The sequence below is a fragment of the Rhinolophus sinicus genome, chromosome 15, assembly GCF_057876585.1.
Source record: "Rhinolophus sinicus isolate RSI-liver-muscle chromosome 15, RSI-T2T, whole genome shotgun sequence".
Lineage (NCBI taxonomy): Eukaryota > Metazoa > Chordata > Mammalia > Chiroptera > Rhinolophidae > Rhinolophus > Rhinolophus sinicus.
The window spans coordinates 15,863,153-15,935,241 of NC_142515.1; the positions used below are offsets into that span (position 1 = coordinate 15,863,153).

A 72,089-nucleotide genomic window follows, 5' to 3' on the forward strand; every position below is an offset into this window, starting at 1 on the left:
TTAAACACATTTCTTTTATAGTCTATCATGTCTCAAATCTCATTTCCTTAAAAAAAATAACAGGTGGAAGAGGGGCTGGGTCCAGGCTTCTCTCTGAGAGATGGAGCAGAAGCAGGGCACATAAATGTGTGCGTGGCTTGATTTACAGTCTGTGTGTGTGCACATCTTTTGTCATTTTACCAATTTCCTGTGAGTCTGCTTATTCCCTTTTATTCTGAACGGTTAGGTGGTTTATTTGAGAAGAGGTGAGGAGGGGATCTACACATGCTATCTGTTGAGCTGTATGCCATCTTAGATCAGCATAATTCCATGGTCTAGTGCAAGACAGCTAAACAGAGAAAAGTCCATTCAGAGAGAAGGTGGTAATTTTCATGAAGTGCCTCTCTCCCTATCTGATTCAAAGAGGTACATTATGCAGAAACCTGCAATAGCAAGCCTTTGTGCTGGAAACATCCATCTAGCTGCTTTCCATAATGTTTCCTGCCAAGTCACCAGGTCCTTACATTCCCAAGCTCCTGCTTATTTGAAATTGAAATCATTCCCTTTGCAGAAACAACCCATCCTTCTCTGTGAGGTTCCGTCCAGTTGGTCAGAACTCCTTTCCGGGAGTTTATTTGATGATAAATTATATCAAGAAATTAAACAGAAACCCCATTAGTAATGTTGACAATATTCCCCACACACATGAAATATTTAATGAAAATCAGGAGCGAGGGAGTTGAATTTGGACAAAAACAACCTGTGTAAGATGGATGTTCTCTGAATGCAAATGCAGGTTGTTTTTTTCTAAAGAATAGAAATATCTTCCCTTGCAAATACCCAAGAGCTGTCTCTTGTTTTGCTTTTGGTGACAGGGAAATATCGATTTAGTAATTTCCTGCCTTAGTTGATCCCTCCTAGAATGGGATATCCAGAGGTCTTCTAGAAGTTAGAGGACTTTCTGAATATGGACACAGAAGGGTGGAGCCAGCCCAAATGATTGGTTCCATCTACAAAAGAGCTGGAAGTGTGAATGGCCCAAAGAACCCTTACTCTTCGATGGATGAGTGGACTCCATCAAATTTAAAAGAAAATGGTATCTGCTAAACTTGAGTATAGGCAGCTGAAGGAATTGCTTAAAATGGGGACAGGTCAAAGTCCTACTTTGAGTACATCTCACCCACTATCTTTTAAGTCTGTTGGACCATTCCATAGAGAGAAATAAGAATACTCTAGTATAGTGGTCCTCTACCCTGACTGTACATGAAAGTCACCTGTAGACTTTTGAAAGGCTTTGTGTCTAATCACAATAGACCAATTAAACCAACATTAGCAGAAACAACCAAAATATCCTTTTTCAATAGATGAATGGATAAAGAAGTTGTGGTATATATACACAATGGAATACTATTCGGCGGTAAGAAAAGATGAAATAGGAGCATTTGTGACAACGTGGATGGATCTTGAGATTATAATGCTAAGCGAAATAAGTCAGACAGAAAAAGCAGAGAACCATATGATTTCACTGATATGTGGTATATAAACCAAAAACAACAAAAGAACAAGACAAACAAATGAGAAACAAAAACTCATAGACACAGACAATAGTTTAGTGGTTACCAGAGGGTAATGGGGGAGGTGGGTGGTAGATGAGGGTAAAAGGGATCAAATATATGGTGATGGAAGGGGAACTGACTCTGGGTGGTGAACACACAATGGGATTTATAGATGATGTATTACAGAATTGTACACCTGAAATCTATGTAACTTTACTAACAATTGTCACCCCAATAAAATTTAATTAAAAACAACAACAACAACAACAACAAAAAACAACAACATTAGCTTGTGGGACAATCCAGATGTCTGCATATTTTTTTATATACCTTCACACAGGGTCCTGTCAGGTTGCAGAAAACAGAAACGAAGAACTTAATTAAAATAATTTTTAACAAGTTAACCAGTTACTGAGGAAAGCAGGAAGCAGCTACTACCTCTAAGTGTGGGGAAAACAAAGGAATGAAATCAGGGCTATTAAAATTTAGAGCACAGAGAAGGGGCCCTGCAGAGCTGAGACCCTGACCTCTGAGGGGTGTGCTACCAAACGTTGCCGGTACCTGACCTCAGAGGAAGGAACTGGATGAGACCCAGACTTCAGAGGAACTGGCTTGCCAAAGCTTGTATCTCAGATATAAACGGTTCTAGGATTGTGGAAAAACTGGAAACTAAAACCAGCTGTTCCTACTGGAACCAACTGCTCTGGCCAGGATGACACTGATAGGAACAGAAAGCAAACAGGGTGGAGGACAAGCCCTTCTCCAAATTCCATCCTTTCAGTTTCCTCTAGTGCCCCCTGTTGGCAGAGCTGGTAAAGGGGAAATGCTGTTGGCAGAATCCCAATGGTAGCATTTCAAAACAGTACATAGGAGGGTAGGTGTAAAGTAAGAAACAAGAATTGGGGTGGCCGGTTAGTTCAGTTCGTTAGAGCCCGGTGCTCTTAACAACAAGGTTGCTGGTTTGATCCCCGCATGGGCCACTGTGAGCTGTGCCCTTCACAACTAGATTGAAATAGATACTTGACTTGGAGCTGATGGGTCCTGGAAAAATGCATTAAAAAAAAAAAAAAAAAAGAATTAATAGCCAGCACCGTTCCTCCAAGTGGTTCTGTTGGGCAGGCAGGCATGAAATATTAAAAGCTATGACTTAAGACTCCCCTCGAGCATTCCTGGTTTGTTTTTGTTTTCTCCCCAGTCCCCAGTGAGTTCAACCTGCCCATGGTCATCAGCCTGCCCCTTTAGTCTCCATGTTTGCCTTTGAACTCTTGACCTTTGGGTTCCCCCAGTTATGGCTTAGATTTGGTCCATGGATTCTCTCAGCTTTGAAGAACTATGGCCCTCATTGGCCCTACAAGGACCCAACGCTAGGCAATTAAAAGCAAGGGACTGAACTACAATGTCCATGGAGTTTGTTTTGGCTCATATTTTCAGGGACCATATTTTCCTGGAAGCAGCCAGCTCTGGTCGTCCATCACCACTTTGTGTTGATGGCCATTTCCAACAGTGGTCTGCTGCCATTGGCTTTGGTGAGAACCTAAATAGAAAAAAATCTGTTATCCTATGAGTTGTGGTTGAACAAAAATATTACCTCTCAAGTTATGCTTTTGTTCTCTGGAAACAATGATTGGGTTCTTTCTATTAGTTGTGGGGTTCCTCACTTACCAAACTCCCAACCAGTTAAGTCAGAAGAGCAATAAAGCTAGTCCTTCCCATCATGAGGACCTCCCACATACATGACAACACTATAAATCCCCATTCGAATCATTAGAATGAGTGTCAGCAGGCTTGAATCATTTATTTAATAAATGTATACTCAGCACCTACTATAATCTAGGTAGTATTCTAGGGACTAGAGATACAGCAGTGAACAAAGCCAGTTACTGCCTTCATGGAGGTTGCTTGGGAAGAAAGATAGTAAGTAAATAAATATGTAAACGTATAATGTACCAGATTAGTTATGTGTTACTGTGTAACAAATTACCTCACATTTAGCACCTTAAAAAAACAAAGATGTATTATCTCACAGTTTTTGACAGTCAGAGCCCGGGAGCAGAGTTGTTGGGTGGTTCTGGCTCAGGGTCTTTCATGTGGTTGTAGTCCGGTTGTCATGAGGGTTGTGGTCTCATCTGAATATTTGTCTGGCTTTGGGGGATCTGCTTCCGAGTTCACTCATGTGACGTGATCATGAGGCTTTGCTCCTCACCATGTGGATCTCTCCAGAAAACTGCTCACAAGTTGGCAGCTGGCTTCTCCCAGAGTGAGTGATCTAAGAGAGAGAGAGAGAGTGATCAAGACGGAAGCCATGGTATCTTTTATTACCGAATCTAGGAATAGAATATTGCTTCAATATTCTATTGTTCCTAACCCTGATAAAATGTGGGAAGGGACTATAGGATGGCCTGAAAACCAAGAAGTAGGGATTCTCAGGACTGTCTGGGAGGCTGGCTACCATAAGTGGTAATAAGTTCTGTGGAGGAAACAAAGCAGAGGAATATTATACGGAGGGCATGGGTCTGGGGTTACCATTACTCTTGGTACAGAGGAAATGAATAAATTTACTTTCTCTGCAGTTCTTTTTAGAAATTCAGCTTGAACTCCTCTTTAACATTACATTTTTTAAATTAAGCATCAATTATCTTTTGTCTAAAGCAAAAAATTGTTGGACATGGGTTCATATAGCTACTTGCAGCATATAAATATACCCCTCTGCTACTCTGTCAATTGTATTGCCTACAGACACTGTTAGTTTGTGAAGCACCATATGGAACAAAAATATGTGGCAACTTATTGAATGGGAACATTTTGTGAGAAAATATTTTTGTTCCCATGCAGCAATGTTGCTACTAAATAGCTTCTAAATTGGTAAAAAGAAAAAAAAGAAGAAAGGAAAAAACCTCAGAGTGGCAATAGAATACCCTAAGGAGACTAGAAAGCATGCAAAGCAGTTATATTATTTTATAATGAAAACCAGATATGAGTAATATTATTTCTTCATACCCTCCTTTCCTTTGGCAATCATTTCTTTCTAAATATATGTCCCTTGTCCGATAAATCACATGCTCTGATTCACCCATAGCCCAGGACCAGAGGCAGCCACTTACACAAAAGGACAGTTGGTCACTCACAGAAATATGTCTGTCTTGTGTTTGGGAACTGAACCATCATTCGAACATCAGTAATGTCTCCTCCTGTGACTCCAAAGGTCTTGTCTGGCATCTAGTTTAGGATTGCTCCCAAATTTCAGCCCTGAGAACTCAAAGTACCAAAGCCACAGAAAGTATCATGTTCATAGGAGTCATCTAAGCATCTTGATAAACACAGGTTCTGGTTCAGAAGGTCTGAGGTGGGGCCTGCTACTCAGCGTTTCTAATGGTCCTCAGGCCATACTTTGAAGATGCTAAATAATAAGGTACTAAAATAGGTTTGGAGAGTCCAAAGTTTACCTGTCTGCCTACTTCTGTAGATGGTTTGAGGTTTCCTTTTTCCTTTTCCTTTTTAAAAAATCATCCTAATGAGGGATCCCCTAATAATCAAGAAACAGTTTTATTAACTTGCAACATTGTTAAATCATTTATTCTCCACAAGATAATTTACATTTCAGGTCTCTGTTCTTTCTTTATTTCTCCCCACCCCTTTCTTCGGCCTCCCCCTGCACTCCGGTTCAAGCCATTGTTTCTCAGTCCAGTTGTGTGGGACCCAACTCGCTGGCCCATGTTGGTGTTATGAGCCTTGTGCTCCCCACCAGCTGAGGCAGTGGGTTGCCAGTCATGGGTTGGCAGCTTGCAGCAGCTCATGGCAGCTCTCGGGGGCTGCCGGCCACTCATGCTGGCCACCGGCCACTCATTGCAGCACACGGCAGCCCACGGCAGCACACAGCAGCCCATGCTGGCAGCCGGCCACTCACGCTGGCTGCCAGCCCCTCACGCTGGCCACAGGCCGCTCCTGGTAGCACATGCAGCACACGGACAGCCCCACAGCGGCACATGCCAACCTCCGGCTGCTCACGGCATCCCAGCTCCAGGGAGAGCCGTTGTTCACAATCTTAGCTGTAGAGGGCACAGCTCACTGGTCCATGTGGGAATCCAATCAGCTGCCTTACACGTTAGGAGCGCGGCACTCCAACCACCTGAGCCACTGGGCCCGACCCAGGTGTCTGTTCTTTCAAAAGCTTAGTTTGAAAAACATGTTCCACCATACATTGTTAAAAAATCTTTTTTCAGTTACAGTTGACATTCAATATTATTTTATGTTAGTTTCAGGTGTGCAGCATATGGTTAGACATTTATATACTTTATACAGTGATCCCCTTGTTCAGTGTAGTACCCACCTGGCATTATATACAGTTGTTGAAACATTATTGACTATATTCCCTATGCTGTACTTTACATCCCCATGACTGTTTTGTAACTACTACCAATTTGTATTTCTTAATCCCTTCACTTGTTTTATTTGAAAGAGCAATGCCAAGGAATGTATAATTTAGATTTCAACACAAACTAAATCCTTACTTCTACCTCCACATCAAATATTCTGTGTTTCAAGTATTTCCAAATTGGAAGTGAACAACAGCAAAAAAAAATGCAGTCATTAAAAATAAAATTTAAAACTTATATTGAGAATCCCATACAAAATTCCAGGTCAGCACCTCTCTCCTGTGTTCCAGCTACATGAGAAGAATGGGGGGATTTCACCGATGGTTTGTTTTATTTGTCTTATTTCAAGATTTATTATTTTTACATTTTAAACTTTTCTTATTTTATATTTCATTGTTTTATCATTTTAAAATAATGACAATACTTCTTGATGTAACACTGATACTCAAAGTAATACACAGTGTGTGCAGGGTTACTCATGAGTCTTTGGCCTCTGTGTACTCAAGTTATCTTATCAAGGTCTACAAATGTAACATATAGTGGCTGCAGGTTGTTGGCTTTTGTTTGTTTGTTAAAGATTTCTGAAAGTGTAAAAATGTATGGGAATGAATAGCCCTGGCTTGTATCTCTCAAGCAGCCCTCCCTCCTCCTCACCCTCACCCCCATAGCCCTCACCCTGGTTTAAGTAGAAACGTAGCACCTGTATCCAGAAGGCCTTGGAGACCCACTGACTGGATCTCTGCAGCAGCCAGACCCAGCGCGGCATTCTCCCATCAGCAACTACCAGCTATGAGTCCTGTCGGTCTCCAACTCAACATGTCTCACAGCTCTCAAAGTGCATAGATTTCACAGACAACTCACAGGGTGAATTTGGATGTTTTTAAATGTCTATACTTAGTCTATTTGGAGTAATCACAGCGTTCCCATCTCACTTTGGTTGTGAGCCTCAGTGCTACCTAAGAGATGTTGGGAATACTTCTGACTTCTGAATATTCAAAAGGAAACCCAACAGTTTCCTGCCTTTGGTCAGCGACAGACTCTTCATACCTGTTATCCTCCTCTGCCTGCTTTCAGTTGCTTTTAACTATTTTCTAAATAGTTACAAACTGAGTGAATGCAACTTCCTCGTATATAAAATGGGTTTATCTTGGGATTTGAACAGGTGAGCAAATAATGTTTTTCTCCTCCAAATAAGAATCTGAGTGAAATTAAAATAGACACGAATCAAATTAGAGGGTCTACATCAGCTTAATAACTGGTACTTCTGGACTTGGGAATGAAGCATGGATCTACATCCAGTAATTCCTAATTTTTCACCCTTTCCAACAACTGAACCAAATTCAGACAAAATAGCTAGACAGTCATAATCATCTACTTTCCCCAAAGGCACTGTTGGCATGTTTTGCACTTGGTTCTTTGAATTCCAAATCTCATACTTTTCATGCTAAATCACTTTGCCTCGAGTAAGACTGGAAGACAGTTTTGAACCTAGATTTGTTGGAACTGGTCTGAGTATATTCCCAGTACGTCACAATTATCTGTCTTAAAACTTTTTTCTTGGCCCAAACATGAAGACTTTAGAAAAAAAAAAACACATGTTCAGAATCAACAAAGAAGACAATGGGGATCAGAGGATGAGATCACTTCCAAAACAAGAAGAGGAAACAGGGACTCTATGGCTTCAAATCAACTGGGAAAAGAACAGTGGGCCAGTGGGTGTGAAGCGCCTTGGCACCCCACCAATGGGAAAAGGGAACAGCTTCTTCTGGTGGTAGGAGTGTGAGACTGGAAAGGTCTGTGATGGAACCCTGGAAACATGAGGACAGAGGGAAGGGTTCCTCAATCAGATACCACCACCTCCACCCCTTGTAATTGGTGAAATTATTAAATGAGACCAAGGAAATGAAGCACCAATCAGAGAGCCAGTGACCACTTGTGAGTGTTTTCTTTCCTTCCTCCTCCTCCCCGCTCCAACCTGCTTTAGAAAATGAGAAAGGCCAAGTTCTGTAGCAGCTCCCCTGAGACACTTTCCCCAGGGCAACCCCATCTACCTTGGTCTGCTTCCCTGTCAGCTAGGACAGCTGCACGTCTAGGCTTCCCCAGAGCAGGCTGGGCTTACTGTGTGGTCCTTGTGTCCTGCCCACTTTAGCATTTGCTGGACGAAAGAAGCCTGGTTGGGTGATACTTACACAGCCACCCTCTTTCTAGCAGGGAATTTTTAGGCATAGACATCAAAGATTCTCCTCCCCTTCCTTCCGAATCACTGCTCTTTCTTGCCTCTTCTCCCATTCCTTCTCAAGCCCCTTTGCTGGGTTCTTTTTAATAAAGGTCAGCATTTCCCCGCTGTGGTTCCTTTCTCCTTTCTTATTTCCTTCTTCCTGTCCTCTCTGGATGATCCCACCCACTCTAGGTCTTCAACTACACAAACTGCATTTGAGCTGACCTTCAAATCTCCGTCTCCTGCCCCGAGATCCTGGCTAATGTCTCCAGCTACCACACATCCACTTGGATTTACTTTGAACATCACAGAGGCAACTTCTTTTCTTTTCTTTTTTGTTTTTTCCTTTTGTGTTATTTTATTTTTCTTTTATTTTTTTATGATTTTTTTATTTTAAAAATTTTATTAAAATATAGCTACCATACAATATTATGTTAGTTTCAGGGGTACGCCATAGTTATTCAACATTTATATATTTAAAGACATGATCACCATGATAAGTCCAGCAGCCATCTGACACTGTACCACACTGTCACAGTATTATTGACTATATTCCCTATGCTGTACTTACATCCCCATGACTTATTGTTTTATACCTGGAAATTTTGACCTCTTATTTTGCTTCACATTTTCCCCCCTTTTTAAAAATTTCAATTACAATTGACATTCAATATTATTTTATATTAATTTCAGGAATACAGCATAGTGATTAGACATTTATGTAATTTAAGAAGTGATCCCCCTGACCAGTCTAGCACCCACCTGGCACTATAAGTAGTTATTACCATATTATTGACTATATTCCCTAGGCTTTACTTTACATCCCAAAGACTATTTTGTAACTACCAGTTTGTACTTCTTAATCCCTTGATCTTTTTCATGCTTCTCCTAACCCCCCCATCTATCACCCCAACAAATCTAGTACCCATCTGACATCAATACATAGTTATTACAATATCATTAACTATATTCCTTATGCTATACCCTGTATCTCCATAACTACTGTGTAACTACCAATTTGTACTTCTTGATCCCTCCCCTTTTCTCATTACCCTCAACCCTCCTCCCATCTGGCAACCATCAGTATGTTCTTTGTATCTATGAGTTTGTTTCTGTTTTGTTTGTTAATTTTGTTCTTTAGATTCCATATATAAGCGAAATCACATTCCATCTGTCCTTCTCTATCTGACACTCTGCTCACAGTACCTTCCATGTCCATCCATGCCACTGCAGATGGCAAGAACCCATTCCCTTCCATGGGCTGAGCAATCAGTATTCCAGTGTATTTATGTACCACCTACTCTTAACCCAGTCTTCCACCATCAGACACTCAGGTTTTCTTCCTATCTTGCCCATTGTAAACAATGCTGCAATGAACATATGGTTGCACATGTCCTCTTGACGTAGCATTTGGGTTTCTTCAGATAAATACCCTGAGGCCGGATTTCTGGGTCCTTCTTTGTCTCTTGTTATAGTCTTTGTTTTAAAGTCTATTTTGTCTGGTGTAAGTATTGTTACCCTAGGTTTTTTGTTTCCATTTTCATGAAATATATTTTTCCATAATTTTACTTTCCATCTGTGTGTGTCTTTCAATCTGAAGTGGTTCTCTTGTAGGTAGAATATGTAAGGGTTTTGTTTTCTTACCTATTCAGCCTTCCTATGTCTTTTGATGGGAATATTTAATCCATTTACATTCAGAGTAATTGTTGTTAGATATGTAGTTACTGCCATTTTATTATTCATAATTTTGATCTTTTTTTTTTTTTTTTTTTCCATCTTAAAGAAGTTCCTCTAACATTCCTTGTAATACTGGTTTAGGAGTGATGAACTCCTGTAGCTTTTCCTTGTCTGGGAAGCTCTTGATCTGCCCTTTGATTCTAAATGATAACCTTGCTGGGTAGAGTAATTGTGGTTGTATGTCCTTGCCTTTCATCACATTGAATATTTTCTGTCAGTCCCTTCTGGACTGCAAAGTTTCTGTTGAGAAATCAGCTGGTAATCTTATGGAAGCTCCCTTATAAGTTACTAGTTGAATTTTTCTTGCTGTTTTAGCAGTCTCTCTTTGTCTTTAACCTTTGCCATTCTAATTATAATGTGTCTTGGTGTGGGCCTTTTGGTTCATCTTGTTTGGGACTCTGTGCACTTCCTGGATTTGTATGTCTATTTCCTTCAGTCATTATTCCTTTAAATAGGTCCTCAATCCCTTGCTTTCTTGCTTCTCCTTCTGGTACCTCTATGATGTGAATGTTATTACTCTTCATGTTGTCCTAAAAGTCTCTTAAACTATCCTCCTTTTTTTTTTTTTTTTTTTTTTGGATTCTTTTTTCATTTTTCTGTTCTGATTGGGTGTTTTCTGCTACCTTGTCTTCCAAATTGCTAATTCGATCCTCTGCTTCATCTAGTCTGCTTGTGATTCCTTCTAGTGCATTCTTCATTTCAGTTACTGTATTTTTAACTTCTGACTTGTTCTTTTTTTTATCATGTCTATGTCATTTTTTATGCTTGCTATCCCTTTGCTGAAGTTCTCACTAAGTTCCTTGAGCATCCTTATAACCACTGTTTTGAATTCTGTCTCTGGTAGGTTGCTTGCCTTTATTTTGTTTAGTTCTTTTTCTGGAATTTTCTCCTTTTTGTTTTTCATTTGAGAGGTATTTTTTTGTTTCCTCATTTTGGATGCCTCTCTGTTTGTTTCTAAGTATTAGGTAAATCTGTTATGTCTCCCAGTCTTGACTGAGTGGTTTTATGCAGTAGGTGCCCTGGTGGGGTCCTGGCAGTCTCCTTGGTCATCTGCTCTGGGTGCTCCAGGAGTATCCCTTCTGTGGGTTGTGTGTGCTCTCCTGTTATAGTTGAGTTTTGATTGCTATTGGCACATCAGTTTGTGGGATTGACCCTCAGGCTGACTGGCTGTGGGGTTTGGCCACATCCACAGCTTACAGGCTGCTGTGTGGTGGGCCTACCCCACTGAGAGGGATTCGCTCCAGTGGGCTCTGATGTGTGTTGAGGCTGCCCTTTGGCTGTGCAACGTGTAGGGCTAATTGGGTGATGCTCTGCTGTGGGCTGAAGCCAACCTCCAAGTATGTTGGTTCTGGGGCCTCTTGCAAGGAGCTCTATTTCAGGCCCAGGTCTCCCACTGCCTGTGACCAGCTGAGGACTACCTGGTAGGAGCTACAAAGTGATCAGTGATTATTTGCTGCCTGTGCTAACCCTGGAGGTCTGTGGGAGATGCTATGCTACAAATTGAGCATGGCTGCCACCAGTACCAGGCCTGGGGTAGCTCCATAAAGTCAGGAAACCCCGATGGCTGTTGCCAACTGCCAACTCCCTTAAGGTTCAGCTGCTGATAAAACCTTGTGCAGCACACGAGTTGGGTGAGGCAGAGTCTCAGGGAGTCACTAGAGTGGGAAGAATTGTGGTCAACAGGTTAATGTAGACTCAGGTTTGGTGCCAGTTCTGAGCCTAAAGCTACTCAGCAAAAGTCTCAGAGCTCACCATGGCCAGCTGTTGCCAGCCTGGGTCCTACAGACTAATAGTTTTTCAAAACAGAATGCAATGCAGGTGGAACTGACTGCTCTCAGAGAAATTGCCTCAGGTGTTGGGCAAGTTGGGTGGGGCAGGGTCCCAATGAGTCAGCAGAGTGGAGCAGCAGAGCTCTCCAGACCAATCAGATTCAGATCTGGCCGGTGGGGGAGGGTTCAACACAGGAAAGATGGTGCCCTGCCAGCTGCAGGGGACGAAGACGCCACACAGGAAAAATGATGACTGTCCTCCAGCCCTCACTGTGAAGCCACATACTTCAGTCTGCCCTCCGTATGCCTCCAATGTTCCCTGAGTTACTGTGCCTCTGCTGGAGCCCAAGGTGAGTGTCTGTGAGTGAGTCTGTGTGCAAGCTATTTAAGAGGACGTCTGGGTTCTCAGCAACCTTCCGTCCCACCCAGATAATTGTTTTTCACAGCCAAATTTTATGAGGGCTCTTTTTCCTGGCACCAGTACTCTGGGCTGGGGAAGGGAGGTAGGTGTGGGGTTGGGGTCTCTTGCTCCTCCAGGGGCAACCTCCACGGCTGAGATACATTAGTGATGAAGTATTCCCATTAACCACAGGTCTGGGAATCAGGAAATACAGCCCCCAGATACTCATGTGGCCTCTGCTTTGCCTTGTAAATTTGGACAAGTCCCTCCTCCAAGCTGTGTTTGGTTCTTCAGTCTGAACAATGGTCAAATAATAACTAAACAACTCTCCTAATGCTAGTAATGGCCACATGAGAAATAACTTGTTTCAGAGTCGTTTCAGGTATAATGTATAAGTTGAATATAATGAAATGTGTCCCTGTTGCTACTGTGAATTAGACTTTCTGGCTAAACATTCAGATGACTCTTTCATCGCAGATACTTTACAATGAATGAGTGAAAAGATGATACATATGCAGAACATTCAAAGAATTAAACATACAGAACTCAATTTATAGTTTTGTTATTAAGTCATAAATATTATCAGTCAGTAGTTCGTAGTACTCCGATTTCAAATCTAGAGTTGCTTAGATTTTTTTTTCTTTTCATAAATCTTTACTTTGAAGTCAGACCTCTGCCAGGATGTGACTTCAGACCAGCTTGTCTTCAAAAAATCTACCTAACATTTTTAGAAGGTAGAGGACAGCTTATACTACTGTGGTACTAGAATTCAATCTGTATTAGAATCTCTCCTAAGAAAATAATTTTAAATACAGAAAACTCATTATGCACTAAGAGTTCATCACAGTATATTTTTCTACAAAAGGAAAAAATGGAAATAACCAAAATGTCCAACAAGAGGGCCATAGTTAGATGAATTATAGTGTATTTGTGTGACAGGAAACATGCAGCCATTATATACTCTGTTGCAAGGATTTGTAGCAAGTAGGTTAAGCACTTGTGTTATGATACTATGTGAAAAAGCAAGGTAAAAAGCATGTATGCAATGCAAGCACAAGAAACTAAGAGGTACACCTGTGTATCCTTTGCTTATTTCTATTGCTTCTCCCTCTGCAATTGGGAAAACTGGTGAAGGAGACCATCTTGGTTTTAGAAGTGGGGCCCTCCACCAAGAGCTTTTCATAGTCAGAACCTTCTCTGCCAGTTTGCCCTGTGGGGAAAAGATTTCAATACTCTCATATTCCTGGTCCTATTTCCTGTCTCTAAACTTTTTTTTAATAACTTACGTTTGATTACCAAAGTAATATATGTTCACTTGAAAATCTCTCCAATTTTAAAGTTCATTAACCACATCCAGTTTGAAGTGAAATTGGAAAATGATTCTTTTTTCAGCAACCAAAACTTTTGGCAGCTTGCCTCCAAACAGAGGTTGGAATTACATAACTCTCAGTTTCGCAGAAAAAATTTTTCTAAAAGGACCAACTTCTTTTCTGTAAACCATCATTTCAAAGCAGCTTTTCAGCAGATTGTAAATGGATTTTACTATCATGGTGGTGTTTTCAGCATCCACACTTGAAAATGTGATATAATTTATGGCCTTTTTTAATGCCATGTAAGAGGTAGTGAATTATAGATAAACAAAGGGATTCTCCTCTCTCCCAAGAGGGCTGTTAGTGAATAATTGCCATCAAGAGGTGAATAAAAAGAGACTAATAGACAGTTAAGAAGAAGATGTAGGCTGGGGGGTGGCCATTTTCTCAGAGTCAGGAAGTAGGCTGGGTGTATCCACCTGGCATCAGGTGGCTAACGACTTCATCTCTGTCATATATATTCAGAGGCCTCTCTGTGGTCCTCATTAGTCTGAATAAATCTCTCCCAAGCCCTGCTGTAGACAGGCTTTCACACCACAGTAACCCAGCATGATAATTACAAATACAGATCCCAGGGTCTCACCCCAAATCTACTGAATTGCAATCACTGGAGTGAGGCCCAAGATTCTGTATCTTAACAAAGTGCCCTGGTCAGTCTCATGCTCCCTTTACAGGAGAGGAATCTGAGGACTAAAATGGGAAATTGACTTGACTAAGGTCATACTGCAGGCTGGTGGCAGACCTCCCGACCTCCACGTCAGCTCTCTTCTATGGGTGTATCGGGCCTGAGAAGGACAGACTTTGCATAAACAAAGGGCTAGATGTGACGGTTGCCCAAGCCAGAAACAAATTTGCTGCTGATCATTGGACTACCATTTCCCCAAAGTCTTCCTTGGTTCATAGAGCAGTCTCTCTGTCGTTTTTAGAGGGAACTGAAGAAGAAAGATGCAAGATAAAGCCAAGTTTCTGCAAACATATTTTTAGAAAACTAGTCCTTTACATGGTCCATGAAGAAAGAATTCTGTGGTCCAGAAAGTCACTGTCTCCTTTCCCCCTGCCTAGAATATTCTCAAGGGGTCACTTATATGAGCGTATAAAGCCACTGAGAAATCTTGCATTAAAGAAGCCCATTTAACTTTCCCCCTTCTAGCAGTCCCTGACTCATTTGGAAGAAATGCCTCTCTGTGGTGTGTGTGTGTGTGTGTGTGTGTGTGTGTGTGTGATAATTTTAACATTGTTGAGAAACTAGTGTCCTAGGGAAACCATGCAGAAGTTTCTTTACTCAAGTCCATGTCACAAGCCGTGAGCTGGCTGGAATGGTGGGAAAGGCACTAAACTTGGAGTCTGGAGACCTGGATTTTAGACTCCTCTCTGACAATTGCTAGTTTTGAGACCTTGGAAAAGCTTCTTGCCCCTTTTTACAACTGAGGAAACTAAAACTAAGAGATACATACCCTTCCTGTCCACTCTCCTGGGTTATAACTGCCTACAGAATAGGTAGCACTATAAAAGTAAAGTGTCAGCATCTCTCTTTCTCCCCCTCCTCCTCCTCCCTCAAATGCTCATCACTGAAGAGGTCATTCCAATCCTGAGACCTCATCCTGTCTTTAATATCAGGGCCTTGACAAGACGACACCAGGAGTTGATTGTCATACAAATACACAATCTAAGGGTGACCAGCGAGCCCTCGAATTGCTGCAACATCTCTTGTCATTCCCAATGAACTCTCAAAAGATCGACTGTAGAAGGTATTGACTCAGGGATGGAACATTTCTCACTGAATTACAGGTCAGTTATTCACATAATTGATTTTCTTCTCTGGAGACATTGGCTTTGCTAATACTGTTCCCAGTCAGATGGCAGAGGACAGAACAGTTTCCCTGGGTCTGTGTTCCAACAGGTAGTTCTCTGCCCAAACACACTTCCACCAGTAGCAGCCCTCCTCTCCTCCCTAAGGGAGGGACCTCATTGTAAAGGAACGGGATGAAGGCTGGAAATGGTGGCACGAGGCGTCACACAATTACCTTCAGGAAATAGCCACTGATATGTGTCATGGGCTCTGGTGATATGTGACTCATCACTCATCTCTGGGCCCCCCACTGTGTTTGGCACAATTCCTACCACCTCCTAGGGGCCTGAGAAATATTTCTGAATGAATAGAGGAATAAATAAAAGACCTGTGTTCTACAACACCCCAGCGTATTTCCTCTGCGTTAATAGGGCCTCCATGAGCCATCCTCACCCATGACAGGCCACACCTTATCAAGAGGCTGAAAAGTTACTATAAGAGAGTCATTAATACACTCAGAAAATCAGGCAGTGGAGGTCCAGAGATGAGTAGAGTGTTCTCTGGACTCTCTGTGCTCTCACTGTGCAGCAGGGGACATTTATTGAGCCGCAAGTAGTTGAGGATAAGGAGATGGCAACATGGGGATTTACTTTATTTCCCCCAGTACATTTTAAACCATCTTCAGGGTCATCATTAACATCATCACCACCATCCTCCTCCTCCTCCTCCATCTTCATCTTCATCCTCACCATGTAATCTCTGTGATGACAATGACTTTTTGTTTTGTTCCCTGTTATACCCCAAGCATTCAAAACAGCCCCTGGCCTGTAATAGGTGCTTTTTGAGTCCTCAGTGAACACTGAATAATCATTATCGATGCTAGAATGCACTGCCTACTTACTTACTTCCAGGCACCATGCCAAGTACTTCATAGTTTTGATTTCAACAACATGAACATAAATAGGTCCAGAAATGTCCTAAGTTGATGAAGCAGCACTTCATACCTAGGGTATCTGGCTGGAGGGAACACATTCTAACCCACATGCCTCCCCATTATGTCATCCCGGTCGCCTCTAATGCTTCTCTTTGTCCCTCACAGTTCTTTGTAGGACAAGTAGTGAATGTTGTCCAATGAATGAGAAGACAAGGTTCCCCACCAAATTAATAGCCCTGGGCTGTTGAATGTGTTACCCGGTTGTAATAATATTCCTCAGCTCTTCGTCTTCTCAAGGGAAAGAATTCAGTCGAGAGACAGCATTGAGTGCAGGTAAAGGAGAGTAAGAAGTTTATTAGCAAAGGCAGATACACTCCAAGATGTGGAGCGAAGGATCCCAAGAGAGGAAAAGGCCTCTCCTTACATTGTATGAACGCTTTTATTTCTGTGGGTAGAATTGCCTCCCGCTCTGCCTTCTCTTTATCTCTCTTCCTCTCCTGCTGAGGTGCCCAGACCTCCCTTTTGGTTCTCAAGGTAGTTTCTGTCAATTTCCTTTTTAGGATTTGTTGGAGAAGGTCAGTAGAATGGTCCTGACAAGCAGGGTATGTACTCTGATAAGCGGGATGTCTTCCTCCTTTCTCTGGCTTCTGACAAAAGATCCCTTTGATTTAGGGGCATGTGGAAGCCTGGAATCCTGCTGGGCTAATAAGGCCTTGCTGCCCTACGTGAGGGCAGCTGTAAAGGGTCTTGACTCAACTAGGAGCTACAGCAAGGGGCTTTCTAACCAGGGCTAAGTCTCTCCTTCTCCTGCTATGTACCTATCCTATCAAGTGTGTCTGTTAGCTGTGATCTGAAGGAGCCAGCACTTCAACTGTCCAACACCAAACCAGGGTTAATAACCGAAACAGGGTTGACCAAATGAGCATGTCAATGTTAAGCCCTGCCCAGCCAGGCAGCTAACAAGATATTTATTGAGAGGAAAATAAAGACCTTCAGAGAGAAATATGATTCACTCTGGCCTGTCTTTAAGTGAAAAATGGGTTGGATTTGTTAAGTTTCCCAAAACTGCACATATAGTGGGTGACAGACCTGGTATTTAAGCTAAGGAAGTCCTGTGTGCTTGCTCTGAAATTCTAGGCTAGTTTTCAGAGGGTAAATAATTAGCCCAACATCAAGCAACTTACCAGAGACAAAGCTCCACTGGTATCCAGAGTGCTTTCCTCTCCCCCTGCTGCTTGAGGAAGTTATTTATTAATATTGGAAAGGGTCCCAGGCATTTATCATCTGATAAGAGAAACCAGACAAACATAATACAGAGCTAATATCAAGGCAAGGCCAAAGTCTGGCCTTCAGTCAATTAATAAGATCTCCAGGCATAAAATATTGTTTGTGTTCAGAACAGAGAGAAAAATCAGTTAGCACTGCATCCCCACTATGAGCAGACCTGTACCGAGAACTTAGTGCACACTGATGTTTTAACTGCCTTGGCAGATGCGTTTACTGCTCACGGAATATCTAGATGCTGTCCATATCCTTGCTCTTGTGCATTGAGGCAAAGCCAGGTGATTCATTTTGGATAATAGGCTATGAAGGGAGGTGATGCGTATCTGTTCTGGGCCAAAGCAAAAAGAGCACATGAACTTTCTACATTCCCTTTTTTCTCAGAAACATTCCAGGTTATGAAGCCTTTGTCAGCCTGAGTTCCTAAGTTTCTTTGAGGAGAAAAGCTTCCTGCTGAATTGTACTAAATATGTATTATGGAGGAAAACAAAATTTTTACTGTGTGTTCAGGCACTGAAATTTTAGGTAAATTTGTTAATACAGCATGGCATAGTCTACCTAACTAACACAGAGGTCTGATATTACTTAAAAGAAGGACACACAAGGAAAGGTGAGGAGGAATTATGCCTTATTCAAAGGCATAATTTATTATACGCCTGATTATTTCAATTCTGCCAGGGAGAGACGACATGGGACGTGCGAGGGCCAGAATAGAGAACTCCCAGATCAGTGGGTGTGTTGGGAACCAGGGTTGGCTACAAATGGGTTGGGATAGACTGGGATGAGGCCAGAAAAAGCCCTCAGTGCCACATGCAGGGGTTAGAATTATAGCATGATGAGACTGGGAAGTGACTTAAAGATCATTTTACATTTGAGGGAAAGAATACTTTGCAACGAGGATTAAATTGTTCTCAGTCATATCACTTGGGCTTCATCCTATAAACAGAGCGGACACTGTTGGGTTTTGTGCAAGAGAATGACAGATTGAAGGTTCTGCTTTAGGAGAATGCAAATGGCAGTAGTGTCAGAGTAGTTGGCCTTTGGAGAAACTGAAGCCAGGAAGACAAGTGAGGAGGCCATTTCTAAGGCAAAGTATAGAAAGCTCATAATACTGAATGCTGGCCCTAACTCTCTGACTTAACTCATATAAAGACGGGATGACATTTTGAGATAAGAGGTTAGTCTGAGGCAGGCCACACAAAGCCCAGGTCCCAAGATCCAGGGATGGGTTTGTGTCCAAAGGATGACCCCAGCCCCTAAACTGGAGCCAGTCTCTTTTCCAGGGCTTGACACATGCATGTTCTTTGCAGAAGTCACATTCTGCTGTCCAGGAGCAATTAAAAAAAAAAAAAAAAAAAAAAAACCACTAGAGACCAGCGCAACTATCAGCCTTACAGTTTTCTCCCAAGGAGTAGCTAGCTACCTTTGGTCTTTACTTATAGCTATGTGGTTCATTTGCTTATTAATTTATCAACCACTCGTTCATCCACAATAAATGTGCATTAGACACTATTAGGTGCCAGGAACATAGACTGTCCAGTGCTATCTCCCAGGAATGCAATAATGAGAAATAAGCCATGGTACCTTCAATTCCTGATGCGGTTTCTATTTACTACAAAAGATATATTTTGTCAGTATTTAATATCTAATCATAAACTGTGATAAGCGTGCTGAGCGAGAAGCACAGGGTACTTCAGAGGCCATAAGAGAAGGTCATGGTCTTCTTGTTCAATAAAGGAAGACATTCCTGAGAAAATGACAATTAAACTAAAAACTAAGAACTAAGCTGAAACTCAAACCAGGAGGACACACATGTCAAGTGGAGAGAAAGGTAGTCTTTAAATGCCATCAGGAAAGGCCATGCCATTTGAAGTTCAGAGAGTCAGGGAGAGTCAGGAAGAATGAGACCGAAGAGGTAAAATGGTTTCAAATTCCTTGCCATGACCTCCCAGGCTGCATGACTGGACCCGGCCTGGGAACAACAGGAAACCTTGGGCTGGCTTGGAGCAGTGATTGAAGAATACATTGTAGATTTGATGTCAGACTAGCTGACGGGGTGGACATGAGGGAGGCCAGACAGTGTGGGGATAAAGAGGTAGGAGTAAGTGTGATTATCCTGGTTGGGGATAATAATGGTTTGGCTAGGGCACCGGAGGAAAAGGTGGAAAGCAGGGGATGGATTTGAATGATGTACACGACATGATAAGATTTTTTTTTTTTTTTGGCCATGTCATAAAGAACTTTACTAAAAATTACAATTTATTAAGCTCTTGGATTTTTTTTTTTTTATTAAATTTATTGGGGTGACAATTGTTAGTAAAATTATATAGATTTCAGGTGTACAATTCTGTATTACATCATCTATAAATCCCATTGTATGTTCATCACCCAGAGTCAGTTCTCCTTCTATCACCATATATTCGATCTCCCTTACCCTCATCTCCCACCCCCCACCCCCCACCCCCCTTACCCTCTGGCAACCACTAAACTATTATCTGTGTCTATAAGTTTCTGTTTCTCATTTGTTTGTCTTGTTCTTTTGTTGTTTTTGGTTTATATACCACATATCAGTGAAATCATATGGTTCTCTGCTTTTTCTGTCTGACTTATTTCGCTCAGCATTACTCTCTCAAGATCCATCCATGTTGGACATGACAAGATTTGACAGTAGATTAGGAATGGAGCATGAGGAGAAGGGGCCAAGATGCCTTCTAGTTTTCTGAATTGCACAGCTGTGTGGATGGTGTTGATTCTGACTGAAATAGTGGAAACATGAGAAGAAGCCAGGTTTGGGGAGAGGGAAGGTAATTAGTTTGGTTTTGAGCCAGTTGGAGGAACCCAGGCTGGAGCCATGGATGCTGTGCCTTCTAGTCTGTTGATAAGGACATTTAAGGACTTCTTCTTGTTTTCTGGGTGGTGGTACGTCCTGTTCTCAATGCCTTGCTGGAGGACCCGGGCCTTTAGACTGAATCAGAGGAGCTGGAATAACAATGTTGTCACGCTCTCACCCTGTTGGGCACATTTTCCATGAGCTGATTCTAAGTTCAGAGCTCCTGCATTAGACCCTTTAATCTTCTCTGTTTTATACATGTTATGTTTATTAAGCCCCAGTTTGGCAGTTGACTTAAGATCTATAATAAGGACTTTTTACAGAAATAGACACACAGAGACTACATAGAATTGGGAGTTGGGGCCCAGAGCATTACAGGGGGTTTTCCACTGTTTACAGGAGAATCCCATTAACATTCCAGAGGCACACAGGATTTCAAGGTCCCAGAAAAGGAGTAGTTGCTTCTGTCTGGAGAAATTAAGAAAGAACTTCCTGTGGAACTTGCATTTGATTTGCGTCTCAGAGGATGCTATGAATTAGGCAAAAGTAATGGAAAGGAAGAAGCGTTCAGGCAAAGTAAATAATGTGGGTAGCGGCAGGAGGTAGGTAGGTAGGTAGGTAGGTAGGTAGGTAGATAAAGGACATTTTTCCTCCCCCAGACATCTCCAGGACCCTCCACTTTGGTGCCTTCCTGAGCTCAGAGCCCTTACAGATCCTTATAGTCTTCACTTGGTGCGAGTGGGAAAAGGGTTTCAGATCAGCAACCTGGGACAGGACCACACAGGCCTAAGCAGAAGTGGTCGACGACAGGGAGAAAAGGGAACACAGAAAAGAGATTTTATTTTCCACCCACTTTCCTCTCTTTCACATCCACATGTGTTTCATGTCCTAGACTAGCCTATTTATTATCCCCTAAACACATCCCCGCTTTCCTCTCTCTGAACCCTTAATTATGGCGTTGCCCCTGCCAGAAATGACCTCCCACCTCCATCGTCTCCTGTCCAAGTCTTATACCATGTCCACGATGCAACTCGGGGGCTAGTCCACAGTGCCCCTCCCTCCTCCAGCCAGAGGTGATGCTTCCCTTGCAGCGATTTCCCTCTGTGCCTCTCATTTAATACCTCTTACTTTCTAAGCTTATATGCAGTCTACTTGGGGTCACGCTTTGAGGTACCTTGAGGCAGGGTCCGTATCTGATTCCTCCTTGGAGACCCAGACCAGCCTAGCACATGAGTGAAAGCTCCACAGTGTTAAACAGAAGATTGAGCCTGGATCTAGGACTCCTGGGTCCTCTTTCCAGTTCTAACTCTGAACTATAAAACACACAGGAGTAATGCAAAGCCAACTACATCCATAAAATACTTTTATTCCATGGCCTGAAACCACAATAGTAAAACTCTGAGCACCTAGGGGGTTTATAGCCGGATTTGCTTTTACTTTGTCTGAATGTTACAGCTTTATCTTGTGGGACAAATTGTTTCCTGCCGGTATATTAGTAGTGTCTCCAGGACCCAACATGCTCCACTGGGAGGAGGAGGAAAGAGGACCGTGGCAGGAAAAGTCTTGTTCCTCTGCCCACCAGGCGGCCCAAGCTGAGGTCCAAGTGTCACTGTATGCGTGTACCTGTGTACACATTCACATGTGTGTGCAAGTGAGTGTGTGACTGTGGACACGGGCAACGTGCTGGCTGTGGACACGGGCACATGTCATGGCCTTACCAGCTCAGTCCTCCATTTTGGAAAATTATTAGTTTGGGCTCATTCACAAGCTGAGAGGATGAGAGACACAGAAAGAGGGAGAGAGATCTATTCCCCAGAGGTAATCATGTTACTGAAAACCACCAGCAGTCATCGTGTTTATCTTGCTCATTTATCCAAACTCCAAACAGTCCTCCGCAGCAAATCACATTTCAGCAGGGCAGATGATTCTGTCTGTAGCATAAACTTCTCGCTGCCGCTCTCTCAGGAGCAGCCTCTCTAGGTAAATATAAATCTCATTCTAATAGCAACATTTGGAGAAGTAATGTTATTTGCCCTGATTTAGAGAAAACACAACATAGGCTCTGGCAGAGCTGATCTTTTTCCTCAGAAATTAATCAAAGACACATAATACAGAGGCAACCTGAATGTTCCTCTGGCAGAGTGGAGGACTGCTGTGTGTGTGTGTGTGTGTGTGTGTGTGTGTGTGTGTGTGTGTGCACGCACAGGGATCGGGGGCCTTGATTAATTATTCCAGCCTTCTAACTCTTTCTTTTATTTATTTCCTGTCATGCGAGTGGTTTCTAGAGACCAGTTCACAAGATTCATACAGAGTTGAGAGAGATCAAATGGCTATTTTTTCACTGCACAACTGAGAATCTGTAAATTTTACCCCCAGGGAATATGAAAACGCAATCCAATATTGACCTCCCCTGCCACTGAAGGCAAGCATCCAAGAGTGCAGTGTTGAAGCAGCAATGCTGCCTGGAGAGGGGGGACGGAGAGGGTTTTGAGGGCCACAGCCCAGGGGGAGAAGGGAGAGAGGAAAGTCCCTGCCTTTCTGAGCCCACTCTACTTCTGGTCCCTAAGGACAGGAACGCAGGATTGGTGTGCGAAGACCTTTCAAAACGGTGCAGCCCTTTTCTAAGGAGCCATTTGCAGCACCAGGGTCAGTAATGCATCCTTGGCTGCGGAGTCAGACTCGCTCAATTCAAATCCCAGCTCCACAGATCACAAGCAGAATGATTTGAGACTCATTACTTTCCATACCTGAGTTTCCTCATTGATAAATTGGTCTGATGCGATTAAATTGGGAGGAGGAAAAGAATACACCCAAGGCTTTAGAACAGCATCTTGCGTAGTGAGTATGCTGCGTGAACTGTGACATGGTTATCATTTTTTGTAGTAGTAGCTACATCCCCCAGGTGAACCTCTTCCTGGCCCATGTTCCTGTGAAAACCACGTTGCAGGAGAGCATCAAATGTGTAGGTTTGCACACCTCATAGATTACAAAAAAGCTTCAAAGGACTCAGGACAAGAAGGTAGGAGAATTCATCCATCCATTTCTCACGGTCTCGGATCTCTCTGGGTCCGGGACAAAGACAGTGCTGAAGCAATCCAGTTTTCTTGGGTTGGTTGTGTAAAATCAGGGTCAGAGCCATTTTCTGTCTTTTTCGAGCAGAAGCGGGCTTCTTACTACATTTCGGATTGGAAAGAGCATATGATTGAGAATTGGGTCCAAATGTAACCTCAATGGGCCATGTGGTTTGTACAAGTCCCTTCTCCACTATGGGCCTCAGTTTCCCCATCTGTATAAGGAGGAGGTGGCATCAATAATTTAAAGAATCAACCAGCATCAATTGTCCGTTCACCACCTGGTCCTTAAGGTAGGCTTGATATGGCAACTGAACTTCAACAGTGGGCAATACGTTGGGGGTCAGGCCTGGATCAAGACTCAGGCTGGAGAGGTGAGCAATGAGTCAATGACTTTTTTGGTTGTAGGCATCTTAGTAGTTTTGTTTGTGTCTGGGGCAGAGAGAATCATAATGAACATGAGTCTCCTGCCTGATCCTTACCATGGTGCCGTCACAGTGAGACCAATAATAAAGAGCAATCAAAGGGAAGGAATCAGCCATATTCCATCCAGAGGGCTAGTCGTTCTCAGACTGCCTCCTTGCATGACCCTCCAAGGGCTCCTGGAGCGCCTGGTTTTTGGTAATCTCACCTTCTAGAATACAGCTCATGGTGCAGGCCTTGTCAGCCCCAACAGCCTCTGGCAACTCTTCACGTTATCTCCTAGTCCTATGGCTCTTGTCAATCCAGGGGCAGGTGGCCACTCTCAGCGAATGGAGGCGGGCCCAGCTTCCCCTGGATTTCCATTCCCTGAGACCACTGGCTTCTCCTCCACAACAATTTCAGAGCGGGGTTTGAGAAACTCTGTGTTTCAAATGCAGCAGGAGCTCTACTGTCTAGATAAGGCGAGAGAGTTGAGTCTGTTTTCAGTTATCAGAGAATATATCATTCAATAAATCCTCAAACAGAGATTGAGCACTTACCACATACCACATAACAGTAGAGTCACCTTTGAGTGCAAACTAATACTAGATATTATAGGAGCTGCTTTACCCATTTTTATTTCTGATGTTTACAATATCCTTGTGAAGGAGTATAATACACACTTTATAACTGAAGCTCACAAACATTTAAGAATATTCTGGCAGCTGCTATCACCAGGACCTGCCCCAGAAGTATTCTAAGTACAGCAGGAGATGTGAAAAAGTAGGAGGCTTGGTGTCTGCATCATACAGCGTGCACGTCCTGTTGGGGGAACGGGTTGTGGGCTCTGCCTGGCTCTGTCCTGTGCTGCCACTTGATATGTAAATGCCTTTGATAGACAGCATATTATGCAGATTAAGAGACATGAGAATCAGCTCACCGATGCCTAGGGAAGTGAGGGAAGAGAATGGGCTTCCCGCCAGGATAGAGAGAGATGCTCTAAGCAAGGGGAGACCAGGGGAGGGGAGAAAAACAGCACTAGCAAAGGCCACTAACTGTGCCATTCAAGACCTATTTCCTTCCAGTTATCCTGGATGAAGGATGCTGAGGTGACTCATGGAAAAGGAATGAGGAAGCAAATGCCAGGGTGCTCTCTGACTCTTTCAGAGCTGCAGCTGACCTGCAGAACTTGGGGCTGTCTGGATAGGAACATGTTCCAAGGAGGAGGACTGAGAAAAGATTTCAATGATATGTGGTAAGGCTCGAATTAAAGCCAAGTTGGATATTCCTAAGTGACAGCTTTTTAAACATTTCTCAACAAATGTCATTAGTGGTAGAAAATATAAAGATACACTCTCAGTATGTTTACCTGTGTGTATTTTAAAACTTTATGCCACACTTCTGTAATTCTATAAAACATATCCATGTTTGTTTTAATTTATTAATTTCACAGATTTTTTTTGAGCCCCTATTCTGTGTTGGGAACGGTTCTGAGGCACTGAAGGAAAAGCAGTGAACGTAAGTACTATGGTCTGAGTCCTCATAAAGTTGCATTCCGGAGTTTCTTCCCACATTTTGGTAGGAAGTGGTAGTTCCTTGAAGATGTGTGACATCTGTCCTGGGCTTCTTGTACACTCAGTACATTGCCCATGGGGCTTCCCTAGGGTATGCAAGCCCACGCTGAGGAGTAGTGTTCTCAGGAGAGACTGACAAGCCCTGGGAACAGCAAGGACGTCCCCACTTTACTTAAAGAATTGTTCTGCCAAATATGGGGATGGCTCTTCCAAAGCTGCATGTCAATAAAACAGTCTAACTCTCTTCCTCTCCTTTTATCAACAACCGTTAGGAAGAACCAGGACCCTGCTCCCAGGATTACTCATTGTTTCCACATTGTACTTCTACAGGTCATGATGCTCTGGCTGCCAATAACAGAAAATCCAGCCCTGAGTGGCTTGAACAGTAAGTACCACATTCATTATTTCACATAAGAAGAGATGTGTGATGGGGTGGTTCCGAGGTGACTAATTTAGTGTCCCAGCAAGCATTGGGAACCCATATCCATTCCCGCTTTCTTCTATGCCACACTCAGCATGGTGGTTTGCCCTCTAGGCCAGGTCATGGCCCCAAGAAGGCCACTGCATTTTCAACTGTCACATGCAAGTATCAGGAGGAGACAGCATGGCTTGTTTTCTCTATGTACTGTTTGTTTGTTTGTCTGTCTCTTTGTTTTTAGATCGAGGAACCTTACCCAGAATTCCTCTTCCATCTCAGCCAGAACCAAGTCATATGGCAAGTTAAGCAGGATTACCATGATTGGCTGGGATATTTCCCTACACTGGAAGATGAATCTTGGATTAAATTGGGGTCTGTAAGTAAGGAAGAAAGGAGAAATGCCTGCTGGGTGGGCAGTGAAGAGTATCTGACAGCCTGGCTTGCTCTCATACATTGAATTCCAAGATGGTACTACCTGATATCATATAAAATGAAAGCAGTATTGACTGCTTCTTACACACACCATGTGGGATGGTGGGCACTATAAAAGCCATTATTAATTCCACTGGGCCCCAATTCTGGATTTTCTTCAAACCCTTTTCATAATCTGAAATTATTGTGCCCACTTATTTATTATTTTGCCTCTCCAGTTAGAATGCAAGCTCTAGGAGGGCAGCACTCATGTTTCTTTTGTTCATGGTTCTAACATCTCTAGCACAGCACCTTATACACAGTTGGTACTGACTGAATATTTTTGAAGAAATAGTAAATAAATGAATCCCTTACGAGGTACAAGATGGTCCTGAGTCTTCTGTAACCATTCTTCCTACCTTACATTTGGGGAAACTGGCTAATAGATGTTAGGTAATTCACTCAAGTTTACTTGAGGAGCCTATGGCACAATCGAGCTTTAAGCCTAGTGTCAGATTCCAACTTCTTGCTCTGGCCCCAGTGCTATGACCCCTGTCCTTGTGAGAAGACAGTCTTTGATTTAATGAGTCCTCTTTCTTGGGCAGCTGCAAAGCCTTGAGCCACTACTTACCACCATGCTCTCAGTCAGCTCTACTCCTGCACTTCTCTTGGTCTAGAACCTTCTCTATCTCTCTAGGCAGAGCCTCCCCCCCCACACATAGACACATCCATACTCAGTTCAGACTACCCCCCCCCCCACTTCCTTTCTAGAAGTCATCACTCTCCATTTCCTGTCTCCATTGTTCCATCCTCTACCTCTATGTTAACTATTCCACATGCCCAGGTCTGATACCCCCACCCCCACCCCTGCCCAGGGAGAATGTAACTCCTCAAGGGTAGGGACTAACCCCATCACCTTGGGAGGCAACATAGAGTTACGGTTAAAACTTCAGATTCTAGGGCCAGACTACCTGTGCAAATCCCAGCTCCTCAACTTGCTGATGGTATGGTCTCAGGCAAGTTTCTTTACTTCTTTGGGCATGGTTTCCTCCTCTGTAAAAATGGAGATAATAGTGGTATGCAAGGGTTGTTGTGAAGACGGAGTTAATATGTGTAAAACATGTAACGCCAAGCATGTAGCAAGAGCCATGTAAATGTCAACTATCACTTTTCATTTCTCTTCTTTTCTTTCTCCAACGGAGCCAGGCACCTAAAAGATATTTTAAAAATTCCTGCTAACAGGAATCCAGTAATTCTCTGGCTGCTTCCTCAGTGTGTGGTATTTCTCCCCCACTAGACCGCAAACTCCAAGGACAGCCATTGCTCATGTTTTCTCCTTCCTCTGTACCTTTTCAGGGTCTGCCATAGTAGGAAGAACTTGACAGGGACTTAAAAAATCCTTTTGGAAATGAACAAACCAAAAAGGCCTGGGGCTTTGGGGAATATGCTCATTTGAATTTCTTTTCTGCTTTTCCTCTCTCCTTTAATTGCACACCTCCTCTTTCTTCCTGAAATCAGATGAGCCTACACTGATAGTGCCTCAAGCCATTTTCTTAATGCATATGAATTGACTGTAATCCTTTTGTTTTGTGGCTACTGGCAGTTGGTCCGGCAGGTGACTGAGAAGATTTTAATCACTCACAAAATATGGCATTGGATTACAAAATGTCAGCCGTCCACTGCTCTGGAGAGTCATTTATGATGACATTGCAGCCCAGGGAAAGAAACCTTAATTAGCCTTCGGCTGATTTCAGAAACCAGACCTGCCTTGTAATTTACTGCAAAATGAGTATGATTCTCTGATATAAGATCAGTCATAGGACACTGCAATGAGAACATAGACAATGGATCTGTGTACCACAGATTCGTTAAGGAAGCTGGGGCCAGACCCAGCCTCCAACGCACTTGTCTTTGGGAGGACTTGTTTCTTTCTTTCTTTCTCTCTCTCTTTCTTTCTTTCTTTCTTTCTTTCTTTCTTTCTTTCTTTCTTTCTTTCTTTCTTTCTTTCTTTCTTTCTTTCTTTCTTCCTTCCTTCCTTCCTTCCTTCCTTCCTTCCTTCCTTCCTTCCTTCCTTCTTTCTTTCTTTCTTTCTTTCTTTCTTTCTTTCTTTCTTTCAGTTTCAGGTGTAAAAAGCAATGTAATAATTAGACATTTACACCCCTCACAAAGTGATAATCCCCTCCCCCAATCTACAACCTCTCTGATATCGTATATACCTGTTACATGTATTGACTATTCCTGATGCTGTACTCCATATCCCGTGACCATATATATATATATAAAATTTGAGTTGACAGTCATTATTATTCAGCTTTAGCTTCAGGTGTATAGCGCAGTGGTCAGGCATCTGTACAGTCCATGAAGTGGTCTCCCTAATAAGGCAAGTGACCATCTGATACCCTACAAAATCTTTACATTACTGATTATGTTCCCCAAACTATCTTTCATATCCCTGTGGCAATTTTGTGGCTAATTTGTACTTTCTAATCCCCTGACCCTCTCCCCATCTAGCAACCATCAGGTTTTCCCTATACCTCTGAGACTGTTTCTGTTTAGTTTGTGGGAGCATTGTTTCTCATTAGGAATTGACTTTTAAAGGCCACTGGAAGAGGGGCTCCCAACAAGGTTTCATAGTTACCCTTTAATCCACACTCATGTGAGCCCAGAGAGACACATTGGTGAGGGTAAAACAGGAGGGCCGATTCACTTTGCACAGGAAAGTATGTCCCCCAAAAAGGTGACTCTGGAGTCAAAATGAAAAGCATGAGAGCACTGCAGCTGAGGCCATCCCAGGTGGCACTTGCACTCACACTGATACAGTAGACCTCATTAACTTAGAACAGGAATGGCAAATGGGTTTCATTTGGCATGACATTTCTGATAGATTATAGTAGCTGCTGAGAACACTGTGTTCTGAAGGATTCTCCTGCTGCCTTTCAGCTTAAGAAGAAAGAATGCTGTGATCATTCAGCAATGTCTGCTGTGGCAGAGGTGCAGGAATTGACACCGTGTACCAAATGCTTGCCATCCTCCACTTGGAATAATGGGGCCAACGTGGATTTCTGTCTGAAATAGCCAAGTGTCTATGAAGTTCTATTGCATTATTATTTTCAATTACTGTTTCCCGCTGCAAATAGTTAACATAAATCACAAATACAAATACCCAAGTTAGAGCACTTTTTTCAAAGTTTCTAATCAGTAGACTTTCCTATTCCATGTTTCCTTATCATGAGAGCCCTTTTGACAGGGCTGGAAGTGAGACAAACAGGTATATATTTAGGAGCTATCTAGTAACAAAAGAGAGAAACCTAAATTCCAATGTCATTCATGGCAAACTTCCTGAGTAAAACTGCCTTGAAGCAAGCCCAATACACCCACCCTCTACTTCCGTAAGTGGGTTTAGTCAGGTGCTAAAAAGAGAGATCTTGCTCATTCTCACCATTTACTACAAGAATCAGCTGGGGAATAACTTACCTATTTCCTGGGGCTTGAGGTCTGTGTCATTGGTTCAAACAGTAGGAGAGAATCTCAGGACCTGTGCAGGAGGAAAGACCACATCATCAAAGGCTCCCTGCTGATGCTGGCCCAGTGTCAGCTCTGACAGCCGTTTGGCAAATCCATCCCTCTAGCACTGTTCACAATGACAGCTTGAGAGAGGGCTGGGGATAGTCTTCCTTTCCGGAGAGGAGTCAACACATCAAGAGACAACTTCTTTGCACATTTTGTGGAGCTCTGTGGTCTAACGAAAAGGCAACATTGATTCAGGGGAGGGAGAGGATTCCCTGTGCATCTGAGCCCCAAGTGCCAGAGACTGACAGTGACTCTGGAATAAGAACAGTGCAAACATTTCTAAAGACATTTCACTCTTAAGGAATGTAAGATGGGTTTTCTGTGAAACAGCTGCCAGCAGTTTCCCATTCTGGCTGATCGGCTCCCCTTTCTAGCTGATGAAAGCAAGAAGACCTCTTCAGCATCACCAAGAAGACATTTGGAAAACGTCAACTGAAGCAGACTAAATACTAGCTCAGAGAAGTCATCGTCCTGCTCTGGCCTTCCCTACTCTGACATCAGTACATGCAGAATCATCTCTGGTGTCTAACAAACTTCTTGAAGAAAATCTGAACAATTTTTCCATTTCACCTTCTCATGAAGTGGAAATTCTCAAAAGAAAACAAAAAGAGGGAGGACTACAATCTAATTGGAAATTAAGTTAAACTCAATTAATTTACATAAATGCATTGTGTTGCTTTGGTAGTATAATTAATTCTCAGTTTGTGAACTAGTGTTTGTCTCTGCAGACTGTGTCCAAGAATGTGCCACATGAAATTGTTCTGGTCTTGCAGGCAGCCTGGTTTACAGGCCACCAGCAGATGGATTATAAGCTGTTTGAGGACAGAGGCAAGACTGACACTGCTCAGTGGTAGAAACAGGTTTTCACTTGGTAAATATATATAGAGCACCTGCAAAGGGGGACCACAGCACACCCAGAGTGCCCCAAAGTGAATAAAACAGATCAATACCAACCTTCATGGATCCTATATCTGACTGGGAGAGACAGATTAAAAACAAGTAACCCAATCAATAAACAAGATCCTTTCAGGGGGTGACAAATTCTATAACGTACCATAAGAAATAAAATGGTGATACCATGAAAAACAGTGATAGGAAAAGACTTTCGATAGCTGAGAACTAAACGTGATAAGAAGTCAGCCATAATTCCTAACAGAGGGAAGGGTGAGGATAAGGTGCCATCGGTGGCGTGTTCCAAGGACAAAAGCAGACCAGCATAACTGGAGCCTCATAAGTGAGAAAGAAAGACCCGAGAGACTAGTGGAGTTGAACGAGGCTAGAGCATGGTAAAGAGTCTGGGTTTTATTCTAAGTCCAATGAGGTCTTCAGTGAGAATGAAGTGATTTGATAAAAGATCACGCTGGCTTTTATTTAGAAAATAGAATATAGAGAATAAGAATAGGTGCATCTTATATGTATATTCTCATTCTACGTCTGGGGTGGGGACAGGTGAGGAAGTGTTGAGCAAGAGCAAACAGGCAAGAAATGAGCAGGTTATATTAATTGGATATCGGATAAGCTGCTGTAACAAAAATATCCCACAATACGGTAGCTCAGAGAAGATACAAATTGATCTCGCTTTCCTGTAAATCCACAGTTGAGCAGTCCAGGGTTTGCAGGATGGCCCTTGCCCCACAAAATTATCAAGACATAAGCCACTGAGTTGACTCAGACATACCCAACCTATGGTCTCCATCTCTGGTTCCAGGGCAAACTGCTACTCTTAGCTAATCCCATATATGAGCAAGAACACTACACTATAGGGTTTTGAGGAAGCCACGCATTGCTTAGGGCAAAAAGACCCAAATTTTCACTAAAATTCATAGAAAAGGAAGTTTTTCAATGATACAGGTAGAGAGTACAGGGGATTTTTATAGTAGTAAAACTATTCTGAGTGATACCGTGATGGTGGATACATGTCCTACGTTTGACAGAAGTTTATCAAATGTACAACACAGAGAGTGAACCCCAATATAAATTATGGACTTTAGTTAATAGCAATGCATCAATATTGGCTTATCAATTGTAACAAATATGCCACACAAATGCATATGTTAATAATAGGGGAGGGATTATAAGGGAGTATGTGGGAACTCTCGGGACATACTTCCCACTCAGTTTCTCTGTAAACCTAAAACTGCTCAAAAAGGTCTATTAATTAAAAAGTTGTAGAGAAAGAATCACCACTGGTATATGTTTAAATGTGAATGTGTATATACAGGTACATGTGTTCCTGTGGTGAGGGTGGCGAGAGTGGTGTGGTAGAAAGGATCTCCTAGATCTGATGGCAGGAGACCTACTTGACTCACTTCCACACCCCTGTACCTCAGGCCTGGCAGAGTAAAACCAAAAGGCAATCCTGTGGAGAAAATGCCCATCTTTCCTCAGTCAGCATGCTGCCCTCTTCTATAAGATCACTAATTTGGAACTTAGTAACGTTGACCTACCTGAAGGGGCATGTTCATCGACCGGAGACATTTCCAATGGGAAGCACTGTAAATGAGATGTCCTTTCCGTCTTTCATCCCTTCACTTGCAATTCTCCTTTCTGCAATATTGTTGGAAATAACCATCCACCTGTATTCTGTTGGGGCGGGGGGGGGGGGGGAGACACAAAGATGGAGTATGAGAGTAGTCACTGTCTGCCTCTCCCTGTCCTTACCCCAATACAAATAACTGTAAAGGATAATCTATCATGTCTCAAAATATCCCATTTCTTTGCTGTTGTATTATAGCAGGAAGAATGACAGCCCCCAAAGATGACTCTGCCCTAATCCCCAGAACCTGTGAATATGTTCCCTAAATGGCAAAAGGGACTTTGCAGCCATGATTAAATTAAGGAATTTGAGACAGTATCCTGTTTTATCAAGATGGACTCAGTGTAATTATAAGGGTCCTTTCAAAACAGAAAACAATGTGACAATGAAAGTAGAGGGACAAAGACAGAGAATGGAAGATATTATGGTGTTGGCTTTGAAGATGGAGGATGGGCCATGAGCTAAGGAATGTAGGTGGCCTCTAAAAGCCAGAGAAGGCAAGAAAACTGATTCTTCCCTAGAGCACCCAGAAAGAGTGCAGCCCTGCTGACCCATTTTAGGACTTCTGACGTGCAGAACTGTGAGAAAATTAATTTGTGTTTCTTTTAAGCCGCAAAGTTTGTGGTAATTTGTGGCAGCAATTTCAGACACAATAGGAAACTACACAAACCTTCTACCTGGGAATGTGTTATTTCTCGACCATCAAACTATCCAGGTGTCCCTTCTCCTGCTTATCCTTTTCATTCAGCTCCTATCTTAAACCTGTGGCTCCTGGTCTGAGCCCAAACAGAACACATACCATTGTCTTGCCTCTCTAGTCTTAGACTGGCACCATTACTGGCTGGCAGATGAGGGCACTCAATAAGCATTGAATGAATACATGAATGAAAGAAAATTTTGTTTTCCAAATTCATCCCATGCTTAAAAGGAGGTCGTAGGTTTTTTTTTGTTTGTTTTTGTTTTTAGTATTTTGTTTATCAGTTGTGCTGCTTGCTTTAATCTACCTTCTCTCCCATAAGACCCCCCACCCACGTGGTGGCTTCTAGCTATAAGTACACATGGACTCTTTTTCTTGTTTTTGACCTGGTCCCATGATCTGAGTTCTATTTCTGGGCCTCCGGTTCCCAGGACTTCCTGCTGGTAAATGGACATCTCAGCTTCTTTTTAAGTGGGGCTTCAATCTAAACTAGACTCCAGTGGAAAGCTCTATGGGGCCTCCAGATATGTAGCTCTGGGTTGGGGTCCAAAAAGATACAGTGACTGTATCTGGGACAGCCCAGCAGTTAGCATGTGGTACTGATAAAGGAATCCTGGGAGCCGTACCGGCCTATTGGACTCATAAACAGGAATACTGCTCCCCAGTCACAGATTGTATCCCTAACCCAGCTATCCATCTGAGATATGAAATGTCCTAGATCACAAAGAGACCAGGCAACAAATTTCAAGCAGATGAGATCCTAAGATGAAAAAACAAGTCAAAGGATGTCTCCTTCTGAGGATGGATGGGTCATGAAGTCTAAAGGTATACAAAAATATATTGCAAAGGAATTTATAGACCAATAGCTCAACTTCTCTTTACAGCTGGGTAAAGTACTTCTGCTCCCAGGCCTTCGTTTTCTAAAGACCACGTACACAGCAAATGGCTGGGCTAAGTCTTGGCAGCGCCAGTACAACCAGGAGGGCACATTTGTTTTTTAACTCAGAATAAGTCAGAACGCAGTGAGATTATGAAATGATCACATCAACTTTCTAGATTTTAATACCAAGTATTTTCACTTTCTTTTTTTTTGGGGGGGGGTCTTTTGCAAAATAGTTTATTCAAACAAGAACACACACACACACACACACACACACACACAGGAGGAGTGCTACTCCACTGAGATAACAATGGATACATTAAAAATCAGTACTCTTCACCTTCATCTGTCTTTGATTCTTTTTCATGAAGGTGGGAAATGCCAAGTGTCAAATATTTCCAGTTACTTAAGCCCTGCAAGATAGAGCTTTTGCTTCTCTGAGATAACACTGAGCAGGAGACTTCAGAGAAGTCACCATTTAAATGTCCCAAGTTGATTTCCCTTTCGATGGGAACAGAGGAGGAGGAGGAAGATACCAATTAAACAGAACCCTCAGGCACAGACATCTCATTACTGGCATATGTCAGGTGGAAACTGCTCAGGACCACCTCCACTGTGCTAGACCTTATCTCAAGCGATTGCCTGCCTCTTAGAACAACCCCCAGGCTAACTACAGAACGTTATTTCAGTCATTCCAAATGAGACCCCAGTGCCGGTAACCGACATTTGGCATTTCTGTAGGGGTCCATTTAAGACTTGTTTCACAGTCATAAGTAGAAAAACTTATATCTGTTCAAATACAAGAAGAAAATGCCACTTCATGCTCATGCATCTCTATGGAGGATTGGCAGCATCCACTTGATACAGAGAAAAGCACTTGTGGCTTTGTAGTTCTGTTGTGTTCTATTCCAGACAAGCCTCATACAAGGGGGTTCTCCTGGAGCTCAGCTTTAATCTTAAATGACAACCCATGAAATGACTAGAAGAGAGTTCATAGAAAAAGAAATACAGCTCATTAAAAATCATACGGAAAAAGTTTCATCTCACTTGCAATCAAAGATGTTTTAAGTTTACATAACAATGAGATGAACTTTTGTCTATAAGATTTGAGAAGATGTATACATTAGAGCTGGTGAAATTGGGACGTAATAAACATTCTCATATGTTGCTAGTGAGAGTGTTCATTGGTTCCACTTTTTTTAGAAAGAAAACCAGTCATTTATATTGAGACACTTAAAAAAGAACGTTTTGAATGTCACACTACATCTGATGAAGTATTTGAGGGCAGTTACCCAACACTTAGTGCATAAAAATCTTCAAAGCAGTATTATCTACAGCAGCAAAAATAATAAAAATAATAAAAGGAAAGCTCTAAATAGCCCCTAGAAAGTTATGATGTACATATGTGATGGAATATTATGCAGCCCTTAAAAATGATGTATAAACACCATCTCAAAACACTGTAAGATGCAAGTATTGTCATATTAAATAAAAGTATAATTGTGCATATATACATATATATGTATATATATACATGTATATATGTATGTATACGTATATATATGTATATGTATATATATGTGTGTGTGTGTGTGTGTGTATATATATATATATATATATATATATATATATATATATATAAATATGCACACACACACATATATATACAGTATGCTGACAACTTCTGGGAAAAAAAGCCTTGTAGTAATGTAGGCACATCAAAATGCAATTGGGTGGTGCGATTGTGGAAGATGTTTTTGTTCTTACTATTATTTTGCATTTTCCAACTTTCATGATAAGCACATGTTATTTTTACAATCAAAAAAACTATAAATAAAAATAAACTTATGTTTTGAAACATAAGTAAAAATAAAAGTGCAATGAAAATGTAGCCCATTTATACCTCTACTTTAGGGAACATAAACTGTAAGGAAACCCACATCACAATGCATTTTAATCCATATGCAAATAAAACCCTAGTTTTTACATGCAGATATTTATGCATATGGAGAGTCTGGCAGCTGAATCTAATATTTTGATGTGTGCCAATGCTTGCAGAGCTATTAGAAAGAGGATTTGTGATAATCTTATTGGCACAACCCAGAGAACCTTACCTATTCCAGACCTTAACTTGAGCACAAAATATATCATAGAAAGACCAACACCATGGGGTAATTTAGCAATTAATGGTATTGCAGCAAAGGGATAGCAGGATAGTTTCATTTATCTCCGTTTCCAAAGTTCTAATAACAGATTTCTTTGGAGGGTAAGAGAATAAAACACTGCAAGCTAACATTTGCATTGAGAAACACTAAAATGTAAAGAAATGTCTCTTTTGCCATTTTGGAAAGGTTAGGGCAATGAAACACTATAATAAAATGCTTTGGAATCCCACAGAGTAGCATGTATCATGAGACAAACTGTGGCCCTGGAATGGTCCCTCTGCTCTACTGCTGAGATGAGACCCCATTGCAATAGGAGATTTGTTCATGTCAACCACAAACAATTTTGCCCATAACAGATTCAGGAAAATTCACTTCAGAAGATTTGGTTTCAGGAGGCAGTTTTGAATTACCTGCAATGATACTGCCTCATTGAATCTGCTCTGACGTGAGACTTTTGATCATGTGTTTTGCCATAAAACATATAGGGCAAGAGAAGAGAACACATTTTAGGAAGTCTCTAAGGAAAATATCTTTTTTAAAATGGTATTTTGTCTTAAAGTTCCAATAAACAAGTAATATTATGAAATGACACCGGGCTTAGAACAGTAGAACTGAGTTTCAGGGCTAAATTTGCACACACATTGAATACATCAGTGGGTCCACAGCTTTCATCACAGTCTCAAAGGGACCCATAATCCAAAAGTCAATTAAAAGCCAGTTCTCTAAGCAGAGCCAGGATTTGTTTGCAGGAGGGGCCGGATGGCAGCATGCTAGTTGGCAAGCAGTTGCCTTGAAACGGCATGTGTACAGCAAGCACACTCATTTTACTTACACCATATGATACAGATCAATAGGAATGGCAGACTTTTCTAAAGGTGCTTTACATCAGACTAAGAAAATGCTGTTTGTCCATGTTATTACTGTTATTTTCTCCCCAATAGTATTAATACTATTGATATTTGGAGATGAAGGAGGGGCTAGGACACCTTTTGGCTTCATCATTGGCTCCAAGGTGTCAAAATGCTGTTCCATCTGGGTTTGCAAGGTATAGAGAAGATCCAGAGAATGAGGAGCTTCTCCCCAGAAGGCAAGCCCAGGAAACCAAAGGAGCATGAGGGGATAGAAGCACACTACCAGCAAGGCTGAAGAACCAGGCTGATGGGCAACTCAGTTGAATCCAGCCCATCCCATAGCTGCCCCCTTGAAAATCTTCTTACCTCTTTATCTGGTTTCAATTTCATTAAAAAAATAAATAAATAAACAAATAAATAAATAAATAACCGTAGTACTTTACCAGCCAACTCTATGGGGGAGGTGGCAAGAATAAGGCATTGAAAGAACTAAAAAAGATGGCAATAAACTTTACTAGAGAGGAAAGTCTGGTTACATTTACATAATCGTGATGTTTTAAATAATGACAGTCTCCACTTCAGGCTTGGATGTCAACTTTCCTAGAGGTGTTAACATCATTATTCCACAGAAAAACACACAAAAGCAAGAGAATATCATTTCCCAAGCTCTGTTGGGTGATGTGGAAATCAGCATTAACTGAGCTAAGCTAATGGCACACGTTAAATAAGAGATCTTGTTTCCCCGAGGCTTCCCTGGAGAACTGCATTAATTCAGGAAACTTAGTTGGGGGAGAGCAATTCTTTCCTAGAAAGCACACATATGCCAAAGACTATGTTTAAAGTTCTCATGGACCATTGTTCAGCCACAATGACCTCCTGGGGTCACTTCCAAAGTACTTACATGGCATTGTTACATGACAAATAGATGGGAATTTAGGACGACTACCCAAGGCTTTTCAAGATGGCCTTAGGATGATTAACAGGTTGGTGACTTGCCAGCGACCACCAGGACAATAAAAACTCCAACAGAGCTACTAGGAACTCAGTGAAACATAACACTAGAAAGAATTTAAACGTCCAATGCTAGACAAATGGTAGCAAATAATGGTATATCCATAAAATAATTATGACGCTGTCAATAAAATTATGCTCATGCAGAATATTTAAGGACATGAGAGGAAAGCTTATGATGTGTTTAATGAATAAATCAGGATTAACATTTTTATATAAATAAAGCATGATCCCAAGTGTTTAAAAAATAATAATCTCTCTAACAAAGATAACCACTGGTGACATTAGTTATATCTAGCCACTTGCTATACAAGTGACTTTTATTTTCTTCTTTACAATTCTGTGTTCAAAAAAATAAATAACTTAAAAATAAAATACCATGGTGTTCTTTCTGATCAAAAGATAACTTTTAAATGTAAATATCTAGAAATAAAAAAGTTCTTTTTAAAATTAGGAGGACATTTTTCCCCCAGTATGCTAAACTCAAGGGAAGGGATATTGGGCCTACTATTAACAAGAACTTCAAACTCCTTGCCAGCCAGTTCTCCATTTCTTCCCCCAGCTGCTCTAAGTTCCAAGACAGAACACAGCAGAGTACAACAACCCTTATCCTGTTCCTAGCCAGTGAATTTTGGCACAATTGTGGGGACCCAGAGTTCCCCCACTCATGACCTCCGAATGGGCCCTGAGGTGGAGGGCCATCTATTGCTATCACTTGGAAGCCAGCCTAAAGCTTATGGACCTGAGACTAAAAATAGTTTCAGAAGGAGGATTCCATGTCCACCATCTACGGTCACTGAGCCTACCTCTGAGTATTCTTCCGCCAGGAGCACTTTCTCCAAGTCAGAAGAAAAGACACAGGTTGAGTCCTGGTAGTCTTAGTTCTGCCTGTCGTGAGCTGTGTGGCTTTGGGCAGATGATTCAACCTCTCTGACCCTCAAGTTTCTTGCCTGTAAAATAATACCTGCTCCTAGACCATTGTTGCAAAGATTAAATGAGACCACATATACCAGGGTTGCCAAAAAATGTATACAAGTGGACACTTTGATCAACGTTGCTCAAGCAGGAGTTCACCATAATCAGAAGTGTCTGGACGCTGATGGTGACCACTTTGAGCATCTCTTGTAATTGCAGAAGTCAAACGTGACTTGTATTCGTCTTTTGTTATCGGTATATATTGAGTATTACAATTTTAATACAGTTTTTCTTTCTTAAAATGAGTACACATTTTTGGCACCTTCTGTATACATATAGGTACTGTGGCCAGGGGCTTCTGTGCACTCTGGCAGCAGTCAACCATCACATCTGAGGTCAGGGCCCAGCCTGGTGCAATTGCAGTGGAAATATATTGATCCACAAGGCACAGCATCAATCCATAGTGAGCAAAAAGCCCACGGTAGAGACATGAAAAAAAAAATGACACTAGTTTTAGTGGTTACCAGAGGGTAAGGCGGGAGGGTGGCGGTAGAAGAGGGTAAATGGGGTCAAATATGTGGTGATGGAAGGAGAACTGACTCTGGGTGGTGAACACACAATGTGATTATATAGATGATGTATTACAGAATTGTGCACTTGAAACCCATGTAATTTTACTAACCATTGTCATCCCAATAAACTAATTTTTTAAAAAATGACACTAATTCAATACAGTCTTTAATTAAGGGCCCAAGTTAGAGGTACAAATTCTGTAGGGAATTCAAGCTAGAAAAAGAAAAAGAAAGGCTCGCGTAGTCAAAAATGGCCATGGAACAGATGATATTTCAGCTGGGCTTTGGTGGATAAGTAAGAAAAACATGTTTTTTCCCTTTCTTTTTATGCTAGCATACTGTTTTTGGTGAAATGCACCCAACATGACTCTCCTGTAATCCCAAATCTAAAGTCAAAAAAAGGAGAAGCCAAATTTATTTTAAATGTCTGGCCTTCCCTCCCGCCCTCTTTCTCCTCCTTCTCATCGTACTCCTATTGTCCAACTTAAGGAATTTAGGGTGAATATCTTTGGGGAGAAAAAAATAACAAAAATGGGAATAATCACAGGTTATAGAAATCTACAGGAGTTATTATGATGGATCTTCTCTTTTAGGTGGCAGATGAAGTCGGCAGTCATATGGTTGGATGCTGCTCCAAGCATCTCAGATTTCACCTTGAGATATATCTGTTTTAGTAGAAAGTTAGCCCAGGTGGGGTACTCACAGTCACTTCCAGGTCCTGTGTAGAGCCCCACAATCCCACCAATATCCTTATAAGAGGCAGCCGTTTCTCCACCGGCCCCAGTGATTCCTGAAGTGTGTTCCTCAGTGACTTTTTGTTTTGGTCATCCAAGAAATATTTACCAATTGGTATACATTGCTCCCATGGCTGGGGACACAGTGGCAAATAAGAGAGAGTAAATCCTTGCCTTCATAGACCCACATCCTGGGGAGAAATACATCAGCCACACCCATGTAAACAATCAAATGTAGAAGGTGATTTCAGATGGTATGGTGTATCACAAAGAAACAAAGTAGAACAATGGGCGACTCTAGACAAGTGGTCACAGAAGGCCTCTAGGAGGAGATGCCTTGGGAGCAGAAATCTGAGTGATGAGAAGGAGACTTGTCTCCTTACTGACGTGCAGCAACATCCCTCACTTCTCCTGGAGGAATGATAGACCCTATGGAACAACACTCTCTAGCCTGTTATGTTTGCCTATTGTTCTGTTTTGCAACAAGCCTTGATTGAGGACCTATCATAGACTATGTGGAGAGAAGGAATAGTGTACTCTAATGGTTAAAGCACAGAGTGTTAAAAAGAAGTGCTTATTACACTGTGTAGGATTTCCCTTTTAAAATTTCTAGCTCTCCAGTTAGATTGGGGTCAACATGAAAAACAGTTATGGCTATACAGAAAAGCAACTGAAGAGCTCTCTGAAGAAACCTGCAGAGGCTTCTCAGAGAGAGTGACATTTGCTCTGGATCATAAAGAAAGAGTTGGAATTCTCTAGGCAGAGAAGAAAAGTAGGACATTCTGGAAAAGGAAATCACTTCATATGTAGGACTGGAGTTGAAGAAGTGTTTCTGGGAGAGTGGAGAGACAGAGGCACAAAGTGGGGCTGGGAAGGCCACCTGAGTTCTAACTACAAAGAGAGGTAGATGCTTCAATAAGTCACTGAGACGTAAATGAGTTGGGAGTGAGGGGCCATAGGAGGATGCTAAGCTGAGGCATGACATAGCCATATAATTACATTGGAAAAATCACTATGGTTGCTGGTTGAAGGCAGGGAGCATCCAAACAATCCAAGGGAGGGGAATGAGATCTCACTGGGCCATCTCTTTGCCAGATAACACTGAACACCCCCAGCATGAAAGACCTTACATGATGGACTTGTTCAATGAATTGTATAAAAGACGCTACACAGATATCCAAGCATGATGGCTAAATCATGGTCATTAGTGTCTGCTTCCAGGGAAGCCTTCTTCTCAACTGACAGGTACTCATTCATCTCAATTCATCTTTCAGTCACCAAATTGAACCAAACTCCTCCCATGATCCAGCTGTAGGATTTGGCACTGGGGACATGGCGCACCAACATTGACCAGGCCTGCGCTCAAGGAGCCTTTGGTCTTGAGAAGGAGATGGACTCCTAAAAAGATCATCATCTGCATTGTGACATTGTGAAGGAAGTTCAGAGGAAGGACAGCCAATCCAGTCCAGGGAAAACATCTTCCCCGAGGGGGTGATGTCTGAGCAGGGACCTAAAGGATGAGGGCAAATTAGCAGGTGAGAAGCAGGGAAGGAAGCTCCAGGGAAGAGACTGCGGCATAATTTAGGGGACACTTCAGGGAGTCAATGTGATTAAAGTGTGGGCTTCAGTGCAAGGAGGGGTGGAAGAAAATCCCAGCCAAGTAGATAAGGGACATGTTCTGAGTTTCTGTGAAAGAAGCAGAGGGGAGAAAGGAGGGAATTAAAGTTGATGGTGGAAAGTTCGTGGTGCATTTTCCTGAATTCTGAATCTCGTGCTGCCTATCCCTGGGCATGGGGATGACCATGCGACAAAGGAGAAAATGGAAGGGTTCTTTTTCTTTTTTTATTCTTTCCTTTTTTAATACCACACTGATGAATTAATATGCCTGGTTCCCAGTGCAGTTTCTCTATTTTCTTCCCAGTGACTGTTTTACAGATCAAAATGTGTGGATGGGGGATCTTACTCTTTTCTCAATATTAAGTCCATGCTCTTCAAGTCCTGCAATTTCACCTGCTGTAAATTCCAAGCAGCAAAAAGAAACTCGTCATTACCACACCGAGGAGCTTCACAAGAGGCATTGTCAGGGTTCGGAGGGTACACAGAAAGAGCAGCATGGAGACAACCAGAGACCCCAAGAATTTGTACCTGGTGGCAACATAATGAGTGTTGATTATCTGCCCCCTCCAGAGATTACAATGTATTCAATTGTCAATGTTTCTCATCTTCTGAAACCACTTATCAATGCACAACAAAGACCGGAAGCCAGGGGCACCGGGATAATTTGCAATATCCTTGCCTCACCCCCTCACTCCCATGGGCAGCAGTCATTTTGCAGATCAAGGATGGAGAATGGAATACTGATCTACACCAAACGTGTGTAGAGCTTCTGTCTCTGGACTGCCTGTGCAACTTGGGGTAATAAGAGCAGTGAGAAGAGAAAATCCACAAGCATCGCAATAAGTAAGGCTAATTGTGCCATATTTTTCTCTGCATCCCAGAGTCCAGCATAGAGGAGTTAATTATTTTTTTCACGGAGGGTCTTTTTGAATTATGACAGCTTCATGGATAGATCACGTGTATATAGGGTTGAGAGACAGGTTTTAATTATTTTTAGATTTAAATCCTTTCTTCAAAAAAAGAAAAAAAGATAAATATACTAGGATCAATACTTGATGGAAGAGGCTGTTTCTAGACTCCCTGGTCCCAGAAGTTGGGCCTGAGCAGTTCAGTAGAACAGCTGCATATGAGGCAAAGATTTGTTTTCCTATTAGGGATTCTTTATCTCCAAAGTCAGATTTGCTCCAAACTAATAGATAAGAAGAGACTGTCTGCTTGCCTTCTGATACAAGGAATTTCTTAATTCCTTAATTCCTTGAGTTGGGCTTCTGTTGTCAACTCAAGAGGGACACAGGAGCCACACCTCTCAGTGTAATTCCTTGGGCTCATATGTGAAATAGTCCCAGTTGACGGCTGGTACATCAGCCTCGATCAAGATCAAATTCAGCTGCTCTGGTTTGCTACTACGTCAACAGGAGGCCCTGAATTCCGAAGAGACATGGCAGTGTGGATAACCGACCTCATGCTCCTTTACACAGAAAACAAAAAGCCTCAGGTGCCTGTTATGAGGCACATCCCTTGCAGAATAAACCCTAAGGATGAAGAAGAAATGCTAAAAAACAAGAATCTAAATTTTAAACCGTTTGCCGTAATTATATTGTTAGTGATGAAGTTGAAATTGTTATTTTGAGATTTTTATGTGTATTGTGGGATAAAGCAAACAAGTATTTATGTGATATTCTAATTCAATATCACAGGTGTTCTTGAGAACTGGGTTTTTCAGAGTGGGGAAAAGAGATAGAGTTGTGAGATACAATATGTGAAGAAAAACATTACTGGTTTAAAGAAGGATCAGTATGAACTCAAGGTGTATTTTATTTTAAAACAAACAAAACAGAACATATTTCCTAGTTCTGTTCACTAAAAGGACTCAGAAAGGTCTAGAAATATTCCTAAAAACAGAGCCTGAGAAGAGGACCTGGGTTCAGGTAGTTTTGAGGTGATCCCAGGAAGAAACAGTGAGGACTCAAGGAAAGTAAGACAGAGAAAGAACAAACGCCAGTCAAAGGGTGTATTAGCAAGGTCACAGCAGTAGCAATGGGGGTTTGAGTCTATGCAGACCTCTGAGAAGGGTACAGAGTGCCCCCCCCCAGAATTGTCCATGTGCACACAGGTGTCTGGGACTTACTCTCCCCTCCCATTCTCCCTCGGATGAGCCGTTGACTCCAGTGTTGATAACACCCCACATTTCACAGAAGACTTTGAGGCAGGATGAGAAGCATGCACGGCACACGTGGGAGGAGTGACTTTGCTCCTATCACCGAGAGGCTGAGCTCCCACCAAAACTTCTGCCACAGCCACAGCTGAAATCCGAAGTAGACAAGCAGATGTGACACAGGGCACCAAGAGCTTCTCCTACAGATCCATAGTGTAATATTTACAGATGAAACGCTATATGCCCACCTAGGATTGGCTTCTAGGTAATATGGAAGGGGGTGCAGGAAGGTATAGAATTGAGTGAGGCCAGAAACTCCTAACTGTTTAAGCTGAGTAAACGTTAGATGGGAGTGTGTTATACTATTCTTTCTGTCTACTTTTGTAAATGTTTAACATTTGCAATAACAGAACGATACACCAAAAAAAGAAAAGGAAGGGAGGGAGGGAGGGAAGTGGGTGTGAAAGGAGAAAAGCCAAGTTGCTGGAGATAGCAATCCTGGCTTCCCTAAATTGGGCAAGTCAAATAATGTCTCCAAGCCTTGGCTTTTCCATATGAAAATGGAGCTGGGAAAGAGAACCTACTCAATACATAATGAAAGTGCACTTACTGTATCAGACAGTGCCATACACACAGAAAGTGCTCCATAAATATTAGCTATAGCATTATCATTGTGGGAGCAGAGAGGGTAAGCAGGTCTAATTCGGTTGACCAGAAAGAGTGTCGAGGGTAAATTTATTTCACGGTAATGCTATGATTCTCCTCAGCTAGCATAATTTAAAATGCTCAGAAGAAAAAAGTCTCAGAAAACTCTGTATGTGTGCATCTGAGGGGAAAATTTGTAATTGAAAGATGAGGTCCCAAATACCCAGCACACTGGAATGATCCCCATTTAAGAAGTATAGGATGCCATCTGCTTCTTCCTATCAGAAGGAAACACTGCCTGAGTTATCTCACTTAGGGGCTGAAGGAGAAGCACATAGCATGGTGTCTGGCATGGCACAAGTGCTCCAGAAATAGTGGTTGTGTTGAAATAATTACTATTGTGTTGGTTGCTGCTGGGGCGGCTAGGAACCATTTCTCCCTCTCTTGACATTGGGGCCATCAGAAATCTCCCCCTCAGATCCTTAAGTGAGATCATCCCCTCCTCATCAAATGCCTTCTATCTGCAAAGGGCCGGCATGAGAGCAGGAAAAAGTAAATGAAGAACCCTGTGAAGTACCAAGCGCTATACAAATACACTCTCTTATCGTGAAAACTTGACCAGCTAGTGTTCAGGAAATGAGAGACGAAACTTTCTCATGCTTTCCGAGTTAATGAGAAACCTCTTTTTATTTCCACCGTTGTTGAAATCTTTCTAACATGCTTCAGCCCAGCTTGCTTCCTTGGAAACCAAGTTTACTCTTTGAAGACTTTGACCACATTTTGCCTCAGAGTCACCTTGCTGACCATCTATAGTTCTGTGCAAGGAACCAAAAACAAAAGTCACCTGACCTCAAAATACTTTAGAGAAATGATTTTGATTAATCAATAATAATTATCTTTCTTGTCACTTGCTTCCTACATATGAAAAATTGAGTGCCAGAAACAGTATTTGAGTATTCTAATTAAATTTTTATTCCATTTTACTTGCTTATAGAAATCTGATGCTAATTGAATAAAAAAAAAAAGACCCTATCAGTCAAGACAAAGTTTATATCCATTTTAGAGTTCCAAATGGATATGTTTGAAATGGTGCCTGAATTACATTAACTAAACCTTGTCACCTTTATTGAGTTACTTTGAATATTTTCTCTATAATTGGAGAAAAGTCTTTTTCGTGTAAAAGATCATCAGCTCTCTTGGGCTATATCCACCTTTAAGAAGCTGATGAAAGCTGTAGACCTTCATCCCTGGAAAAATGTATGTATGTACCTAAAGCATATCCGTAGACTCCTGGAGGTTCCAGGGACCCCAGGTTAATAACTGCTGGTTTAGATTTTCTTTCATAGCCAAATGATTAAACCCTTCATAAAAGCATTGGTCCTGGATGTTTAATAGTACAAGTATAAAATAGTGATTCTGAGGTCTATATGCCTCACATGGAAACTACTCATTGAATTTCGGCTAATTAAATTCTCTTAAGCTATTGAATTGTGCTGAGGGGGTCACATATTAATTAACTAAAGATACGCTCCCCCTTCCTATAAATGGGGCCACATTGGAAAATGTTCCTATCTCTCTCCCAAAACATGGCACACTGGTATCTGTCATCTCTTCCCACATTCATCTGCTCTTCCAGACACTATGGGAGCTTCCTGGCGTCCTCTGCAGATAATATGTTTCCCATCACAGTTGGGATGAATTGAAATAGAATACAGGAGAAAACTGACTCCTAGATAAAGAAGCATCAAACCTTAAAAAAAAAATTAAGAATTGCAACTTCTGGGAGGGTAAGGACATTAGCAGCAGCATGGAATCCATTCTTTTATTCTTTTATTTTTTGAAAACATACATATCTAGCTAGATCTTGGTAGTAAATAGACTTTATTTCTAGTTTTAAAAATGGATAAAATTACATTTCACTATTTCTTTCAGATGGTCCCCAAACATTTGAGATTTATGAAACAGATGGGCCGCTTTATGCTACGTCCTTAGCTAAGATGCTACACATAGCCATTTTTGTTTCTCCGCCTATAAACCTATCAAGTTGAAAAATAGTGATACTGTCTCATTTTCCATTCCCCAAATTTAAATTCTACTTTCATGTCAAAATAGTTTATTGATTTTTAAAAATACTATGTCTCAACTCCTTCATTGTTAAAATGGGGACATGAATACCTGCCTGACATGAAGTTTGTGGGCAATTAGATTATATTTGTAAAGTACCCATCACTTTATTAATATGAAGTAGTAAAATATCAGTTGAAGGTAGATTGTGGTCAGTTAAATAGATGTACTATAAACCTAAAGCAACCACTGAAATGACAATAGCAAAGCATTATAGCTAATTAGTCAATAAAGGACATAAAATAAACCACAAAATATTAAAGTATTTACTTAATCAAAAAGAAAGCAGAAAAACAGGAAATGAGGAAATGAAGAACATATGGATAAATAGAAAACAAGATGATAGATTTAAACCTAGCCATAACAATAATCATAGTAAATGGAAATACTCTAAACATCATCACACTTAAAAGGTAGAGATTATCAGACTCAAGTGAAAAAAAAAAAAAGGAAGATGCAACTATACTTTGCCTATAGGAAATACAATTCAAATATAAATACACAATGGTTTGTATAACATAGTACAAAGATGGGAAATCATATAGCATGTTAGCACTAATAAACAGAAAGCTGGTGATTCAGTATTAATAACAAAGTAGATTTTAGAGCACAGAAAATTAACAGGGATAAATGAGGTGATTTTATAATGATAAATGGGTCAACTAATCAAGAGCATATAACTATTCTAAACATTGATGCACTTAATAACAGAGCTTCAAAACCCATAAGCAAAAACTAATAGACTGTAAAATGAAATGGACAAATCCACAATTTTACTCAATATAATTCAATATAGAGATGTAGTTCAGAATCCCTTTCTCAATAATGGAAAGAATAAGCAGATAAAATCAGTAAAGAAATAGAACATTTATCACTTCGGCCTTTTGGCTAAGATCAAGTGTAGAAATAGAACATTTGAACTATACTATCAATTAACTTCACTTAATTGACACAGAGTTTTCCATCCAAGAATAGCAAAATACACATTCTTCTTAAGTATACATAGAACACTTCCCAAGATAGATCACGTTCTAGCTCACCAAAAAAGCCCCACTAAATGTAAAGAATTTAAGTCATATTAAGTATATCCTCTGACCACAATGGAATTAAATAAGAGATCAGTAACAGAATGATCTCTGAAAAATCTCCAAATATTCAGAAACTAAGTAACACACCTCTTAAAAACCCATAGGCAAAAGAAGGAATCAAAATAGAAATTAAAAAGTATTTTAAGCTGAAGGAAAATAAAACACAACATATAAAAATGCATGGGATACTGCTAAAGCAGTCTTTAGGAGGAAATTTATAGCATTAAAAGAGTAGATAAGAGAAGTCTCAAATTAATTATCTCAGCTTCCCCCTTATATATTGTTTTTAAAAAGAGACCAAATTAGAATTAAATAAGTAGAAGAAAGGTAATACTAATGATCAGAACAGAAAACAGTTAAAATGGAATAATAGACAAATTAATCTATAGATTCAATGTCATCCTAACCAGAATTCCAACAATTATAAAAATTACAATCCCAATTGTAAAAATTGATGAACTAATTTTAAAGTTCGTATGTAAATTCAAAGGACCTCAAGTCACCAAAAACTTTGAGAAAAAAGAACAAAAGAGGAAACTAACATTCCCTGATTTCAAGACGTAACATAAAGAGATAGTAATCGAAGACAATGTAGTATTAGTGTAAAGATGGACAAATACTGCCAATCCTCATTTTCACAGATTCCATAATTGCAAATTCACCTAGGTGCTAAAATTTACCAAGGGCTGTGAAGAAACTTTAAAGATAAAAGATATGTTCTTTATCTTGAGTGTGGTGATAGTTTCACAGATGTATACCCATGTAAAAGCTTATCAATTCTACACTTGAAATACATTCAGTTTATTGTATGTCAATAAAGCTGTTAAAGAAAATTACAGCCTCACTTAGTAATATTTATACCTGCTTTCTACCATGCTGAACTGAGATTTTCACACATCACCTGAGAGTTTACTAATGTGCAGAGAATTTGATAACAATGAAATATGCTGAAGATTCCACTGAACAGAATATAAACTTCATAATGCATCAGAGGGCACATTGGACTCCAGTAGTATCTCCAGTCATCGACAAGTATATGGATGGTCATTTTTTATGGAGCCAGCAATTGATGACTTTGTCTCAAACTTCCTTGATAACATTTAGATATATGCAGAAGGATCAAAATTCTTCTAAACACAAATAATTAAAAATATGAGAACTATCAAAATCTTTCATTCATGGAGTCAAGTTTCTCACTGTCAGAGAAAGATGTTACAAATAAGCAAGGGGGAAAGGAGAGCGCGAAACTTCTGGTACTTGCTTAGTATGCATGTAGTTTTAATATACGAGATCAGACAATTAAGTTTGCGAACTTGTTGCAACAATGTTGCTAACCTTTTTATGATACCAGAAGGATTATTCACTATGAATAACTGGAGAATTTGCCAAGTTTACTATCTGGAAGTGCTGAAAAGGCTGAGTGAAAAAGTTAGACAACCTGACCTTTTCGCCAACAATTCATGGCTCTTGCATCACGACAATGCACCAGCTCACACGGCACTGTCTGTGAGGGACTTTTTAGCCAGTAAACGAATAACTGTATTGGAACACCCTCCCTACTCACCTGAGCTGGGCCCCAGTGACTTCTTTCTTTACCTGAAGATAAAGGAAATATTGAGAGGAAGACATTCTGATGACATTTAGGACATCAAGGGTAATACAACAACAGCTCTGAGCGCCATTCCAGAAAAAGAGTTCCAAAATTGCTTTGAAGGGTGAACAAGGTGCTGGCATCAGTGCATAGCTTCCTAAGGGGAGAACTTTAAAGGTGACCTTAGTGATATTCAGCAATGAGGTATGGAGCACTTTTTCTAGGGTGAGTTGACAAACTTAATTGCCTGACCTCATATACAGATAGACATACACAGAAACAATTATAGATAGGTATGTATACCCTGATTAGTGTACATACATAAGCTCCCTAGCTTTGTCCTTGAGATGGACTAGAAGCAGTGACACCTTGACAGCAACCAGCACACCTGTGCCCAGATCTTGGTTTCTAACCCCGTTCTTCAACAAAAGGCGCCAGAGCTCTTTGGAGAAGTGACTGATTCTATAGTGGAGACAAAGAAAACACATGAGCCTGGGGCATTTTATTGTGCCAGAAGCCAAGAAAGTGTTCAAGAAAATACAAAAGGATGGGGGTTTGTCAAAAGTACATAGAAACCAAGCTCTTCTTTTGGAAGAGCTTCCAATGGCTAAAAGTGGAACAATTGAAGCAACAAAATAAAGACTATAGTATTGGATCATAATTCAAAGTATAAAATAAATATACATAAGCCCATGCTAATATAAATAAATACTTAACTAAATAAATGGAAGAGACATATCTTCTTTATAGAATTTGAAATAACATATGTAGATACTCCCCTATCCAGAAAGTGATGGTTAATTCCCTCCCCAAACCTTGAATAATGCCTGGACTTAGTGACTCACTTCCAAAGACCATGGAAAGGGAAAAACAGTAACTTTCCAATGGAGAGCCTTGGAATCAAAGGGATAAAAGGTGTCATTATGACAAATCATGTCAGCATGTACCCTTTGATACGATGTGATAGGAAGGGCACTTCCCCTCTGAGGTACTCTCCAAAATTCATAATCCTAATATAGACACGAGGAAAACCTCAGAGAAACCCAAATGGAGAGATATCCTATATAACACCTGACTACTACTCTTCAAAAATGTCAAGTTCATAAAAAAACGAAGAAAGACTGAGAAACTGATAAGAACCAAAGGAGATCACAGAGACATCCAACATAAAAGCTATGTGGTATCTTGCATGGGATCCTGAAACAGAAAACTATATATATACGGAGTAGCAGAAAAACCGGTGAAATCCAAATACAGTCTGGAGTTTAGTTAATAGTAATATACCAATAATTATCTCTTATATTTGACAAATGAACCTCAGTCATGTATGAGATTATATTAGGAAAATCTGGTTGATAGATACATAGGAACTCTGTTCTCTTTGCAACTTTTCTATGAATCTAAAATTATTCCAATATAAACATTTATTTTTAAAAGTTTCATCTTCTCATTAAACTGGTTAAAAGCTTTCAAAGAGTGACAGAAGGTTGTCACCATGAAATTGCTCAACTGGACCAATGAATGGTGAGGTTTGATTCTGGACTGTGGCATTGAGAATATTATTCTGAATAAGAGATGGTCATTCGGTTACTCTCTTCTCCCAGTCCCAGGAACAGCAAAAACTGCATCTTCCCTTGCGATGGTCCTGACCATCTCCTATCACCCTTTAGAGAAGAGAGAAGACCATGATCTGGAATAGCTGTAGACCACCTGTTTCATGGTCTCCCAGGACAACTGGACAGCCAAGGTCTGGGTCTGCCTGGTGAGTCACAGCACAGGGTTTTGATAGCCTAGGGGTTTTTGGGAGGGTGGGGGAGCTGGCTGCTGAGTGAATCTTTTCTGTTTTAGCAATCTGAACAGCCCAGCCAGCTTTTTAAATGTGGAGAGAATTTTCAAAACAAGTCTTAGACGTACTCAAATGTATGTCATCCTTCCCAAGAGCCAGAATCACACGCTTATCCAATTTGCCAGCTGACAATTTGGCCATCTCACTGTCTGCATCTCAAAAACAATCCAAACAGACACATTGTTCATCCTGAGTGATGCTAGATGGACGTGTCAACAGTCAGACTATTCTGCCGCTCTCTCTGCGTTAAGTTCCTCTGTTTTGTTTTTTAACATTTTAAGAGTCTACCTTCAAAGGATGTGAGATGCCCAATCAGCTTCAAATTATGCTCTCTGGAAATGTCACCAATTTAGCACCAGCTCCAAGAATTAACTCATGACAAGCTTTAAAGAATACCGAACACTCACCTTATAATTTCATCACCATATCTACTAGCTGATCTCTTCCCTTAAATATCTTTTCTTCATCATAGTGACCCACTCTCAATGTAAAAGACCTCAGTGATCCATAAAACATCATTTGGTCCAAAGAGCTGTGTTTACATTCTGCAGAAAGAAACCAGGCCCTCCAAGAGGGAATTTGATTTCAAAAACCTACAGTTGAGGAGACATCAAGGACTGAGTTTCCAAGCAGGGCAAGTTTTACAAAAGGCCCTCAGAGAATGTCTGAACCCCTGTTGATGCCACCTGTCTCCCTGGATGTCTGGGAGTAGCTCTCCCCAGACACCCCTGCCTTGTCTTCCCCTCCCCCAATGATACCAGCTCACTTTGTCATGGATTAACCACTCTTTCGGTGATCCGATGCCTCACACCCTGTGCTCACCCAGCACATCAGCTCTGCAACAAGAGCTCCCACATAAAACAGAAGAGAAGAAAATAGGGGAGAAATTGTCATCCTTGGCTTGGGTTTGCTGATCTACCACTAGAAGTGTATGTAGGAACATGCTCAGTTCTCGCGTTTTGCTGGCTATTGCTTTGGTTTTAGGCAAGAGAAATGTTCTTTATTTACCACATCGCTGTGTGGCTATAGATTTATTTAATTGTGGCACAGCCTTTACCTCAGCTGGCAATTTAAAAGGAGCTCATTTCTTGGCAGACAAGACAGTTGTCTCTCAAGACTGGGGAGTGGGGGTTGGCACCAAGGCCAGGCAGTACCTACCACAGAAAGAAGTAGAAGGAGAACAGCCTTGCCCTCCCCTCCCCAACAAAGGGAGGCAGGTGATAAGAACCTTCTTTTCCAGCAGTTGGTACGATAGTAATGCTTGTCCCCTGGATGAGTACAGAGTAAAGATGCAGCTCAGATTAGTCTGCACAGAGAGTTATAAGGAAGAACAGTGAATCTAAGGCAAAGTGTTGGGGGGATCAGGTGGAAAATGGGGGACAAGGTAGGATATCCAGGGTCGGCTTCACCCAGATGTCTAGGTGGTCAATTGTCATGGGGAGGGTGGAGTAGATAGACACTCATCAGTACTCATGGCCCTTAAGAGCACTTGATATTGAGACAGGCCATGGAGTGTCATCCATTCTGATGATTCTGTTTTGGTTGGCCTCTGTCATTCCATTTGTTGTCTTTCTTATATAGTGATTATATTCAGTGGATGGCTAGTTATTTTAGCCTGAGAGATAATGTCCCCTGGGTAACAACTACTCTGTTCAGTAGAAGGAAGCGCTGAAGTTCAAGCTTTAGTCCACTGAGTTAAGGAGAGAGAAGACAAAGAGAGTCCTAAGCACTGGAGAGTCGTTGAGGGTCTCCCTGTTTGCTGCCTTCCCATCAAGCGTTCTTCTGATCCTAGATTCATTTTAAACTTAGTAAAAACAAACAGTATTGGGAGGACGTTTACAAGGTCGGACAATTAAGTTCGTGAACTCATCCTAGAAAAAGTGCTACACACCTCATTGCTGAATATCACTGTGGTCACCTTCGCAGTTCTCCCCTTGGGAAGCTATGCACCGACGTCAGTGCCTAGTCCACCCTTCAGAGCAGTTTTGGAACTCTTTTTCTGGAATGGCCATCAGAGCCGTCAGCGTATTACCATTGATGTCCTGAATGTCATCAAAATGTCTTCCTTTTAACATTTCCTTTATCTTTGGGTAAAGAAAGAAGTCATTGGGGACTAGATCCGGTGAGGAGGGAGGGGGTTCCAATACAGTTATTTGTTTACTGGCTAAAAAGTCCCTCATAGACAGTGCTGTGTGAGCGGGTGCATTGTCATGATGCAAGAGTCATGAGTTGTTGGTGAAAAGTTCACGTCGTCTGACTTTTTCACTCAGCCTTTTCAGTACTTCCTCCAAGTAGTAAACTTCGTAAACTGCTTGTCCAGTTGGAACAAATTCTTAATGAATCCCTCTGATATAAAAAAAGGTTGGCAACATTGTTGCAACAAGTTCGTGAACTTAATTGTCCGACCCGGTATCCTTATACTTTAACCCACCAGTCCAGGGTGCCAAGAGGAGGAGGTGAAGAAGGGACTGATCGAGGGAAGACAGCCCACAATTTTTCCCCATCTGCTAACCCCAGTAGGACCTTTGTATTACTTTGTTATTGCCCCCCCTGTCAACAATAGTGACTGTTGATGTATTCAAGAGATGACTGATTATCCAAGATGAGAGGGGCGGTCTATGGCTGCCTTAGAATAATCCTGAGGAGAGGAGAGGCAAGAACAGAACTCCAAAGCTTTCTTCCAATGTAACCTCTCTGCTGCCTCTGGCTGATGTCTGCCCCACGATACCGCCCTCTCCTTCTCTCTCCCCTCCCCCGCCCCCGTCAGCAACAGCAACACAAGCACGCACAGACTAGCTCATCTATAGTATTTTTATCAGTCCCTCTTAGCCATGTTTTCCTCTTGCTTCTAAAATTTTGCCAAAGTTGTATTCCTTTGGGGTTTGTCTATCTTATCATTATGTAAATTCAAGTTTATTTCAGGGAAGTTTTTTTAAATTGCATTTTAAAATATTTGTTCTGTCAATCATTTTCCTTTTGCTCCTGGTGGGAGTGGTGAGGGGACGCCAACTGTACACACTTTGGATTTAATTTGCCTTCCTACTATCACTTTCACTCTAACTTGCTTTAATTCTTTCTCTATTTCATCTTAATGTTGTTTACTTTTCTTCTATCTACTTTCAGTCCTTGATCATGTTTTCAGCAGTCTATTCTTCCTTGTGTTTTTTTCTAATTTCTTCTTCATTTCCATGATGATTTATATCTCTTCTCCCCCACCTACACATACACATGCATACTTCTTTTCTGAGTTTTGACAACACATATCTCTCTCTCTCTCTCTCTCTCTCACTCACTCTCACTCTCTTCTCTCTCTTTTCCCCCACCCACCCCCCTCAAAAATCATGGTTAAAATTTTGGTGACAATTTTTATCAGCTCTATACATGGTAATATTTTTCTGGTTTCTACCATAGTTTGTCCCAATGTTTACTTCTTTTTTTGTAGCATCTTGTATAGATTGTGTGCTTGTTTCTTTTTCAGCATCTGTCTCCAAAGAAGGAGAGATTTTCCTGAACAAGTTATTGGCTGGAAGTTTGTGTGAGGGCAGAACTGGGGCCATGCTCCTAGCAAAACATAATCCTTTTTGTCTCTGAATTCATACGTACACTTTTGTAAGCATAATTTCTCAATTAGTAGATAAAGGCAGCTGTGAAATTTCTCAGAATGCAAAGTTTCAGCTATCTCCTAACCTCATCAAAAATAAAGTTATGTTTTCACGTTGCTTTTGGATGCTTTCCAGGAAGAAAAGCGGGTAGTGTGGGGGTAGGGAGGGTGGAGTGATTACTTTATGCTGCCATCTTTATACCAGAATTTCACCTAACTTCTCTGAACCTCAGTCCTCTTCTCTGCAAAATGGGGATACATTGAGTAGGTTAATGCATGCAAAATGCTCAGCACAGTGCCTGGTACAACACCAACAGTTACTGAGTGTTTACTATTACTACTGCAATAGGGTCACAGCTACAAGGCCATAGGTTGGATGCAGACGGGGTCTCAGAGGCAGGGACTGATAAGGAGAAGACAGAGGTCTAGGCCTGGGTGAGGAATACCTCCCACAGTAGAATTTGAAAATGTCAACTACTCACTTTCCCAGACTCCTTTGCCTCTTAAGCATGAACGTGTGACCTCAACTTTGAATTATACTGCCCTCAACTTTCAATTGGAGGCCAGTGGCATGATGAAGCTGGGGACTTCTTAGAATGAAATTTGGTGACAGGTGGCGGCAGTGGCAACCACTGCTTGTGGTTTCTAGAAGCAGCATAGGAAGCAGTTCTAGGGCCACCATCCAGGGTTCTATGCTATCGTGACAAAGGCTGGCAGAGGTGGTGGCACAGCCATCCCAAGAACCATTCTGAAGTGTGATTTGGGCATTATTCATGGTTGTGTGGCATACAAGCCTGACTCATCACCATTTCTAGAAATTCTGTAAGGTATCTTTCCAATATATGTCTTTCTACTTAAATCAATCCAAACTCAATTTCTAAGGCTTCCGAATATGAAATCTGATTGGTACAAAGTAGATTCCATTTGTAGAGGAAATTAGCTGGCTAATTGTGCATTTACTATGTACTAAATATTGTGCTAAGCATTTTACTTGCATTATCTTATTTAATCTTCACAACAACCCTATGAGGTAGATGCTACAGTAATTATTTTACAGAGGAGAAGGGCGAAGAGATTTACTGTTGTACTCAAGGATATCCCTAAACTGGACCCTGGACCGGACTTGATAAGCATCGTAAGTCTTTATGAGACTCTGAGATGCAGCAGGCAGGGTTGGCAGCACACCCAGCATCCTTTCCTCACGTCTTCCTTCTCAGAATCCCAGTTTTGTTCTGGCTACTATTCAAAGCTTTTTCAAGACTCTATCAGAGGGTCTGTAAGCAAAAAACTTCACATGCTTAAGTTGACTTCTAAAATGTGTCATTACATATGTTCAAATGTAACAAAGAATCAGTTTTCCAGCATATATTGCAAATATTGGCATTTGCAAATAAAACGATTGGATCCCTCTTTAAAATCCATTCAATGGGATTCAATACCACAGTGGTTTGGACCTCATCATTATCCATTTTTAAAATACCTGAACAGTATTTTTAATAGACAGAAAATTTATATCGTTGATTTATTTCCTTGAAATCCCATTTTCATTCCACTTCCACCACAGAACTTTATCCTAATATTCTGGCTTAGCGATCTTTTTGAACACTCATAACATTTTCTACTAAAATCCCTAAAAAATGTGAACTTATAAATGACTCCAAGTCTCACAGATTTGGGTTTCAGGCTGCACCATCCTAAGTTCACAGTAGATACAGAATAAAATGTCTTTGGACCATCCTGTCATCATTCATGATGGTGCTTACCAAAATGTAAACACTTTCCAAATTGAGGGGTCAGAAACGAGACTTGTCAACCAGGCCCAGAGCCGAGCATATTTCAGCATTTCATCAGCAAGGAGAAAGCAACTTCTGCGTGATGAGCTGAAGATAAGCTAAACAGAAGTGTCTCTTATCACAGAAACTCACAGGGTTTTGTGGTGATAAAAAATGTAAACCAAACATTTAAGAAAGAAACTGTAACAGTTAAATACAAACAAACAAAAAAATAGGGAAACGCCCCAACTTGTTTTCAGAGGCCAGGAAAACCCGAATAACAGAGCCTGAGAAAGACAGTACAGAAAAGAAAAATTATAGGCAAATAGCACCTGAAACTAATTAATAAAAAAAAAAAAAAAAAAAAAAATTACATTAAATTAAAAAAAAAAAAAAAAAAAAAAAAATATCTCTCATAAACAACCAGCATTGAAATTCTAAATAAAATATCAGCAAACTGATATCCAGCAATTTACAAAAGTAGATTATGTAGGAGAGAAATTACTTTTTCTGACAAAAAAAAACAAGTTAACAAGAGAAAAGCATAAAAAATTGTATGCGATATTAAATATTTTATGTGGCAACAAGATGGGAGTGGGGCTTCATAGGAAAAAGAGAAAACCCCCAAAGAATATACGGGGCTCGGAGGCTTTTACACTATTCTGACAAAGGATGACAAATTTGTAGAGAAGTGACAAGATAAGGGAAAGGGGCTTCTGGATTTTTTAGGGTGGTATGTCGTGGGAGGTAAATATACAGGGAACACCAATGGTAGGTAAGGGTTATTTTAATAAGGCGTGTTTATGGAGACTCTTCGTGGTGCCATCTCATCTCAGGTAATAAGCTTGTTCTTTCCTTCCTGGTACAGAAAAGGGTGGGGAAGAACCTTCACAAGTGAAATTCATACCCTAATTTTCAGGCAGATGGAGGAGGGCAGAGAGCTCATCCTATGTCTGCTTTTTTTTCAGTTGCCTTTAGCTCAAAATGATCCTCATGCAGAGAGGCACATTTTGGGGTGGCATGTTCTAATCCCCTACAAATACTCATGACATTTTAATATTTGAAAATCAATCAACGTAAATCACCACGTTAGCATAATAACAGAAAAAAACTATATGATCATCTCAACAGAGGCAGAAAGGCATTTGATAAAATTCAACACCTATTCAGGATTAAGGGGGAAAGCTTATAGCAAATAAGGAATAGAAAGAAAATTCTTCAATCTGTTCCAAGATATCTACAAAAAATTTATAGTCAACATTGTACTTAATGGTGAAATATGAAAATATTTCTCCCTGAGGTCAGAAACAAGAAAAGGGTAGCTACTATTACCACATCTTTTGACATTGCACAAGAGGTTTCTAGCAACACTATGAAACAAGAAAAAGAAAGATACAAAGATTAGAAAGTTAGAAGAAATACTGTCATTATTCACATATGATATAATTGTGCACATCAAAAATGCAAAATGATATACACATTAATATCATTAATAGTGGATTTAACAAGGCAGATGGATTCAAGCTCAATAACAAAATCAATTACATATATACATATATAGATAGATAGATGCTTCAAATACTTAGAAAATGAAATTTAAAGGTATCCTTTACAAGAGTATTTTAAAAAATCAAATCTAATTATAGCAGTGAAAGGTCTCTAGAGTGAAAATCAACAAATAATGCTGAGAGAAACTTTAAAAAACCTAAATGAGTAGGAAAATAGTCCATATTAATGGATTTAAATAGTCAATATGGATTGGAAGATGTCAATTCTCCCCATATTGATGTGTAAATTCAATGTAATTTCATCAAAAGCCCATCAATGGGTGTGTGTGTGTAAATGGAGGAGCTGATTCTAAAATGTTTCTATTGAAATGCAAAGGATATAGAAAACAATCTTGAAGAACAAAGTTGAAAGACTTCCATTACCAAATATTGAGACTACTATAACAGCTATAGTAATTAAGCCAGTGTCCTATTGGTGCGAGGATAGAACTGAATATAAAGTCCAGAAGCAGATCTATAAGTATGGTCATGTAACTAAAGATCAAGGCATCACTGGATATATACATTCTATGATTCCATTTATGAAAACTAATCTTTGATGACGGAAGTCAGAACAGTGGTTACTTCTCAGGGGAGAGTGACAACTGGGAAGGGACCAAGGCTACCATCTGCACGCTGGAAACATTCTATGTCTCTTCTGAATTATGGCTACACAGGTCCATGTGTACTTAAAAACTCATACTCTATATGCTTGAGATTTGTGTGCTTACTGTGTGTGTGTTGTACTAAAATAAAAAATGAAAAATGTAAAGAATATAAACTAGAGTCTAACTCCATTTTTTGATGTTTGACTGTTTTCACTTCTTTTAAGCCTCTCTGCCTTCTCTTCCCCTTTTGCCCTACATCTGGGCAAGCTGGTAAGAAAGCCTGGGTGCCCCTACTTTGGTGCTGAGGGGAGCCCCCAACCAAGTGTGGAACCCTTACCCCAGCCCCAGTCCCTAACCACCATAAGAAACCCAAGCCAGTCTCCTTTCCTGGCTCTCTAAGCCACTTTTGAATATGCTTGAAATCTTTCCTGCTATTCCCAGAAAATCTCTTTATGTGAATAATCACACTTCTCTTTACCTCTTGGTGTGTATATGGCGTTATCAGTCTTCACAGCCAAACCAAATTTTCAGTTTGGATCCATCCTCCTTCTGCAATTGACCACAACAGAGAGAAAGTGATTTAGCTTTTATTTTTTTCTGTTTTGTTTTCTGTTGTATCCTCCGCACCTACAACAATGCCTTGCACACAATAGTTAATAAATATGTGTTGAATAAATGGAGAGTTATTTGGGAAGTGCAAGGTTAGAAAGTAAATAATTTGAATTAGTAGAAAAATAGATAGGAAGATATTGGTAGGAATCTCAATATGTCTCTAAACCAAATAATAAAGATCCCCCACCCCCAAATCAAGCATGTACCGTAGGAGGTGTCAACTGCAGTGGAACTACATCCACGGTAAAATTTATCTGTTTAGAGTTATGACAAAAAGGAGCCATCTGGTAAAGAAATAAAAATTGTACAAGTTCTGAGGTAAAGATGTCAGGAATTTCACTTCTCATTATGTGAAACAGCAGGCAAATAAGACTCTATGGAAATACTCCACATTCCAGTGAGCACAGTGTGGCTCTTGCTTGAAAAAATACAAAAATAAAAACAAAGACCAAAAACCCCTGCTGTTCTGTAGCCATTCTCAAACATCCATAGAATGTTTTATTCAGGGTCGGCTTAGTGACATTTCATAAAACAGGACTAGAACCCAACAGGCTTGGGCAGGGTAGGGAAACCAGGGCTGAGCCAGTGGGCAAGAACATCTCTGATTGGAAATAACTTCTGTCAGAATTGGGGGAGGGTGGGGAGGAGGGGGGACTCCTCTGGTCTCCTCACTGAAGCACCAGCAGCCTATAGTCAAGCTTCTCCAGAGAAGATTATTTGGTGGGCTCCAGGATTCAGCAACATAGCCTTCCCCATTTCCCCTGTATTTCCTCACCTATGAATAGAGCCCCTTTTGTCTTGGAAGAGTTTAGCCTTCCGCCAGGTGTCAGGTAGCATTCTGTAATTTTGAATGTATGTCTGATCTGCTTGTGCAGGGCGAAAAGGAACCTTCAGAGCCCCTGGGGTCTGGCTGGCTGTGAGCAGAGGGAGGTCCAGTCTTACCAACTGGCTTTATGTCTGGCTTGTTGTCTTTCTACATCAGAAGTGAAGGGTCTGCCATGGAATAAAAATGCTTGAACTCACTGGGAGGTTCTCTTAGGGTAGCCACTAAAGCAGGTCCACGGTGACAGCTTATTTGACTGGGTACATAAGTAAACTTATTTGACCAGGTACATAAGTATGGAGTCTTTTTCACAGGCAAGAAATTACGATAAAAATTTTTAGAACCACAAGAAGAAAGAGGTTCCACTCTGAGAGAAAAAAAATAAGAAGAACCACTTCAGAATGACGGAGGATCACCCAGGCAGAAGCTACAAACTCCCAACATTCAAGTCATTCTCCTTGCAGTTTTAAATTTTTACCACTTTCTGTTTCAGAGGGGGATGAAAATCCAGATGCTAGCCTTGAATGTGACTAAAGTGCAGGATTTGAGGGAGGGGGTTATACAAATAAGGCTTCACCAAAAGCTTGCTTTCCAAAAATAAAACAAAAGCATTTCCAAGAATCCTGTCAATTAATAGCCACTAATGAAAGGTTGGAGTGCTGTGAGTGCCACTTTTGGAACAGGGCTTCCTGGATTCAATGTTATCAGAAACAATGCTAGAGTACTTTACAAGGGGTTGCAATTACCTGAACTAATGTCTTCTTCATTAACTCTTAACTATCCCACCAGAAAACAAAGGTTGGCTCTGAATTGCTAGCATTTACTCGGCATTTCAGTTGTTGTCGTGAATGTTTTACATACCTAACCTTAGCCTAACCTCACAACCATACTATGAGGTAGAAACAGAGGCACAGAGAGGTTAAGTGACCAGCTCAGAAGGTGTGAAGCTGGGAACTGAACACAGGATCCACGCTCTTCACTACTCCTCATTCTGCGTCTGGGTGCATAATGCATATTGGAATTCAGTTGTCAAGGTGGAAAAATTCAACTCATAATTACCTGAGCATGAATGACCAACTGCATTCTGTGTCTCATTTCAGCATCTCCCGTAACCTCCTTTGTTCCCATTACACATGCCTACACGGTAGGTCAATATTGTGGTTGACCTTGGGAGAGAGGTGAAGTTGACCTAAGGCCTTTGGTGCTCAACCTAAAACTATGCCCTGACCAATTAGCAATGTCTGTAAAGGGTACAGGTTGAGATGAAGGTAGCATAGTAGCCAGGAATGTGCCATCCCTAATTTAATCCAATCCCATTGTTCTACAAACAAGAACTGAGTCCAAAAGAGGGGAAATGAACTGCTTAAGGACTCATGAGTAGGAAGTAGCCAAGCCCAGTCAGAGCTCAGGTTTCCTTGATTCTAAATTCACCCCTCTTCCTATGAAGTCCTGCAGCCTTCAGCTTGTAAAGCAACATCTTACTACCCCCCACCCCCAACCTAGCTGACAGTACTGTTGTGATTAACCAGTGAGCTAATGCTCACAAAACGTCTTTGAAATCCATAAAGCCTGATTTTCTAGCAGGGGTTATAAAGACCGACAGCAGCATCAAGCTGTTTCTGACCTACAAGTTTTATCTTTGGAAAGGTTCATTTTCAAGAGAACTATATAGTCGGAACATTTCTTCCAATAAAACTTCCCAGGCATTTGCTAATCACCCCAAAGATCTTTGCTAATTATTCTTACTGTGGCACCACTTTACAGCCATTTGAAAACCTAAGTACCCACTTACCAATGGCTGTCTAGTGACCAAAAGTAGTTAATGCAGCTTCCCAAGGTGTCTAAAATCACCCCAAAGGAACAGTCTTAACACTAAGAAAATCACCCTCAGTCATGTGACTGTCTAGCAATTTGAGGAAGGAAATCCATCAGCTCTTCAGGGCACCACAGTCATTTTTGTAATTTACCATTTGGGGCAGTAGCTAGCACTTGAATGCACCAAAAATGAGCCTAATTTTTTTTGTGCCCAATCTCTCACTCCATCATCTATTACAAGTCCAATTTTGCACAAAGCATCATCTTAATGCAAGCATCACTAAGAAGAGAACAGACGGACACAAAGAAGAGAGAGACAGATGTACCTTTGGATGGCAGTGAGGTGTGGAACTTTACACCACCAGAAATAAATAGTAATTTTGACACTAAAATTAGTCATTTAAAAGGGCATCCAAGGAATACTCAGTGAACTCAAAACTTTAGCAGATGTTGGAGCAATTACTCACATCCATAGAACTTTCTTTTTTCATGAATTTAGCTTGAATTCATTACAAATAGTAAAGGGCTTTTATCTGGTTTTCTGCTTCATGAGCTGAGGAGGTCAACAGTAGCACCGAAAGCCTTATTATTTTTTCAAGACAGGCTTTGACACCTTAGAGAGTTTAGTTTTTGTGCCTGATACAAGCCAGGTCTTGTAGACAGTAGGCATTCACTAATTAATCGTAATCATTGACATTGATTCTGTGCTAACCACACTATCTAAGCATTATGTTAGCCCTAAGCGCTTGCCCACACTTGGGCAACAGTGTCTATTCCGTGCATCGTTGTGAAGATTATCTTTGTTTTACAGAAAGCAAAGTGATTCCCGTAACTTGGCCCACATCAAACGGCTGGTAAGTAGTGAAACCAGTTCTCCCAACCAGCCTCTCTGGCCCCAGGACATCCCAAGCACCACATTGTATTTTAGAGTTTGATAAAATCAGACGTTCCAGTCACTGAATGTTTTGGGAAAATTGCATGTGAATTGTGTTCAATCATGAGATATGATGGCCCAATGTAACATGTCCAGGGTACAACGTATTTTAGCTTTGATCTTTGAAACCAGCTTTACCAAGGATTACACTGTTCTTGAAATGTCATTCCTGATCAGTTATTTACGTGTCACATGAGGGCTCATGCCTCTCATATTACTCTGTCCTTTTCTTTGCTATTCAGTTTACAAACTGAAGATAGATCAGTTAGAGAAGGAGATGATAAAGGTAAGATTGATTATAGAGATTTGGTACTATAAATAGAATTGCGACAATATCCCCACGCTGCAACCAGCAAACCATTCCCTGTTATATTTTTTTGGAGAAAAAAAAGCTTTGTATCAGCTTTCCCTGGTTGGCTTCTTCACCTTTAAAATAAAGACAGCAAGAAGAAATGCCGAAGGAGCTTCCTTTTGAAATTGTGTTCCCTGGACAACATGAGCTCATCTCCTACCCTTTGATCTACCTACAAGTCCTTAGTTCAGTCTGTATCAGAACTCAGCCCCATCCTATTATTCTAACATGGACAGATTAAGACCATCCTCAAAAATAACAGTGGAGATGAGGGGAGGTTTCATTGGTTTTTGTACTAGTTTTGGGGTTCTTCATCAGAGAATAGCACAGGCTCTGTCAAGGTAGACAATAAGCATTAGCCTTGCCCAAGAACATGGTCTCCTTGGAATGAGAGAAGAGATTCCTATATGTATTGTGCTCCCCTCTGCTCCAGTGTTAGCACACTTTCTGCTGTGACCATGTGACCTGGTGAGATTGGTCTGGGAGAATTCAGGGCAGCACCACAGTGTGAGGGGCTAGCCATTGCACAAATCTACTAATCACTACTGAGGCAATCATGTTTTTCTCTATTTCATCAGAGTTTAATAGACTAATTTAATCTGAGGATAGTTTTCCTGGTTGGAGACATTACAAGAATATCCATCTATTTCCCAATCATGCTCAGATTGGGTCTCCCAGGGACAAGAAACTATAGAATAGAAGCTGTCAATTATTCAGCAACCAATTCATGATAACAAGAGGTTTATGTTCTCCAAATTAATAGGGGTCAAGGATGTTTGGTCCAGCATTGGAGCCAGAAATTAAGGACCCCATGATCAACTCAATACCAGAGGCACGTGACCCAAGATATTTTAACAGGAGCCCATCAACACTAACAATGTCCTATTCTCCAAATGTTACTGAGTGGTATAAATCTTGAGGAACAGGTGGACAACTCTTTGTCAGGGACAGTGAAAGAGCTGGTTTTGTCTCCAGAGGATTTTGATATGGCCTCTGTCCATCAGGCAGAACTGAAAACAAATACTTACCTTGTATACTTACTTGGGTTCCCAACTCTCTAAGTGCCACCTTTGGCATAAATGGAATTCCTTAGTCAAGCTAAAGCAGATTAAAGCAGAAATCCCAGGAGTCCCCCTGAAGCGCTTACACCTCTATTACCAACCTGGGAGCTGCTGGCCAAGACAGGCTTTAACAACATGGCTGGAAAAGGATACAATTTAAAGGTGATAATGAATGTTTATCCAAGTAGGTGATGTTGAACCTCACACCTGCAACATGTTCTCCCAAAATGACCCAAGTTTCAAAGACACTCATAAATACTCATTCTAGAATCAAGTGCTATCCCAGATGCATTTAAGACCCATCTTAAGGTGGCGTGTGCAGTCATCTCTACCACCGTCTTTGGAAAACACTTCCCTTGGCCTTTCTCCAATCTTTCACTGATCAAGCCTGAATATTGGTCACCAAGGCCCATGAGTGCCTGGATGGGATGCTCAAATAATTCTCGCAGCTGATAGGAACCCCAGAGATAAAATACAAGGGAGTTGCTACCACTGTTTGGTAATTCTCCAACTTGCTACAAGCAAGCAAGAGAGTTTGAAAAAGTATCACCGTCAGATGAATTGAAGCATCTGTTCAAGGGTAGACCCACAGTTAGTACAACCAGATAAGAATGATGTGATGGCCCAGACAGAGAGGGATTTGCATTCTGTAAAACACTATGAAATTCATGTAGGATTTACTCCATTTTCAGAGGGTCAGTGTTCCCTCTCAAGTTCCTCTGAACAGAATTAGACCTAGTCTCTGCCTTTGGTTTTAAAGCCATTGAGTCTCCTTCATGCTGTCTCACCAGGATGGAAGAAAATCAGCACATAAGATTCAGAATTTTTCCAAGTTCACTTTATTTATTTCCTTTTTTGCTTAATATCTACATGGATATGCATAAAATGGCTGGAAGCTTCTCCTTGCCTCAGAGCTGACTCTTTGCTTTTCTGCCTTCTCCTTGTTTCACTAAAACATTTCCAAGCAAAATTTCTACCTTTCAAGTCTTAGCTAAAAATCAGCAACCAAATGTCATTGGGGGATATCAAATGCTGGGGGTTGGTGAAAACCTTTGCACGTCTGGTCAATTTGTTTTGTGTTGGAAAGATGTTTAATCAATATCTGTCTGATTCACTTATATATGTATCATCCAAAAGTCATTTTGAAAGAACCATTTCACTCCAAGGAAATGTTTATACATCTGTTTTTAGAAATATTTAAGAGATATTGTAAATTTTCTTATACCAAAAGAACGACCATTCAAATGCCCAATACATCAAAACCTTCAGGAAATGCAAGATTTAGGACTGCTCTAAACAAATAACATCATAAAGATTCTTCCATTGTTCCTAAGAGTACAAATAATGACCCATCATTTTATTTTTATATAGAACCAAAGGCAGCTATTAGAAGAAAAAAGTGAGGGAAATGACCATTTCTTAACCAACCAGCTTCCCAAATTCCTTAATATAAAACTCTACATGTTCCATCATGTCCCCAAGAAAGGGCCAGTTCAGATTATAAATAGACAGAAATAATTTCATTTTATTCTCTGGGGGAAACCATATTTTCAAAACTCTATAATTTTGGCACGACATTTGGGCCCCATATTAATCTATAAATATATCTTTCATGAAAAGCCCATTTAAACAACACATTTCAAATGAGAAGTATTAAAACTTAGAACAAGAAAGTCCCTTAGAGATCAACTTGCCTCTTTTTTTCATCATATTAAAATTCCTTATAAAATAATAATAATTAATACTTATTAACAGATTTCAACCAATGAGCACTGTGCAAACATTTACCATTCACTACCTTATCTAATCTTCACAGCTACGTTATGAAATATATCTAATTATCACTCCCATTCCACACAGAAGGAAACTTAAACAATCACACTGCCGAAAGTGGCAATGATGAAATTCAAATCTAATCTGTCTGATACCCTGGCCCGGCTCTTTAACATTATTCTGCCTCCAAGGAAAACAGTAACGTAAACCTATTTCCAAATCTTCAGAAAGTAGAAGATAAAAACAACCCATCAAGCCACCTACCACAACTCTTTTGAGAACCTGATTATTTTACATGCTACTGATAATCATGAATATTTTCTTTTTTTCAATTAGCATTATAGCAAATATTTTCCATGTTACCATAGAAACCTCATGATGGTCATTTTCTTCATTGGGTGTATAATCATTTCTCTGTGTGCATAGACCATAATTTATTTAACTATTACTCATTTGATCTAGTGGTTAGGTTGTTTCCATGTTTCATCTCATATTAAAAATATCATTGAATGTCTTTGTGTACATAGATTCTTTCTTAGAATATACTTAGAATTGATCCCCAGAAATGGAATTACCGGGTCAAAGGGCATAGATCTTTTAATAGAGCTTTACTAAACCATTACACTCCTTTCCAAAAATGTAGACGAATACCTATTAGAGACTCTTTCTTCATCACATCCTCATTAGCATTAGGTACTGTCTTTTCATGTGTTTCTGTTGTTTTAATAGGTTAAAACAAAATTAGTGACTCGGTAGTGCGTAAATTACATTTCTATGACCAGTAATAAGATCAAACGTGTTTCCATATTTCAATGATTAGATGTATTTCAATATCTAAGTTATTCTCATTTATCAGGCGAGAAACCAGAGGCTGAACATAAATGACACAATTAGCACTAGAATTGGTTCCTGAATCAGCATTTCCACTCAGTATTTGTTTAACAAATAAATAAATGAAAGAATGAATGAAAAACATGAGCGAGCATCCATTTCACGTTACCTTCCACCAACCACATTGCCTTCCCTATATGCCTCTGGTTCTCCTAAATTCTGAATGATTTCCCCAAGGCTGCCACAGTAAAGTAACAATATTGTGAGTTACTATCCCACTTCAGAGGAGCAGTGTATCTGACATCGTAAACAGGGTATTGGAAGGATGTAGGCTGGGTCTGGTTCTAACTCCTCCTTTATTGAGCTGCATGACCCTGGACAAGGCAAAGATGTCTTCCTCAACTGTGGAAAATGAGCACAAGAGCAAGTGATTTCTCAGATCTTTGCCACTTTTCACTACTGTGCTTGTAAAACAGAGAGCCACATCGAGCATCACAACAGGTCATAATTTGCCCCATATCTGAATGACACAAAAGCATGCCACTGAATAGTAAGACACAGAACATATTTTGAAGCCCCAGAGCCTTTCCCACCTGGTCAACAATGTGAATCCGAATGTTTGCCATCATTTGCTAATACAAAAGGAGAGGTTCTTAGCCACATCCCAGCCCGGTTACACTGCTCCCTGTGGCTTCACATACTCAGTGGATGATTAATCCCCTGTTGTGTAAAAGGAAAGAGTGTGACCTAGCAGGTAAGAACATGGACACGGGTCAGACAGACCTCTACCTCTACACCTTCCTGGCTGTGAGGCCCTGGGCAAGGTATCATCCCATCTGAGACTCGGTTCAGGCTCAGGTAGGTCCAAGTCTCAAATATCTGCCACATATGGAAGACAATTGTATCTCCCTATGGAGTGTTCTTAAGGATTCAAAGTAAAAACGTTGTGAAGTTCTTACCACATGCCATGACCTCTGAAATGTGTTCAATAACTGTTAGCAGTTATATCATCATCTTTATTATTAATCTTACTAATAAACCAGGAGGTTTTCCTAGAATCACAAAAAACACAGTGACAAATGGACTATTTAGAAGTGACTCGGGTGCCCACTCACCCAACAAATGTTTTAGGCCAGTTAGGCATGGCCTGCTTTCTCCTTTCAGGAAACTATCTTTGAGGAGCTCAGGCCTCGGGTAGATGCTAAAATAGTGCTTTGGGGCAATTTTCTGGGGCCAAGGTGGCTGTCCTCTCTTATACAACAAACACTCCCTGGTGCTAAAGGAAATTTAATCTATATGGTCCTTGGTACTTAAACTGAGCCCTGACTCCTGGACCCGGTGCTGGCTCATTATCCCACACTCCAATCAGTTCTTTGAGCTGTTATTACCTTGATCCCTCTACTTAGATTCCATAAAGTAGTTAAAGGTGTTTTCAGAGGAAACTGCTAGAGGCTGATTCTGGACACCCTCAGCATAATTAAACACCAAAGATTCCCTGAGAACCAAGGGGGCTCCAGGTCACCCATTGCCACAGTAATTGTTTACACAATATTTCACAGCATCCTCGTTTCTATTCCACAGAGACAGGAGTACCCCTTGGTTAGCAAACATGCTTGTTTTCATCACTTGGCCAAATTATTTCCTTGGATAATTGGGAAACAGAGAATTAGAGAGAAGAGACTCGTAGGTGTGTGCTGATTAATGATTAGCTATAGAGAACAGACGGTCCTCTAAGTGGCAGAGGGCGAAGAAGGATAATAGCAAGAAAAGTCCCCTTCAGTCTCGCTGGATAATAGATGGCTGCAGAGTTACTCAGCTGCAAGGGTTTTTGTTGTTGTAGTTTATTTTTGTTTGGTTTAATTTGGTTTAGATTGATAGAGCTTGGTTTTGACTTTCTGTTTGTTTTATTTTGCTTATACATAAGTGTAGTGTCTACTTCAGTGTGTTCCCCTCCCACCTGCCCTTCTCCTAACATAGATCGAACACCAATGTTTTGGGACCTGTGTCAGGCACTTGCTTATGTTAACTCAACTTTCTCTTTTCCAAATGTGTTGAATTAAATCATAAAACCTAGTTCACAATGTTGCAATAAGGTTAAAGTAACTTGCCAAAGGATATGAAAGAGAAAATAGCCAGAATTCATATCTATACCCTTCTTCTTTCAACCCCCGGAAGGTGGATGTCTACACAAGAAGAGGAAAGGCACAAGAGGAACACATTTCCCAATGGCACGTATCCAAGTCATAGGAGTTATCTGTCTGAGGGTAGTCAAGCAAGAAGTTCTGCAAAGCATCTAACCAAAGACTGCATGTGAGATGAGAAAGAGACACTGCCCTAGAAGTCTAACAAATAAGAGGCGAGTCATCTATTTCTGTGGCCAACACAGAGCCTAAGCTCATGGATCCTGTGTCAGATCAGATTAATGGGTGATGGTTGCCTGAAATCCCATCTTGGGAAGGATTCTGGAGCCTCTGAATGGCTCAGCGGAGAGAGCTCTGTGATCATTTATTGATGTCTGCCACAGAAGGTAGGCTAACGGAGGAGAGGATAGAACAAAGCATGTCATTCATGTGGCATCCGCAGGAATCACAGCTATATTATGTTCCTAAAAAAGACCTTGAGATACTATTAAGAACGGTGGGAAAGGCTATTCCTTCCTTTATCTATTCGTAAGGGCAAGTTTTCTGCCAAACCCTACCCTACTTCTTAGCACATAGGCCATTGGCCTCATGCTTTCAGCCAGTCTCCACATCTCTAGGTGTTTAGCAAGCTCTTCAGGAATTTTACACAGAGTAACCCTTTCTTCCAGCTGAACTTTTAGAAAATTACCTGCAAAGCAGAGAACAATCTGAAGAAGTGGGGCGGAAGAGGGATATTTTTTCCAAGTATAATGTACAAAACTATGACATGCCTTTCTCAGTCTCCTGTTTAAAACTTTTTGGATTATAGTAGCTCAAAGAGATTTGGTCCCTTAAGCTAGTTAAAACAGATGGGTTACATCTCTGTCCCCCTGTTGACATGATGTAGGCTTCAGTTCATTCAACAAACATCTACAGAACCCCTATGTTTGCCTAATACTCGTCTAGGAACTAATGACACAAACATGTATATTGATCACCTCTTTTCTTGAGGAGCTCATGTTTTATAAGAAGGCAGGGAGCAAAGAGCAAAAACAAATTCAACAAGGTAAATGCTATAGTAGAGTCTGTATCACATGTTAAGAGAAGAATGCAATCTACTCTGATAAGAGAAGTCAGGGAAGTTTTCACAGAAAAAGAGATCATAAGACCGATAGATCTGGGTGTTAAAAAAATCATAGAAATTTTCTAAAAGAAGAGGAAGGATGAACATAAACAGGATGAGGAGAGGCAGGGAGGGATGAAAGGACAGACTGGGGGGGGGAGTTCATTTTGGCTGTAGGGCACTGTTGGAAAGGGATGCAAACGGGACCAATTTGTGATGGGCACTTCACAAGCAATACACGTACATGAGCATTAAGCCCTCTCCATCAGAGTTCTGATACATCCTCTACTGCGTGCTCAATCCTTTCACACTAAATAGTTGTAACAAAATTGAGAAAATCAATTTTACCAGGATTCCTTTGAAGGACAGCAATACCTTTGTCCAGAAGAAATTCCTTGCAAACTACTTGTAATTGAAGCTAAGGTGCCAAGGAGCTCAATGAGTGGAGAACTTCAGGTTCAGGAAAATGAGGAAGCTTTGCCTTAAAGAAGAAAGAGTAAGAAAGAATGAGAGAGGAAGAGCCAGTAAAGTACAGATGGCCAGGTGCTTCATGAGGAGACCTCCTCCCTGTTTTACCAAAAAGTAAAATAAAGATATAGATAGATAAAAGTGTAGATCAGAACAGATTCCTTAGAGAAGGAGCTGAGTTCTGTGTTCTAGCAGCAGAGGATGGAATAGGAACAACCCATTGGTGGAGACAGAGAGAAGCATGAGAAAGCAGGAGGGTGCCAAGATGCCCACAGTTGTGGGATTTCAAAGGGGCAAGAGGCCTCAGCTGACATCTGAATTATAAGTTCTATTCTCTAAAGCATGGAAAATACAAGAGAGAAGGAGGCAGGATGCCCCAGCTTCTGTCTGAAACCTCAGAAAGGTCAACTGCTATCATAAGCAAAAGTCTATGATATTGAGGCAGGAATCAACAGCTGTCTTAAAATAGCTGAGTGATGTAGGCTCACTTGCTGTGCACATGCAGTGAATACTAAGATGGCAGATATCAGAAATAGTGACCACCTATATATCGTCACTAAAGATTATGATCAACCCAATAAATGGAGCATTACAATGTGCCAATTGTTGCCTAACTTCCTAGAGACTAAGCCACGTGAGGCCCAGCCTCAGAGATGCCTGTTTTCTGTTCAAATGAAGTGGGTTGATATGACCGCCCCCCTTCACCAGTGTTAACTCTAAGAACAAGTTCATTAAAAGTAAAGAAACAAACATCCACAAAGACTGCCATGACTAAAAAGTCAGCTGAGTTCTCTTGTTGGTTGGCACTGAGACACACCAAAAAGGAGACAGAAACGAGAGTAATGTCGATTTTTAAAGTCCTTTGCAAATCACCTATGATCAAAATACTTTATTATGATAATGACTCCCATTGCCAGTTTGGAAATGACAATCTAGGATAACAAAGTGCTCTTTAAAGGTTTAAAAAACAAAAATCACAAGGAGGAGTTGCTTGGCAGAAATTTGCATGTTGCTTAAAGCCATTAGTCATATTTAGACTTTGCCTCCAAACTGTCTACAGGGTATTCAGTTTTATCCTACCACCAGAAGCTTTCTTCTTTCTATTTTCCTTCCTTCTTTTGTAGCATTCCTATAGGACTACTCGTTTCCAACCCCAGAGGCCTTACTCAGTCATTCACTCTCAGATAGACTTAAATACATAGATTTGCCACAGGGACTCTGTCCACCGTGCCTCTATTCTTCTCCTTATAGGCTGTCTAAGCGCAGGTGAGGGGAGAACCAGCCCTGGCTACAGCTCCACGTCCTCCTCTTCTCTGAGCTCCTGTGGGGCAAGGGCCCTGTCTGACTCACTGCTGAGGTCTCAGGGCCCTCCCTGTGGTAAGCACCCAATGAACGGCGATCGCCTTTCTGTTCTCACATGTCCATTCTGATGCTGTCCAGTCTAGACCTTCCCTCCCTACTTCCTGCTTGGGCAGTGGCAGCATCCTCTTTGCTTCATCACGTGAATGCTCCCTGACACCCCTTTACCCTCCATCCCACA

At 41.0% G+C, this 72,089-nt stretch overlaps 1 long non-coding RNA gene across 1 annotated transcript; it reads right to left on the reverse strand.

Annotated features, from left to right (window-relative positions):
* Positions 1–1,680: 1,680 nt before the first annotated feature.
* LOC141572789 (uncharacterized) lies at positions 1,681–59,189 on the reverse strand. The gene is made up of 6 exons (XR_016018813.1): positions 59,116–59,189; positions 32,130–32,265; positions 29,587–29,647; positions 27,084–27,165; positions 3,560–3,801; positions 1,681–3,069 (listed from the first exon to the last, which is right to left on the reverse strand). It is a non-coding gene; the product is annotated as an uncharacterized LOC141572789 (long non-coding RNA).
* Between the last annotated feature and the right edge of the window lie 12,900 nt (positions 59,190–72,089).